Genomic DNA, 69,953 nt, shown 5'->3' on the forward strand with positions numbered 1-69,953 from the left:
TGACCTGCTCCAAGGAAACCTGGTACCAAGTGTCCAAGAGCCCATGGGTGCAAAGGCTTTGCTTCAGAGCACAGACATGACATGGCCCAAGATTGCTGAATGTCTCTCTAGACCTAGGAGTATAAAACCAGAATAAAATGCCTAAATTCCTTCAACTAAAGATATTCTTTCCCCCAGCCTGGAAAAATTACATCCGTTGCTATGATCTTCCCGGTGTCCTGTCTAATGATGGGACAAGAAAAAATGTTTCTCACACCCAAATTCTTTTCTAATGTGAACAATGCTTTTGCAGGAAAGAAGTGTCTCTGTAGTGTTGAGGGAAGAAACATCATTGATTACTTCACAGCGTTTCATGGGACGTTCCCCCGGAGATCCAGGAACACCACAGGGGAGCCCAGAGGGGCCAGAGAAAGGGATATCATGGGCTGCTCCTGTGCTGCTGAGCTGGGCTGGGCTCCTGGGACAGAGGGAGCTCATGGCAAGCGGCAGCGCTGCAGAGAGACAGCTCTGCCCAGGAGCAGCTCCTCTGCAAAGCGCAGCAGGGCTGAGGGCTCTGCCTGCAGCACCGAGGGGACCGGAGCCAGGCACAGAGAGGGGAAACACAGTCTGGGGTAGTGAGACGGCTGAGAGATCACTGGAGGAGAAATCTTCACAGTCCTTAACACTGTAAGTCTCTGGGTGCAGGACAGTGCAGATGAGGATCCTGCAATTATCTCCCAGAGCTGGCACATCCCATGGCTGGTGTGGAGGAGAAGGATCTGCTCCTCAGCAAGGATTCCCTGCATGGACAGGGCACGACAGCTGCCTTCTCCCAGCTGCAGGGTGTGAAGCTGGGGAGCACCCAGGGGTGCCCAGGGCTGTCCTGCAGAGCAGGGTCCCTGCACCCCAGGGCTGTGCCGGGGCAGGGACTCTGCCGCCTGCCAGGGTCAGCGCTCAGCCTGCCCGGGGAGATCCCAACAACACTGAGGGGAGAAGCCGTGGGGGGAAGGAGTGACCCCCGGCAGGGCAGGGTCCTTCTGCTGTTGAGAGGAGACAGCGCACAGCTCCAGCTCACTCTGGGACACTTGCAGAGGGTCCTTCCGAAGAACATTGAGGCAGCCTTTTTCCAGATACTGTGCTTTGATTTTTTCCACTCTTGATTTGCTGGGTGGGCAGTGGGAGATGGGGATTTATTTCTCTGCCCTGGAGAAGGCAACTGAGGCCCCAGTTCTCATTAGGACTTGTCTGAGCTGCTCCTGAGTGCCTGCACACACAGAGCTGCCCCTGGGCAGTGCCCGGGGCCAGGAGGTGTGAGCAGGACAGAGCTGAGCACACAGCAGGAGAGTTTGACTCTATGAGCAGTGACAGGGAGCAGACCCAGGGACAGAGAAACAGCTCCCAGCAGGGACAGCTCCAGGCAGCAGAGACATGGGCAGGGAGAGGGAGCTGGGACCAGAAATGCTGCGGAGGGGATTCAGGAACCCCCCTGCTATCTTCTGCAGTGCGGACTCATATCCCAGTGCAACCCCCTGCTCTCCTCTCCTCCCCAGCAGGGCCTCTGCCCCAAAGCCATGGGGTCCAGGGCATGAGTCACCACCTCAGCAGCTGGACCTGCAGGTGAAGGGTTCCTAGAAGGTGGTACACAAAAAAGGTGCTAAAAGCACTTGCCCTACCGTGACATCATGTGAGTGGCAGTGAGCACAGCTGGGTAGGGAGAAGGCTTCCCATCATGCCCGTCTGCCTTTCCGTCCCTGCTTTATTTGTTCAGGAGCACTGCCGTGTTCTTCCCTGTTTCTCCACCTGTCCTGGTGCTCTTACTCTCTAGGGTTGGGGTGGGGATGTGGGTCAGTTTTTGTTCAGACACCAACACTGGGAGTCCTGTCCCAGAAGCATCCTCGTGGAAACTACATGCTGAAGCTACATTTTAAGCTGTGATGAACCATGTCATTCAGCTGGTAGTGTGGAGAATGAGCGGAATCATTGCTCTTTCAGGGAAGGGATTTTCTATGAGAAATGACATGGTTTTTTTGTTCAGTGATGTCTCATTGAAGCTGTCACTGTCTTTTCTTCTTTGGGCAGGCCTTCAGCAGAGGCAGCAAATGTCCAACAGCAGCTCCATCACCCAGTTCCTCCTCCTGGCATTCTCAGACACACGGGAGCTGCAGCTCTTGCACTTCTGGCTCTTCCTGGGCATCTACCTGGCTGCCCTCCTGGGCAACGGCCTCATCATCACCACCATAGCCTGTGACCAGCACCTGCACACCCCCATGTACTTCTTCCTGCTCAACCTCGCCCTCCTCGACCTGGGCTCCATCTCCATCACTGTCCCCAAATCCATGGCCAACTCTCTGTGGGATACTACAGTCATTTCTTATGCAGGATGTGCTGCCCAGGTCTTCTTTGTATTTTTCTTGTTTGGTGCAGAATATTCTCTTCTCACCGTCATGTCCTATGACCGCTACATTGCCATCTGCAAACCCCTGCACTACGGGACCCTCCTGGGCAGCAGAGCTTGTGTCCACATGGCAGCAGCTGCTTGGGCCAGTGGGTTTCTCAGTGCTCTGCTGCACATGGCCAATACATTTTCACTGCCACTGTGCAAGGGCAATGCCCTGGACCAGTTCTTCTGTGAAGTCCCCCAGATCCTCAAGCTCTCCTGCTCATGCTCCTACCTCAGGGAAGATGGAATTCTTGGTTTTAGTGCCTTTTTATTCTTTGTGTGTTTTGTGTTCATTGTGGTGTCCTATGTTCAGATCTTCAGGGCCGTGCTGAGGATCCCCTCTGAGCAGAGACGGCACAAAGCCTTTTCCACCTGTCTCCCTCACCTGGCCATCATGTCCCTGTTTATCATCACTGGCATGTTTGCCTACCTGAAGCCCCCCTCCATTTCCTCCCCATCCCTGGGTGTGATAGTTTCTGTTCTGTACTCAGTAGTTCCTCCAGCTGTGAATCCTCTCATCTACAGCATGAGGAACCAGGAGCTCAAGAATGCTCTATGGACATCAATGACTGGATGTTTTCTGAATAATGAACTGCCCATCACCTTCTGCTTAACAGTTGTATCATTGCAGGCTCAGACTTCCCTTTTTTATTTTTTTTTCTTATTGGTGGTTGCTTTTTATTTATTAATAATATTGCCATCCCCTTTCGATTTCACTGTCTTCTTTTATGACTGTCTGTGTAAATGAGGAGCCATGCTTCCCGTGTGTTTCAACAAAGGAAATGTACCTGGAGCAATTATATTTTTTTCCTTGGGTCCTTCCTCCAATGCCGTTTTGGAGCTGCATGGACAGTTCCTGTATGTGTGGGTGGGTGGAAGGGAACAGAGAGACAGCAGAACATTCAGGGATAAGCAGTGCTTAGTCTTCCAGCCATGCCCTCTTTCGACTTCCACTGTCTCTGATGCTTTGTGTTGGTGTAAGGCCTGAGTGTTCTGGCAGCTTTCTCACAGTCCTGCTGCCAGGTATTGCTGATACAAGCCAGGATACCATTGGCCTTTTTGTCCACCTGGGCACACGCTGGCTCATTTTCAGCCACTGTTGACCAACAGATCCAGGTCCTTTTCCATGGGGCAGCTTTCCAGCCGCTCTTCCCAGAGCCTGGAGCGTTCGTGGGGTTGTTGTGACCCAAGTGCAGGACCTGGCACTCTGCCTGGTAAAACCTCAAACAACTGGCCTCAGCCCAACGATGCAGCCAGTTCAGATCCCTCTGTATGGCCTTCCCACGCTTCAGCAGATCAACACTCCCAGCCAACTTGGTGTTCTCTGCAAACTTACTGAAGATGCACTTGATCCCTTCGTCCAGATCATTGATAAAGACATGAAACAGAATTGGCCTCAGTGCTCCTCACTTAATTTGCCTCAATATAAAGCTCTGCAGCACAGCAGTCTGCGTCTGCAGTAGCCATTCTGGGCAGTGCCAATTACACGGGCGTTTACGCTATAAGGCTTGATACCCCATCCACAAGTACATACCTAAGTGGTTCAGATGAAGGGTGGTCTTGCACAAGTCACCCTTTGTGTTCTCGGTGCCATGGACACAGGGTTTGTCTCTCCAGAGAGTGGCAGAGGCTGGATCCCCTTCTCAGGACAGACTCCTGGCCAGAAAGACACAGACACGGGGGTAACTCCGGGTTAACTCATTCAGATGAAAAACATCTGAACAACACCACAGTCATTGGTCCCAGCCAGCACGGGTTCATGAGGGGAAAGTCTTGCCTGACAGACTTAATTTCATTCTAGGATAAAGTTACCCACGTAGCTAACCAAGGGATGCCTGTCGATGTGATCTTTTTGGATGTCAGTAAAGCCTTTGATAGTGTCTCTCCCAGGATCCTCCTGGACAAGATGTCCAGCACACAGCTGGGTAAACACACAGTGCAGCGGGTGAGCAATTGGCTGACGGGCTGGGCTCAAGGGGTTCTAGTAAATGGGGTCATGTCAGGCTGGCGACCAGTCACTAGCGGGTTCTAGAGAGGCCCATCTTAGGGCCAGCACTCTTCAATGTCTTTATAAATGACCTGGACACAGAACTTGAGGGATTGCTTGGCAAGTTTGCTGATGACATGAAATTGGGAGGAGCTGTTGGCAATTGAGGGCAGAGAGGCCCTGCAGAGGAATCTGGATAAATTGGAGAACTGGGCAATCACCAACTACATGAAGTTCAATAAGAATAAGTGCCAGATTCTGCACCTGGGACACAGCAACCCTGGCTGTACATACAGACTGGGGGATGAGATGCTGGAGAGCAGCTCTGCGGAGAGGGATCTGGGGGTTCTGATCAACAGCAAGTCGAACATGAGCCACCAGTGTCCCTGGCAGCCAAGAGGGACCCGTGTCCTGGTGCATCCAGCACAGCACGGCCAGCCGGGCAGGGAGGGGATTGTCCCGCTCTGCTCTGCGCTGGGGCGGCCTCACCTGCAGCATTCACTGTGTGCAGGGCTGGGGACACAGGATCAAAAGGAGATAAAGCTACTGGAGAGTGTCCAGAAGAGGCTACGAAGTTGGGGAAGGGTTTGGAGAGGAAGCCATATGAGGAGCGGGTATAGTCCCTGGGTTTGTTCAGCCTGGAGAAGATGAGACTGAGGGCAGAGCTCATGGCAGCTGCAGCTTCAGCAGGGGAGCAGGAGGGGTAGGGCTGAGCTCTTCTCTCTGTGACCAGTGACAGAACCCAAGGGAATGGCAGGAAGAGGTGCCAGGGGAGGGTCAGTTGGACATGAGGAAAAGGTTCTTCACCCAGAGAGTGCTGGACACTGGAACAGGCTCCCCAGGGAGGTGTCACGGCCCCAACCTGACAGTGTTCAAGAAGAGACGGGACAACGTCCTCAGACACATGGTGTGAACTGTGGGGTGTCCTGTGCAGGGACAGGAGTTGGACTGATTGATCCTGTGGGTCATTCCAACTCAGGACATTCGATGATTCTGTGGGACAGGCAGGGTCTTGAGGTCATTTCACATTGGGAGTCACATCCCATGGAAACTGTCTAAATGCATTACTGGGATGTGCTTCCTTTAACCAATGTCCCCGTGTCCGTTCCTCATGACGTGGGACATCTCAGATGAGTGCAGAGCAGGGTGACACACCACAGGGCTGAGGTGCCTCCCGTCCCTTGGGAGTGGCAACAGGAGGCCAGAGAGACACTGTGACTCCTGCCTCTGTGTGTAAAAGGGACAGACTCTGTTTCTGAACATCCCTGGGTGCATAAGGAGTCCACAAGTCCAGCTCAGATGTGGACGCCTGACAAAACCCTGACATTTCTGTGTGTGACTCCAGAAAAAAACCCACTGTCCCACACAGATTAATTTCATGTCTGCCTGCTATGTCATACTTACCCGTGATTCTGGATTGTGGTCTCAAACGTGCCAGAGCAATCAGGGAGGTTCTGAGGTCCTTGGAAAAGGCAGTTGTCAAATCTGTCTTCAAGAAGGGCAGCCTACCTCCGTCCCTGGGAAGGGGATGGGACAAATCCCCAGGCAGCCTTGTCCAGGCACTTGGAAAACAAGGAAGGGATTGATGAACCCAAATGGCCAGGGAAAGAAAGGCATGTTGTGGACATGGAATTTTGCAAAGCCTCAGACATGGTGTCCCGTGATGTCCTTATAATGCGATTGGTGCTCTCTGGGCTAAAGAAGTGGATGCTGGGTGGGAAGGTGGCTGGATGAGGAAGCCCAAATGTCCCCAGTGGTACAAAGTGCCCCATAGAACCAGTTACCAGCGGAATCCCTCAGTGACCAGCACTTGGGCCAACACCGTTGAATGTCTTTATTCTCCCCCTGTATGATGTGATGGAGTGAAACTTCAGCTCCTTTGTGGATGGTGCAAAGCTGGGCAGAGGCCTTGAACAACCTCATCTGGTTCACCCTGCCCTGAGCAGGAGAATGAGACAAGGTGGTGCTCAGGGCTCACTTCAAACCTGACTTACTCTGTCATTCTTTTCCTTGGAGAGGTTTTGGAAGACAGAATTGGTGGAGGGAGGGAAGAAAAGAAGAAGAAAAAAAAAAAGGCAGATGAGGAAACATGAAAGGTGCCAACATAAACAGAGCAGTTCCAGTGAATAATGTTTCTCTACTCAAATTGTTAGCAGGAAATCTATAATCAGCTCCCCAAATGCCCTGTTCTGCTCATTGGCCCCCAGGGAGTTACATCACATTTCTTTACATCTGATTCTACACTGAAGTTTGCACCTGATTGTTACAGCTTCTTTGCAGGAATTACTTTGTGCTTTCCTTAGAGATCTGGATGTAAACAGGCACAGGGGGACTCTTTTAATTAGAGGAAACAAAAAAAAAAAAGAGAAATTAAAAGGGTCAGGACATTTGATAGTAATAGAAATGAGCAACTGTTTGGAAGCAACTACATTTCAGTGCAGATGGATGTCAGACGAGACTGTGTGGAACCATAACAAATTTCAGTACTTATTTAGAGTACTAAAGAAGATGAGTTATACTTGGTCCCTATTCCAGCCTCCCCTCCCCTTTCCTGAAGAAACAGAGAGCACGAAGCTGTGGAAGAAAGCAGGGGACTACGAAAGAGATGCTTGATACTTCTTATTCTGAAATCGGTAGTTACTTAGGGATTCCTAGTCAAAAAAGGCAAGTACTGAAAAGTAGAAAGAAAAGATTTCAACCTGCATTTGATTTGACTTGATTTGATTTGATTTGATTTGATAGTTTAGCGTTTGTGCAATAGAAGAGATGACTTCGCCACATAGGTGTGACAGATGTTTGGAACAGGTCTGCGTGAATTTGGAATTTGCCAGGAATGGGATAAATAGCTAAGAGACTTTAAAAGCCCCTGTTATGAAGAAAGAATTCTTTATGAGTGTTTGAAAAAGGTTGAAAGAAGACAATAAATTCTCTGAGAACTCCGACTGACATTTGATATAGAAAAATCAGAGTATGAGAAATGCTTTAAGTACTCTGTCTGCTGTAGGAAGACTGGAAGAAAGGAAGGAAGCAGAGAAGGTTTTGGAGAGCCTTTCACCCAGACTGGAATTATCACACTTGGTTTTTGACATGTTCCTGTCTCGGCATGACGAACCGAAATTCAACATGGGACCAGAAAATGGAACTGCAGTTACTGAGTTCATCTTAGAGGGTTTCTCAGGGCTTGATCAAAGACTACAGCTCTTACTCTCTCTGTTCTTTCTGCTCATATACCTGACAACAGTGATGGGGAACATCACCATCATTTTCCTTGTGTACATGGATCGCCACCTACAAACCCCTATGTACTTTTTCATTGGCAATCTGGCTTTCCTGGAAATCTGGTTTACATCCTCCACAAGCATCAAATTGGTTGTGATCCTGGGTTCTGGTAGGAGAACAATCTCACTAAGCAGCTGCTTTGCCCAATCCTATTTCTATTTTGCCCTGGGCTGTACAGAGTTTGTTCTACTTGTTGTCATGTCCTTTGACCGCTATGTTGCCGTCTGCCAACCTTTGCATTATGCTGCCATCATGAAGCCTCAGCTCTGCATCCACCTGGTTGTTGCTGCTTGGGTCACAGGCTTCACACTCTTCAGTTACCGCCTGGTCATCCTCTCCCAGCTGACTTTCTATGGCTCAAATAAGATCCACCACTTTTTCTGTGACAACTCCCCCTTATTCAAACTGTCCTGCTCTGACACCAGCCTGCTCTGGAAAATAGACTCTGTTTTCTTATCCTTTGTCATTCTGGGTTCCTTATGTTTAACTCTGGCATTTTACATGTGCATCCTTTTCTGTATTCTACATCTTCCAGCAGCCTCTGGGAGGAAAAAAGCTTTTACCACATGTTCTTCCCATCTCACCACTTTGGCCATTGTATATGGGAGCTGTGTTGTTCTCTATGCATGTCCTTCAGAATATGTTTCCTTGGAGACTAACAGCATTGTAGCGTTGCTGAACACCGTCCTGTACCCATTCTTAAATCCATTCATCTACAGTCTCAGAAACAAGACTGTGATACTGGCCCTGAATGAAGCCATTGCCCGTATAACAACACAGCTTTTCCCCTAATCACGTGGCATTTCTGGACAGCAATACCAGTGATCTGCTATCGTATGTTAGATAATACCAGTGCATATGTATGTAACCTCCAGACACAGATGCCTCAGGAAATACGTGTTCTTGTTGGATTGTGTTAAATGGTTAGAAGCTCATCTGCACACACAAAGAAGGCACTAACTATGGCAGGAGAAGCAACTCAGTTAACACCCTGCCCCAGCTGCTCTCAGCCCCATCACTGGAGAGCCACCAGCTCATCAAGAGCTCATCTCCAAAACCAAGAAGAGCACAGAGGCTCAGTGGGAAGTGGGAACCCAGATTACAGGCTCTGAGGAATGAACATCTTGTCCCAGGGCCACCCTGGGAGAGCCATCAGCCTCGTCGTCCAGGTGTGAAACCCATCAAGAAGAGTCACTGAGAGCAGCTCTCTGGATCATCACTTGGACTAGGAGAATTGTTGCCTGGGGGTGTAGAACACATTATTCGATGCAGGGGAAGAACGTTTTTGGATTGCACAGGACTTATCATGAGAAGTTTGGGGAAGGACCCCAACCATTGCAGTCTGTCCTGTCTGTGTGAGCCAACGCAGGTGGGTGACAAGAACAACCAGAGGCCACACATGCAATTGCAAAGAGCGAATTTATTTTTGTTACCTCGCTACCAGGAGATCCCTGAAACAGGACTTAAGCTCCTGGGCAAAGGTTACACAACCGGAGATGCAGGCATTGCAGGATTCAGCCCTGGTAGAAGATCAATCAGCTTGCTAATTTCATATAGGGATTCACGCAGGCGCAGTTTACCACACTGCTTTGATCTTTGCCTGCAGGAATCCCAAGCATGTACGATAAGGTGCCTTTATGACTCTTTTCACAGGCCTGTTGTCTAAACACAGAGGTTCTACTTGTGATTTATGTGTTTTTCCACAACACAGCTGCAGTCGCTTGAGCGTATTATACAATTGTCGTCCTTCCCATTCTTGCATTATTCCCGCACATTCCACGCCCTCACTCAAGAGACAGCTCCTGCTGGGGACAGCAAAGCCAGAGTTGTTCATTTGGGCTTGTGAGGTGCAGCACAGAGCAATTTACAGGGACACACAATAAACACATACAGAAAAAGCGAAAAACATATCTCTACGATACTGCTTTGATTCAGGTGTCCCATTCATCTTGCCAGGGAATTAAATGAGTAATTCAGCCAGGCATTATCAGTAGATAGCTTCACTTCACAGAATCACAGAATGTCATGGATTGGAAGGGACCTCAAAAGCTCATCCAGTCCAATCCCCCTGCCGGAGCAGGAACAGCTAGATGAGTTTACACAGGAAAGTGTCCAGGTGGGTTTTGAATGTGTCCAGAGAAGGAGACTCCACAACCTCCCTGGGCAGCCTGTTCCAGCGTTCTTTCACACTCACTGAGAAGAAGTTTCTTCTCATATTTAGGTGGAACCTCCTGTGTTCCAGTTTGCACCCATTGCCCCATGTCCTATCATTGATTGTCACTGAGAAGAGCCTGGCTCCATCCTCATGACACTCACCCTCTACATATTGATAATCATTTATGAGGTCACCTCTGAGTCTCCTCTTCTCCAAGCTAAAAAGACTCAGCTCCCTCAGCATTTCCTCACACGGGAGATGCTCCACTCCCTTAATCATCTTCATGGCTCTGCGCTGGACTCTCTCCAGCAGTTCTCTGTCCTTCTGGAACTGAGGGGCCCAGAACTGGACACAATATTCCAGATGAGGTCTCACCAGGGCAGGGTAGAGGGGCAGGAGAACCTCTCTGGACCTACTGACCACCCCGCTTCTAATCCACCCCAGGCACCATTGGCCTTCCTGGCCACAAAGGCCCAGTGCTGGCTCGTGGTCATCCTGCTTTCCACCAGGACCCCCAGGTCCCTTTCCCCTACACTGCTCTCCAACAGGTCATTCCCCAACTTATACTGGAACCTGGGGTTGTTCCTGCCCAGACTCTACACTTGCCCTTGTTACATTTCATTAAATTTTTCCCTGCCCAACTCTCCAGCCTGTTCAGATCTCGCTACTTAATGCATTAGTCCTGAAGATGTGAAATGTCGCCTTCCATGCTGGCTAGTTCATCATCTATGTTGATGCCTTCAAAATCAAAGCAGCATTTGCAGCCACTACCTACTCAGAGAAAGCAACAATAAGAAAATTAATGTCAAAATCCCTTAGCGGAGCAGAATTCTGTAATACAGCTACCACGGTTGTCATGCCAATGAAACACATTATTAAGAGATCTGCAGCTGTTAATTTCTCCTAAATATTAAAGGCAAATGATTTTGATACTGTAGAGGCTGAACAAATCTAAGTTTACCAGGACAAATCTCAGTTAACCAACAGGAGTGTCGTCACCTTCCAGTAATACGTACGCTGTTGCTCCTGCTCCTTCAGCTGGTATCACTCTGGGTTTAACAACCTGGTCTGGGGTAGTTGCCCACACAGATTGGAAACTCATGGCCTGCACTGTTTCAGATTGGACTTCGGTTAGACATTGGGTCTGTGACACCAATAACATTGTTGCAATGCTGTCACCTCTAGATAAAACACAGGTGTTCACTGAAGATAACTGAAATACGAGAACTTGAGAATGTGATATTAGCGAAGGATGTAACATAAGAGGAGAAATCAGGGTACAGAACTGCACAGCATTCTCTGGAGTTATATGATTTTTTACATCTGCATCAATAGGCTGCAGTCCCACTGGTTCCATTGGTGTGAATAATTCCATTTCCCCTGTAGTTAGTCCTGACACTGTACCCACAGCAGTGTGTACATATTGCCACCCCCTAGATGGGGGTAGGAGGCCAATATAATCAACCTGACAGGTATGCAAGGCCCACTGACCCTGTTTTATCCTTCCCCATGGCCTACATAATGCCCTTAAATGTACCTGAGTACAAGTAGCACAAAGATGTACGCATGTTTTACAAGTCTATAATAGCAAAGGGGTTTGATTGTGAGCCATGTTCCCTGCATGTGCAGTATAAGCTGATTGATGTCCACAAGCTATATGCACATTTAGATCTTGAGCATGCAGCTTGGCAGAGGACATATTATTTACTTTCCTAGTGTTTTGTGACTTAAATGTATCAACTTTGTTGTGCTTTTCTATTAACCCTTCACAAGGGGAATCCACCTCCACAGAAGATGTAGGGATAAAAGTTTTGCAATGCCCTAAAAATCCCCCAAAGGCATGCGATTGTTTTACTGTGGCTGGTACAGAAAACTGCTGGACTCTTTGGTATTTCTCTGAGCTGTCCATGCCAAACTATTCCTAAAAATAGTACAGTAGCACTAGGGCCCTGTGTTTTCATTGGCTTAGTTGCCCAGCCTTGGTCCTGTAAATGAAATTTCAGTGATTTGACAGCTGCTTCAGTTTCTTATTGTGACACTGCCATGATCAGCAATATAATGGCAAACAGAAATGGTACCTGACCAGAGCGCGACATCGGCTACTATCATTTGGTGGCAAATGGAGGGGCTGTGTTTGTCAGGCAATGTGGGGGGACTACAGAGATGCTGCTCGCTATTGTAGAGAGGAAATTCATGCTGCCAAAGCTCAATTAGAATTGAAGCTGTTCAATAGTGTGAAGGGTAATTAAAAAAGCTTTTAAAAATATATTAATGGCAAAAAGCAAACTACAAATAACTTGGGCCCATTACTTGATGAGCATGGTCACCTTATTAACAGGGACATAGACAAAGCTGAGATGTTTAATGCTTTCTTCACCTTGGTCTTCAACACTGATGATGTGCTTGTGGACCCCATAACCCTGGGCTGGAAAACCACATCTGCAAGAGCAATAAACTCCCAAACGATCCGGAACTTGTACTGGATCTGCTACTCCAGCTGGATCCCTACAGGTCAATGAGGCCTGATGGGATTCATCCAAGATTGCTTGAAGAGCTGGGGATGTCATGACAGAACCCAAGGGAATGTCAGGAGGATGTGCCAGGGGAGGGTCAGTTGGACATGCGGAAAAGGTTCTTCACCCAGAGGGTGCTGGACACTGGAACAGGCTCCCCAGGGAGGTGTCACGGCCCCAACCTGACAGTGTTCAAGAAGAGACTGGACAACGTCCTCAGACACATGGTGTGAACTGTGGGGTTGTCCTGGGCAGGGACAGGAGTTGGACTCGATGATCCTGTGGGTCCTTTCCAAATCAGGACATTCTATGATTCTGTGTATCCCTGAGGCAATACTTGGAAAGTATATTGCTTTTGTTGCCAGGTAAAGGCAAACTGGTCTTGTATTGATCTGGCAGGTGGGAGTGGGCACAGTGCTGGTGATGGGGCGAGGGGCGCTCGGCTTTTTTGCATAAGCATTAATTTTGCTGTCGGCAAAACATTTCTGATGTTCTGATCCCATCTATTTCTGACCATGGGACACCAGCTTGTACAAGATCATTCTACATTTGTGTCCTCATAACCCATGCTGTAATTCCTTTTGGTTTTGCTGCCTTGCCTTTATTTACCACCCAAACAGAGGGTCCCAAAATTAGAGCCCAAATGTCCCCCAAGGAATTTATTAGAACTCCTACATTACCCGTAGCATTTGTCACTGCTGCTGTAGTGAACGGTTTTAGTGAGGCAGGCGCTCCTCTCAAAAACTGCATTTTGACACTTGTTACTGCTACACTGTCCAGATTGGATCGTAAAAGCAATGCATGAGCCATCCCCATCTGCCACATCCAATTAATACATTTTTGCATTGCACACCAGGTTCTGAGGGATGACACTGATTTGACAGGTTCAGCATACGGTGGTAAAACTCCTGCACACAACCATTGATACGTTGTAATGCGAGAACTTCAGGGTCAGGAGCTCTAAGATGGGTAAATAATTACCATACCCATCTTCTGGCTAACTCGTGAGAAGAATCCAATGCTGCTTTCCATGGCAACACATGCAGAGCCGTTTCAGTTGCCTGCGGGGTAACCACTGCCCTGTCATCAATCTCAGGCCGTGCCTGTGGCAGAGCCAATTGATCCAGGAAAGTGGCCACAGGGGCCCAGCGCTCAGTACTGGGCCATCCCTGAACACAGGGAGTCACCAGCATGGTCGTCCCAGTCCTCGACCTTTTTGCAAACCGTGGCAGGGCTGTTTCTGGTGATGCTGACCGTGCCAAACAAAAATTAGTTTGATTTGTGTTTTTCTATACCCCAGGTACAGTCACTTATGCGTATTTACAAATCTCCTCCTTGCCAATCTTCCCTTATCTTCCTACACCTACAATTAGTGTCATGCTCAGTACAAAGCTGGAGCTGACTTTTCTGGCTAGTACTTCCATTAGTTCAGGTTTTCCTGTTACTTTGGTTAGTTTTGTTTAAAAGTTCCATTCTGTTGGGAGTTTTGAGTGAGTTCAGCCTTTCACTGTTCTGTCATTTTGCAGTTGGCCCTTTGGCCTTTTTGCTCTGTCTTGCTGGGATGGGCTGTTTGGGACCAAGGTGCTCCCTTCTCCAGGACTGGCTGTTCTGTGCGACTGGAGTTACACGAGGGATTGCACTGAACATATTTTTAAATTTAATTTAATTTGATTTTTTATATTTCATTTTAATTTTTTCATTTCATTTCATTTCATTTTATAAATAGTAGTAGTAGTATATTATAATATACTATTGTTATTGTCTTATTAAAATGCTTTTTCTGAACCCACGGGTTTCTCCCTTCCCTTCAGTTATCTTCCTTACCCGACTTGGTCAGTTGGGGGAGTACATGAGCAGCTGTTGTGGTCTTAGTTGCTGGCTGGGGTAAAACCATGACAAGAAAGAAGAGTAGTACCTCAAGAAATCTTGAAAATCACTTTCCAAGATGATGGCACTATTTTTTAATCCTTTTTTTTGGAGTGGGAAAGAGCATGAGAAAGGAAAACCATCAGAAACTGCAGCTCTGGAGGTCCAGAGTGGACCTCAGGGTAAAGAAATGTCATTCTGAGCACTGGGCTGTGCTCATTCAGAGGGACTATGGATCAGCCATGGCTTTGTGTTTCAAGGAACAGCGGGTGAAAATGGAGAGACGTCAGCACAGGTGGGGACACACTGGGATGAGAACAAGGTGGGGAAGCTCATGGGGTGTCTGCAGCCTGTGGGGAAACAGCTACAGGCCTGGGACAGTGTAGGATGGACTGTGGTGGAGATGGCCCAGGATGATGCTGGATGTCCCTGAAAGACCCAAGGTCTTTGTCCCCTCGGCTATGGCTGATGTCCCTGCCACCGAGGCCTAAGAGGAGACACATCGTTGTCATGCCCATGGCACCCCATCGCCTCCTTGCACCCCCCAGGGAGGCCAGGAAGTGTCACACCATTGTCCTTCACTGGGCATTGCACTCTCCACAACCCCAGGAAGAGCCCTGAGACACACGTGAGGGACAGGATCTCCCTTCCTAGGGGCAGGGGCTCAAGGCTTGGCCATTCTCCTTCATCAAACAAACCAAGGGTTTGTGCTGATGCACTTTGCCTTTGCCTGATGGAACCACAGCCTCCAATTATCTGCTCTAACGAGCCCCTTGGGAAGCTTTGTCAGTAACAGCCCTCAGTGGGGCCCATTAATGCTTCAAGGTACTTTGGAGTTTGCTTCTGGCTTTGACTTCTTGAGGAGATTCTTCAATCTGTCCTTGGTATCTGAGGTTCATGGACTCAGCACCAAATACGCCATGGGGCTCATTAAAACACAGAAAGCCCTAACGAGCGATGTTTCTTTCTGTAATTTTCTTCAAATATTCAAGACTTGTAGAACTAACTGGAGAGGTTTCAATGGGACACTTACTGATGAAGATTTCAAAGAAGATTTCATAAAGAAGGGTTTTTTCTCTCAAGGGTATTTTCTATCATTTTTCAGCGTATAGAAGAAGTTACAACAGCATTCTACAATGGACATTGATCCAGAGGGTCTCCTGAAGACATCTGGACAGGCAGGAGAACAGTCCCTTGAGGCTGGACACTGTATGGACAACCTTGCTGCCCACCCCCCACCCCCATCTGCCAGTTCCCTCATTGGCCACCAGACACTTGCATCACTTTTCCTCACATCAGACTTCTCCACTGAGCTCTGCAGGTGGATGCTGCAGCTCCTGCACACCAGCTCCCACCCGCTCTCCTGTGTAAACACTACGCAATAAATGCTAAAACACTTCCCTCAACTGTGTGTGTAAGCTGGATCTAACGAGATCCACCATCCACAAGGGACATCCACACAAGAACTGTTTTAGACAGAAAGATAGGAAAGGATAGATAGAAACACAATTAACATGCTGACTAACAGGTTAATTGGACCTCTGAAGAATGGGGCAAGTTTGTAACTCCCTGAGGCTCAAAGCAGAAACCAGAGAGTTGAGAGGCAACTGAATGACCAAAGAGCAAGTGGAGGACGAAACCTGATGGCACTGGGAACGGGGAATGTCCAGACAGTCTGCTGGAAAGTTGTCCTTTGACATGGACATTTAATCAGGAGAGGTGGAAACTCCTGAATGACGAGGGAGATGAAATAATAGAGTGTTGGTAATAGAAGTACAGGGGAAGACCAATATTTGTTTTCCTACCCTTAGTACACTTCCCCGTAATTCACTTTTTGGCTTTTTTTTTTTTTTTTTAATTTTAATATGTTAAAAAAACCCCAAACCTCCAATCAAACAAACAAACCAACCAAACGAAAGAAGCAAAAAACCCACAAAACCAAAGCAAAAAAACCAACCCAAACCAACCAACAAACAACAACCGCAAAAAACCAACCACAAAACAACAACAACAACAAAGTGCACCTTTCCAGGCAGACATCAGTCATCTGTTGTCTCACCATAAACAGCCAGGGCCATTTTAGGGGCCCCAGTGTACCTGAGGTGCTGGCCTGGGATTGGCATCTATCACAGGGGACCTGGGGGTGACCAGAGCACCTTGCAATGCAGGTGGAGCCTGGGCAGGGGTTCCTGGGGCATCTACACTGGCACCAGGTGTCTGTGTCCCTGGCGCTGAAGACATTTGTGTCCTAAATCCATTCTCAGTTCTGGGAAACTCTTTCCTTTTCAAAGAAAAGAAACCCCCCCACAAAGACTTAAAAAGAAAAAAGAAGAAAAAAAAAGTATGTTGGCACCTTCCTTTGCTTTGGATCTTTCGTTCTTCTTATTTTAGTTTTCGTTGACATTAACTGATATCTGACGGGCCTGCAGGCATTAAGCCAAGATCATTTTGTGTCTTGCATAGCGCCCCATGCCCTCTAAACCTTCCCTGCCCAGGACTCCTCACACTTTGCCCAGAGCGAGTCACACTGAGGTGTTGACTGCTTCACTGGTTGAGATGTTGGTTTAGATGGTCACCTACAGCACAGGTGGATTCATGGCCCATAATCGTCTGCTCTGCTCCAGTTAGAAAGAGCCCAACATCACAATGGGATCATAAGAGAACTGAGGCTGAAGGGACCTCAGGAGTCTGCAGTCCAACCTGTCAGAAACTGGGTCAGACCAAGGTGTTCAAGCCTTCAATCAGAGATTGAAAACCCACAAGGACAGAGGCTGCAGAGACTCTCTGGGTGACCTGAGATGGCACTTGGCTGAGCTCCTGGGGAAAAAAAAAATTTCCTTATGTCCTGGCTGAACCTGTCCTCTTTCACCTTCCACCCATTCTCTTTTGTTCTTCTACCACACACCATGGTGAAGAGCCTGGCTGTGTGTTCTCCATCACCTCCTCGTTGGTACTGACGGGCTGTGATGAGGTCCCTGCCAGCCTTCCCTTCTCTGGGCTGCACAAGCCCGGCTCCCTCAGCCTCTCCCCACAGGCAAAGTGCTCCAGTCCTTGGCTGTCCCCAGGGCCCTCTGCTCAACCCACTCCATCTGGCCAATATCTTTCCTGAATTGGGATCTGAGATCTAGATGGAGTATTCCAGAGAATCCCTTCCCTCCATCTCCTGGCCGTGCTCCTGCTGGCACAGCTCAGGGTGCTCCTGGCCTCCCGCGCACCAGGGCACACGCTGCCTCCTGCCCAGCTCCCTGCCCACCCAGACCTTTCCCACAGAGCTGCTCGCAGCCAGGCAGCCCCAGCCTGTGCCATTGCCAGGGTGAGTCCCCTGCAGGGGCAGATGCTGGTGTTTGTCCTGCTGGGGTTTCCTGAGGTTCCTGCCAAGACGTGCTCTCCTCCTTGAACCCCTTCGCTGAGCACAGAGGCCTGGGTGGGTGTTCCAGTAAAGACCCAGGCACAGAAGGCATTGAGTCCCTCAGCCCCAGCATCACTCTCTGCTGTTATTAAATGGCCTCACAGGGAACCTCACCCATAAACCTGGAGTGAGCAGCCAGTGCTGGAAATGGCCCAGAAGAGATGCCCAGTGGCTGGGGGGTGACAAAGGCCCTGGGCCACCTTCCTGGTCTGTCCGTGTCACCAAGGGCACAGAACAGGCTCCTCTCTCCTGCACCTGCATGTCTTGATCCCTCTCACAATCCTTGGCTCTGCACCACAACCCCTGGTGTGAGTCTTCACCCTGCGTGGTCATGCAGCATGAGATACATGCTGATGTTTTTCTCTCCCAGGTCCTTTCCAGCCCATCCCAACTCCCTCGAGTCTCTCCCACCTCCCCTGCCCTCTCTCCACCATCAACACCCTCTCCCCAGCAAAGCCCAGTCGGGGCTGGTCCCTCACCAGTGCCCATTGCAGGTGCTCTGGGCAGTCACCCCACAGCCTCTGCCCCTCTGAAGGGCACAGCAGCTCCTGGGGCTCCGAGAGGAGCCACCCCAGAGGTGGGTGAACATGCACGACAAAAGGAAAAGGAGGCACCTGTGTCCTTTGCTCTCCTCTCCAGCAGATCCTGAGAGGTCTGCAGCCCCTCCAGGCCATCCCCTCTCTCCAGGCCAGCAGAAAAGCCCTGACCCTTAAGGTCCTCAAGACCTCTTACTGCTCCAGGCACACGCTGGTGCATCCAGGAAGGTGTTTTCATTTCCTGTTCATTCTAGCTATGCTGAGGATGGACCTCAGACTGAAAAAAAAAAAAAAAAAGCTGTTGTAGGTTCATTTATTTCACTCAAATACAATGAGAAACTCCTCATTTACACAAACTGTCTCAGTCACACAAGATGTGAGGATACTTAATGGGATGTCTAGTGACATTACTTTGAAGACACCATCATATGAGGAAAAGGAAAAAAAATATAGCAAAGGAAAGACAAACTCAGCCTGTCATGACATACACTGGGAGCAATTTTCAGAGAGAATTAAGCAGCCTATGGCTGCTGAAAACATCCAGTCATCAGCTTCCTAAGAGCATCCTTGAGCTCCTGGTTCCTCAAGCTGTAGATGAGGGGGTTCAGTGTCGGAGGTACCACTGAGTACAGAACAGACACCACCAGATCCAGGGATGGGGAGGAGATGGAGTGGTGTTTTAGATAGGCAAATGCACCAGTGCTGATAAACAGAGAGATCACAGCCAGGTGAGGGAGGCACGTGGAAAAGGCTTTGTGCCGTCCCTGCTCAGAGGGGATTCTCAGCACGGCCCTGAAGATCTGCACATAGGACAGTAGGATGAAAATAAAACTTCCCAAAACCAGAAAACCACTGAAACCAAGAAGCCCAAATTCCCTGAGGTAGGAGTGTGAGCAGGAGAGCTTGAGGATCTGGGGGATTTCACAGAAGAACTGGTCCAGGGCATTGCCCTTGCACAGTGGCAGTGAAAATGTATTAGTTGTGTGCATCCCAGCATAGACAAACCCAGTGGCCCAGGCAGCTGCTGCCATGTGGACACAAGCTCTGCTGTCCAGGAGGGTCCCGTAGTGCAGGGGTTTGCAGACGGCAACGTAACGGTCATAGGCCATGACCGTGAGAAGGGCACACTCTGCTGATATTGCAAATAAAAGGAGAAAGACCTGAGAAACACAACCTTGGTAAGAGATGTCCCTGGTGTCCCAGAGGGAATTGGCCATGGATTTGGGGACAGTGGTGGAGATGCAGCCCAAGTCGAGGAAGGAGAGGTTGAGCAGGAAGAAGTACATGGGGGTGTGCAGGTGCTGGTCAGAGGCTATGGTGGTGATGATGAGGCCGTTGCCCAGGAGGACAGCCAGGTAGATGCCCAGGAAGAGCCAGAAGTGCAAGAGCTGCAGCTCCCGAATGTCTGTGAACACCAGGAGGAGGAACTGGGTGATGGAGCTGCTGTTGGACACTTGCTGCCGATGGGCATGGACAGTGTCAGAGGAGGGAATGAAAGCGACACATTAGCGGAAACTTCTCTGAGCAAAATCAAAGCCATTTCTCACACACCCTCCCCTGCTCCACACCCCTTGTCCTTTTCCAGAACTTCCTTCAGCTCCGTGGCTGAGCCCTGGGTGGTGCTGGCTGGAGGTGACGTGAGGAGCAGGGCCTGTGCCCGCTGGCTGCCCAGGAGTCAGCCCTGCTCTGCACCAGGGGGTCATGGAACGGGGGCAGGGGCCAGTCCTGGGGTTCAGCTTTGTCAGATGGAACCACAAGATGTCTCACCCTTACCTAAGGTCTCAGCATCTCACGTTTAGCCCAAGACACACATGGCACATTGCACAAACCCGACAGCATTTTCTCTGCTGTAGCAACTCTGCGTTTCTCTGTGTGCCTTTCAGAAAACACAAAGATGCTGTAGGACAGGTTTGCATCCTGGAGCGAAGCTCCCAGCTTGGAAGGACACCTGAAGGATATGTCCAAGTGTTGTAATGACGGCATTTGATTCAGGGAGATTCAGCTCATTCCCCAGCCCCACAGACTGCATTGCCCACACCCCACAGGGCAGAGGAAAGCTGGGACACGTGTTCCCATGGACACACCTGCAGAAAAGGACCCACAAGATCAGGCTGTGACTGCAGCTGAAACTCCCATCCCCAGAGAGCCTGACAGCAAGAACCAGATCACAACAACAGTGACCCAGAGCAGTGGAGCAAGAAGGAAAATGCGGTGAGGGTGGGTCTGAGAGAGGCCAGGGCAGAGGCAGCCGGGCACTCAGACAGCATCACCCTTCCCCAGCTGTGCAGCCACCTCCCACACACCAGCATTGCCGGGCAGCTGCTCTCAGCCCCTGTGCTCTGCAGAGGGAACTGGAGCTCTGGCTGCACAGGAGCTGGTTCATGCCTTGGAGCCCCTGGCCCTGAGGGCAGAGGCTTTGCTGGGTGGGAGAGGAGGTGAGGGGGCTGCTCAGAGGAGGGATCTGCACTGCGGGGGATCACAAGGAGTTTTCTGTGTTTTGCCTCCTATAACAATTCCGGGTTTAGTTTCCTCTAATTTCTGATCATTTCCCTGCTGCCTGGAGATTCTCCCCCTGGGAGGTCTTGCCATGTGTCATGTCTTTTCCCTGTCAGTGCTCACATACTCCATCCCACCCTCTGTGCCCTCACCCTGGCTCTACAGATCCCCTGCCTGTTGCAGGGCACTGCCTGGGGGCATCTTCCTGTTTGCAGCCTGGAAAACAAGACAAATCAGACTAAAGCTCGGGGGTACAGCAAAGGTGATGCAGGTGCTGTCCACAGCCAGAAGAGTGGGGAAGGGATCTTATGAGCCTTCTGGCAGATGTACTCTTCGCTCAAAGTTGCAGTTCAGGAGTCTCATTGACTTCTTTAAGCATGAGGGCTCATTTTCTTTTTATCATTTTGTGCACCTCCCAACATTTGGGACAGGAAAATGAAAAGAAAGGCTCAGGAAAGCATCTCACCTGTCTGGTAATCCTTGCATTGATCTTCTTGAGGCATCTACTTGGAAAAAGCCCTGGGGGTGATCTGGAGCTGTGAGCAGCCCTGACCCACACAGCTCCCTCTCCACAGCACAAGCTCCCTTCCTGCCCTCATAGGGGTCGCTCCTTCCTCCCACAGCTTCTCCCCTCAGTGCCATGGGGATCTCCCTGGGCAGGATGAGCACTGACCCTGGCAGGTGGCAGAATCCCTGCCCCGGCACAGCCCTGGGGTGAAGGGACCCTGATCTGCAGGACAGCCCTGGAAACACCTGCATGCTCACCCGGCTTCACAGCTGTTCAATATTGCTTGAACAAGAGGCCCGTCCTTACAGATCCCACAAACTGTGCCTGTGCTAACTTTAGGAGATGCCTCCAGGAGGTACAGCTGCATTGCCCTGCACCCAGAGACTTACCATGGCAAGGGCTGCAAAGATTTCTCCTCCAGTGAGCTCTCAGTCATCCTCCCAGTCCTGACCACATTTAATCTCTCTCTGCCTTGCCCGTCTGCCTAAGATCCCCAGGCAGAGCCCTCAGCCCTGCTGTGCTTTGCAGAGGAGCTGCTCCTGGGCAGAGCTGTCTCTCTGCAGCGCTGCCGCTTGCCATGAGCTCCCTCTGTCCCAGGAGCCCAGCCCAGCTCAGCAGCACAGGAACAGCCCAAGGTGCTTTAATGATCCCTCTGGTGGCTTTGGCGCTGAGTCCATGAACCTCAGACACAGAGAGGAAGTTGAAGAAACCTCTCAAGAAGTCAAAGTCTCGTTCAAACTCCAAAGTTTCTTATAATGTTAATGGGTCCCACTGAGGAACACTACTGAGGAACTGACCCCAGCGTCTGGTTAGAGAAGGAAACTGGAGGCAAAGATGACAGGTCAGGAAAAACAAGGTGAAGGTCTCTCTGATTATCAGGAAACCTGGTTGTGTTTCATTAACCAAAGGGCCAAGCCCTGACCCCCAACCCTGGGAAGGCAGATCCTGTTCCTTCCACATTGCCCAGGGCTGTTCCTGGGACAGTGTGATGTGGGGCTGTGCAAGGCCAAGGGCAGGACTATGGTCCAACACCTCCCAGGTTCCTGGCTGGGGACAAGGAGGCCATGAGGCCCCTGTGCTGTAAGGACAAGGTGTCTCCTCACAGGCATCAGAGGTGGAGAAAACAGCCATAGCTGAGGGGAGAAGGAGCTCATGTCTGGTGGGGGCTTTCAGCCTCTTTACATCCCTTGATCATCTCCACAACAGCCTGTGCTATGCTGTGGCATCACCTGCACCTCTTTCCCTGCAGGCTGGAGACATCCCCCCTGCTGCCCCACCTTGCTCTTGTCTGAGCATTTTCCTTCCTTTGCTGGTATCTCTCCATCCTCCCCAGCTGTTCCTTGAAGCACAAAGCCTTGGGCTGATGCAGACTCCCTCTGGGTGACCGGCTCCACCACAGCACTGCCCTTCCAGTCATATTCCTTCCTGCTCATGTCTGGCCAGAACCTACCCAGTTGCACTTTGTGGCATTATTTCTTTCTCAAGCTCTTTCCCACTATGAAGAAAACCTCCACCATCTCTGAAACCACCCTTCAAGCACTCTCAGGCTCCTCCTACACTGCAGCAGCCTCCCCAGCGCTGCTGGGCCAGAGCAGCCCAGGTCCCTCAGCATCCCACACCATGTGCACAAGGTCCTGAACCCTGCCTTGGCAGAGCCCTACACTCTCCAGTTCCTCCCTGCTTCTCCCAACTGGGAGCCGCACACTGGCACACACCTGTGTGTGTGGGGTCACACCAGTGCTGAACCGAATGGGACGAGAACTCCAGGTGTGTGGGTCCCCACGCTCCTCCTCATGCAGCCCCGTGTGCAGCTGCCTTGTTCATGGTGAGCATGCAGCACAGGCTTGTGTGGCGGCCCTTGTAGTGCCCAGGCCCTTCTCCTCAGGGTCACTGCTCAGCGTGTCAGGTCCTGCTCTGTCCTGATGGATGGGGTTATTCTCCTGCCCCCATAAGGCTCCTGCAGAGCTTTCAGATGGCGGAATCCCAAAGTTTCTCAAGGTCTGGACTCTCCCTGAACTGAAGATCCATTTGTGGTCAGCTCTTGATGTTTACCTGCAGATGGCTTGTCCTGATGAGGGTGTCTCTCCAAAGATAACAGCATGAGGAGTTTCAGGGCACTACAAATAGCCCCTCCTGGAGAAACTGGGGGGTCTTGGGGGTCTGGTGCTCATCATGCCAGAGGTCTGGAGTCCGAGGGGCAGTTGCCCTTTATGTGAGGGAGCAGCAGGAATGTGTGGAGTTCTGCCTGGGGACAGAGAATATCAGCTGAAGAGCTGAGGAGTCAGCATGAGAGGGCAGAACAACATGGGCAATGTTGTGGTGGGTGGACATCAGCAACAGACTCACTGATGAGGAAGAGGAATTAAATGAGGCCTCCTTCAGACAGATGAAAGAAGCCTCATGTTTGCAGGGCCATTTCTTCACAGCAGACCTAAGATATCTCAATATCTGCAAGGTACCAGCCATGCAGGAGGAGTTTGGAGCTCATTGACAACATCTTCCTGACACGGGTGACTGAGGAGTCAGTGAGGTGAGCTGCCCTGTGGGAGTTCACACCTATAAACCAGAAAGACTTGGTCAGGGATGTAGCAGTCAGGGATGAGAAAGGAGAGTTGAGGCTCCTGGAAGATGATAACAAGGCAAAGAGCAGGATTTCAGGAGAGCAGGCTTTGGCCTGCTGAGGGTACTACTTGGGTCCCATGGAGTATGACCTTGGTGTCTGCAGTGTTTTTTCCCTCACATTTCCTGCCTCCTCTCTCCCACCTGCTGTTGTGCAGTGTTTTTTACCATTTCTCAAATACAATATCACAGAGGTGCTGTCAGCATCACTGAGTGGCTCAGATTTGTCAAGGAGTGGGTCCATCTTGGAGCCAGCTGAAATCGGCTCTGTCTGACGTCGGTCAAACTCCTGTTGTTTTCTCCGAGAGGTGACAACTGTAGCACAGCCACACTCAGCCCAGTTCCAAGACTTGGCCATGTAAACCCAATACAGGGTGACAACGTGTTGGATTTTACAAACTCCTTGACCATGAAGAAGAAATGGAAAAGATGTTCTATCAGCAACCAGAGGAAGTCTCCAGTCAATGAGCAGGTTCCTATGGGGAACTGTAATTGCCCTGGTATTCACTGGCCAGGCAAAGCAGCAGATGCCAACAGTACAGAGGATCTTGGGCCAAGTTCTTAACATGTCTGCCTGGTGCGTCAACAAGGGTGATGCTCACCTGGATCTGGAACTGGCAAACAAGGCAGAGCTGGTCGAGGATGTGAACATCAGTGTCCACCTTGGCTGGTGTGACCAGAAACAGTGGGGTCCCAGGCACCAGAGGGGAGGGAGGAAGGCCAGCAGCAGAGCACAGGCTGGTGGGCTCCAGAGGAGAAGACTTTGACATGACTGGGGGCGCTGATAGAGGTGGTGCCAGGGAAGCAGCTCTGAAGGCTGAAGGAGCTCAGGAAATCTGACAGGCCTTACAGGACAGCCTGCTCTAAGAACGCGAATGATCTCTCTGAGTACCTACAAGAAGTAGCATTTATCTTGTGAGGCTGCTTATCTGAACTGATGGAGCTCCAGGGGAAAAAGGCAACACACAGGAGGTGGGAGCGTGCTGAGCTGCAAAGAAGGAATTTAGAAACCTTTTCCATTGATGTGGCGATGATGCCACAGCTGCCCTGGACTTGAAACCTGCAGGGGAGGCTGAGGGCAGCCAAATGAGCTGACACTGCTTCCCTACAGTAAAATAATCAACCAGGACATGCTGCTGAACTTTGTAAGAGTAGAAGCAGACAGGACTGAGGTACTTCATGGCTTCTTTGCCTCCATCTTCACCAGCAAGGTCTCCTGCGGCTTTGTTCCTGAAGGCAGGAGTCTGGAGAACAGCCAGGAGTGGAAGGGGCTCAAGTTAGGAGTTACTTGAGCAAACTCAGACACCATGACAGAAAAGGAAATGGGTCATTTCACCAGCTCCCTGAACACAAGTATTGCTGTGCTGTGGCACCTGACATTCCCAGGAACACCCACCTCTTGGTCCAGAGGAGTGTGACTCCTCTTGAGCTGTCCTGGCCTGTCTCCTCACTCACGAGGTGATTTAAGCACCCACTTTTCTGACATCTGCAATCTTTATCAGGAGACGCTCCAGATCAATATGAACAGGAGACTGCTGAGACCACCTGTTCTGGAAAGGGAGGGAAGGGTGAGCAGGGAAGGAAACAGAAGAAATACTGGTTTATGGCTATTTATTATGGAAATGCTCTCTCTTTGGCTGTTCCTGAAATCTCTCTAATCACCCACACCAGACTTGAAGCCCTTTGGAAAATGATGCACAGAGGATTGCCATGAAAGGGCATTTTAGATATTAGTGAGCCCTCTGGTGCTGTGATCCTGAAATGCAGCTACTGAGAGAATGAACAAAGCTCTAATGAAGTGAAAGGCAGAAGCAAACCCCAAGTTTCTGAGGGTGTTTGGGACCCCACGAAGGGCCATCACTGACACAGCTGTGAAGGAAACAACCAGTCGAGGTCCCTGTCCCTGGAGGCTGGTGAAGCAAAGACTTGGACAACAAGGTGGGCATGAGGACATAGCAAAAAAGAAGATGCTAGGTTAGGGCAAATGAAAAGGGATGCACAAGATGTGGTCAGGACTGTTTGGGGGCACTTGTAAAGCAGCCCTGGACCTCATGTGAATTATTCCTCTAGTCAGAGAGATCCTGAGAGCTCTCCCTGAATTGAACACTTGAAGGGGATGAAAGGACAGCATCATTCAGGCTGGATGAGACCTCAAGAGGTTTCTTGACCAACCTCCTGCTCAAAGCAGGGTCAGACCAGAGTACTCAGGGCTTTATCCAAACACATCTTGGACACTTTCTGGGGTAGAGTGGATGTGCACTCCTGGGAAACAGCTTCCAGTGCTTGACTGTCCTCAGGACTGGGAAGTTTCTCCCTTTCTATAGCACCCTTCCAAGCCCAAACATCCAGAATGTTTTTACGCATCTACTTGCACACTGACACAGACCATAATATCCTACCTTGGACACAAGAATATTGTGGGGGATGATGCTGAATGCCTTGCTGACTGCCATGTAACAGACCACCACTGCTCTCCCCATGTCCTGCAACCCTGTCCTTTCCTCACAGGAAGCAAAGAGGATGGACAGACACAACCTGCCCTGGGTAAACCCCGTCACCTTCTCTTCCAGACACCCAGAAATGGGGTCCCAGTGGACATGTTCTGGGGCACAGCCCTTAGTTCCCCTGCTCACCCATTGGCCATTTTTGAAAAGTGCACACAATGTGTGAGAGCTGCCAGTGGTCAGGGAGTCCCCCCAGTCTCCGTGAGCTTTCCAAGGTGGTGGAGAGTGGCCTCCCTGTGACATGGTCCTGCTGTCTCAGCTCCTGGGATGCTGCCCCTCCTGTCCCATGGACTGGAAAGGATTGTGTTAGTTCCAGTGACCCCTGACTTGATCCCCATCCACTGCTGGTTGGTTTTGTCCAGATTCCTGTCTCAAGTCACAGAGGCCTGGGAGGCAGCAATTTCTCAGAAGAAAGATACTTCCTTTGAGAGTGCTGGTAGGAAATGCATTTTGCTGTGTAGCTGGACACAATTATGTATTTTACTATATGTTTACCAACACATTAATATATTTTTTTCCTTATGATCACAAAGAAAGACAGATAACACAGATCTGTTGAGATCACTGTCAACACGGCCATCTAAAAAGAGAACCTTTCAATTAACCTTCTTATCCTTCTTTCGTCCATCAGAAAAGAGTGGCCAACAGCTTCGAGCATGACTTACTCTGTGCCAAGAGTAAAAAGTGGCATTGACAGGCAGTGGATTTTTTGGCACCTTCAACTCTGTGCAAGACACAAGGATTATCCTTCTTAATGCTCTAGGCTTTTGTAGGATAGAAATCTAGGGAACATCTTAAAAAAAATGGAGGGAAAAAAACCCAAATGAAAGGTGTAGAGTGAAGGAAATGTCTTCTTGCAACTTAAAGCATCAAATATTGTTGGTGTCGTAATTCTCCTTTCTTTGTTTGGAATACTTTAAATATCAGTGTTTTCCCATGAGATCAAAAGGAGACTTTTCAGGCTGTGCATTAAGAGCAAGTGCAGAACTTCTGATCTTCCACAAGATTTGCCTTCTCAGCACTCTCTCTGTTAGGCTGTGCATCTGATCTCCTTCATTCTTCAGGTATTTCTTCCTGCACTAACTAAACTGACCATATGTGAAGTACCATTTCCAGCAACTGATCTGCACACAAGCAATTGCAATTGCTCTCTGGATTTCCCTTCCTCCTACTCATTGATCACTCAGACACTTGTCAACAATTCAGTTGCTGCTTTCAGCTTCAAGGAGTTAAAAGCTTCCTTGTCTTTCAGTAATTTGCCTAATTCTGTCTTTAGCCAACTCTTTTGTTGCCTTTATTTTATAATTTCCTTTCTGTCTAAAACATTTCTTGCATGCTTATGCCTTGGAGGAGGTGAACCTCATTGGTGGCAGTTTGTCCTTGGCATACAGTTGAGGAGTGTGTTTTCTTTTAATCATGAATCTTATCAGTTTTATTGTGTTTGTTCAAAAGGAAAGAAAAGTCCCTCTTTGCCTGTGTCCAGCCAGGTCTCTAAGGAGAGCGGGTGGGAGCTGGTGCAAAGCAGCTGGAACATCCAGCTGCAGATTGCAGTGGAGAAGTCTGGTGTAAGGAAAAGGGATGCAAGTCCCAGGTGACCCATGAGAGAAACGATGGGGTTGGGGAGGTGAGGAGCAAGGTTGTCCGCACGGTGTCAGACCTCAAGGGACAGCTTCTCCAACCAGTCCAGACCTCCTTGGGAGAGACACTGGATCAATATCAGATAATGCTGCAATCGCCTCTTCTCCACATTGAAAAACAATAAACTATACCCTTTAACAACAACAACAAAAAAAGTCATTTTTATTAGGAGGTTTTTGAAATCACTCTCCGTAACTACAGCAGGAAACCTCTCTAATTAACTGTACAAGACTAGAAGGAAATTACAAGAAAGACATGGTTTCTTAGAGCTTTCTTTAGTGTAATGAGCCCCATGGTGCATTTGGTGCTGAATCCTTGAACCTCAGGTGCTGAGAGGAGATTGCACAAACCTTTCCAGAAGTCAAAGTCAGAAGAAAAAAGTACTAAGCACCTTGAAGTATTAATGAGTTCCATTGAGGGCAAGTACCAGCAAAGCCTCCCCAGGGACTCGTTAGAGCAGAGAATTGGAGGCCATAGTGGCAAATAAACAAAGGGAAATGTGCAGGCAGCTGAGATGCTGAGAAAACCCTGGTTTTGTCTGATGAAGCAGAGAGGCCAAGGCCTGACCCCCAGCCCCTGGGAAGGCAGATCCTGTCCCTCACCCATTGCTCAGGGCTCTTCCTGGGGCAGGGGGATGTGGGGTGTGTGATGCTGAGTGAAGGACAGTGGTGTGACAGTTCCCAGCCTTACTGGGGTGTGCAAGGAGGCCATGAGGTGCCCCAGTGCCTGAGGACAACATGGCTCCTCATAGGCCTTGGTGGCAGAGATGATTGCCATAGCCAAAGGGACAAAGACTTGGGTTCTCTTGGCGACATCCAGCTTTGACAGTGCCCTTTGCCATCTTCACCACAAGTTGTCCTACACTGTCCCACAGCTGCTTCTGTTTCCCTGCAGGCTGTAGACACCCATGTCGATTCCCCCCCTTGCTCTCACCCTGGTATTTCCATACATTGACTGATGTGTCTCCACTCTCACGCTCTGTTCCTCGAAACACAAGGAGGTGAACTTATCTCATGCTCCTTCTGGATGATTTTCGTACAACAGCACTACCCTTTGAGTGACATTTCTTCCTCCTCATGTCCAGTCTCCATGTTCCAAGCTGCTCTGTGTGGCAGCTTTTCTCTCCTCTGCTGTGGAAAGGAGGCCCTTGAAAACTACTGACCTGTTCAGCCTCTTACCTGTGCCTGGGAAGGTCATGGAACAGATCCTCCTAGAAGCTGTGCTAAGGCACAAGGAGGACAGGGAGGTGATTTGAGACAGCCAGCATGGCTTCACCAAGGGCAGGTCCTGCCTGACTAACCCAGTGGCCTTCTACGATGGAGTAACTACATCAGTGGACAAGAAAGGGCTATGGACGTCACCTAGCTGGACTTCTGTAAAGCCTTTGACACGGTCCCTCACAACATGCTTCTCTCTACATTGGAGAGATATGGATTTGATGGCTGGACTGTTTGGTAGGTGAGGAACTGTCTCAATGGTTGCACCCAGAGAGCGGCACAATGTCTAGATGTACACTGGTGAAAAGTGGCGTCCCTCAGGGGTCCGTACTGGGATCAGTACTGTTTAATATCTTCATCAATGACATAGTGGAATCAAGTGCACCCTCAGCAAGTTTGCAGATGTCAGAAAACTGAGTGATGTTGCTGATACACCTGAGGGACAGAAGGCCATCCAGAGAGACCTGGATAAGCTTGAGAAGTGGACGCATGTGAATCTCCTGAGGTTCAACAAGACCAAACGCAAGGTCCTGCACCTGGGTTGGGGCAACCCCCGGTATCAGTACAGGCTGGGGATGAAGGGATTGAGAGCAGCCCTGTCGAGAAGGACTTGGGGATACTGGTGACTGAAAGGCTGGACAGGAGCCGGCAATGTGCACTTGCAGCCCAGAAGGCCAATCATATCTTGGGCTGCATCCGAAGGAGCATGACCAGCAGGTCAAGGGAGGGGATTCTGGCCCTCTGCTCCACGCTGGTGAGACCCCACCCGGAGTCCTGCGTCCAGCTCTGGAGCCCTCAGTACAGGAAAGACATGGACCTGTTGGAGAGGGGCAGAGCAGGGTCACCAAGATGATCAGAGAGATGGAACAGCCCTTATTGCTGCCTTTCTGTACTTAAAAGAGGACAATAAGAATGATGGGACAGACTTTTTAGCAGGGCATGTTGTGATAGGACAAGGGGTCATGGTTTTGAACTAGAACAGGAGAGATAAAGGCCAGACATGAGGAAGAAATTTTTTACAATGAGGAAGATGAAATAACAGCACTGATTGCCCAGAGAGGTGGTGGATGCCCCATCCCTGGAGACATCCCAGGCCAGGCTGGATGGGACTCTGAGCAACCTGAGCTGGTTGAATATGTCCCTGCTCATGGCAGGGGGATAGGACTAGATGACCTTTCAAGCTCCCTTCCAACACTCTCTATGATTCTATGATTCCTACCTCCAAGGAAAGCTCCACCATCTGGGAAATCACTCTTCAAGCATAGAATCATAGAATCATTTGAGTTGGAAGAGACCATTAAGATCATCGAGTCCAACCATAACCTAACTCGAGCACTAAACCATGTCGCTAAGAACCTCGTCTATACATCTTTTAGACACCTCCAGGAATGGTGACTCAACCGCTTCCCGGGGCAGCCTGTTCCACTGCTTCACAACCTTTTCCATGACGAAATGTTTCCTAACATCAATTCTGAACCTCCTCTGGCACAGGCTGAGGCTGTTTCCTCTCATCCAATCACTTGCTACTCAGGAGAAGACCAACACCCTCCATGCTACAACCTCTTTTCAGATAGTTGTAGAGAGCGAGAAGGTCTCCCCTCAGCCTTCTTTTCTCCAGGCTAAACACTCCTGGGTCCCTCAGCTCCTGATATCCAGTCTCCACCTTCCAAGTTGCACTTTGTGACTCTTTTCTCTCTCCTGCTCTTTCCCATTGCCAAGAAAAGCTCAACCATTCTCTAACTTACCCTTCAAGCAGAGAATCCAACCTGTTAGGCTTCCTGTGGTCTTTCAGCTGCCCAGAGAGAAGGAACCTCACCATGAGCTCCTAAATCCCAAGACTGATGCTGGCGTTTCAGCTTTTCTGACAGACACGACCGTGTTCCTGCGGCTGTCCCGTCATGTACTCAGGTGGGATGGACATGACGACCCTTCTCCAAGGCCTCTGCCTGGGTAGAGCCTGTGGGCACTTTGGCAGAAATACCTTCCCAGGTGACACTAGTAACTGGCTGCACAGAGGACTTTGTACCACTGATGATATTTGGGCTTGATCATGCAGCCAACCTCCTACTCAGCATCCATTTCTTCAGCCCAGTCAGCACCACTCTGGCCAGAAGGAGACCATGTCTGAGGCCTTGTAAACTCCCTGTACACATCATGCCTTTCTTTCCCTTGTGCATCTGGGTTGAGCAATCCCTTCCTTGTCCTTCACATTGCTAGAAATGGCTGCAGGAGGACGTGTCCCTTCCCCTTCCCAGGGATGGAGGTAGGCTGGCCAGCCTGATATTCTCCCAGTTCTTGTTACTGCCCTTCATGAAGATGGGTTTGAGCTTTGCCTCTTCCAAGGACCCCAGATCTTCCGATTGCTTCTGTTCTCATGAGAGCACAATCCCGAATCATGGTCAAGGGTGACGTAGCAGACAGCAGCACTTGCAATGAGCTTGTCCAAGGCAGCTGAGATGAATCTCACTGGTCCAGTGTCTGTCGGGTGTCCACATCTGAGCTGTCCTCATGGACTCCTTATGCACCCAGGGATGTTCAGGGACAGAGACTGTCCTTTTTACACACAGAGGCAGGAGTCACAGTGTCTCTGTGGCTTCTTGTACCCACTCCCAAGGGATGGGAGGCACCTCAGCTCTACAGTGTGTCACTCTGGTCTCTACTCATCTGAGTTGTCCCCTGTAGTAATGAATGGACACAGGGACTGCGGTTCAAGGAAATACATCCCAGTGCTGCATTCAGGTGGTTTTCCATGGAGTGTTACTTCCAAAATGAAGTGACCGCAGTACATTTTCTCTCCCTCATGCCTTCATGAAATCCCCAGGAACAGCTGATGACCTTTCTGCTCACTCAGGTTCATCTCACCTCATGTATATGATATTCACGCTCACATCTCATCTGTACAATGCAGACATAGGCATCTGACCTGCTCATTCAGTGTTCCTCCATGAAGGGAAAAACAAGAACAACCTCTCTGAGCTGGGGTGAGAGGCCAGTGCTGGAAATGGTGGCTGTGAGGGGTCAGCCCATGACAATTGCCCTGGGGCAGCTTCCTCAGGGTGTCCAGTGCACAGGGACAGAGCCCAGACCCTGCTCTGCTGGTCCTGCAGGTCTCTGGCAGGAGGCCTGGCTGTGAGAGGACACTGCTGTGTGCCCAGCCCTGCACGCACACACTGTTTAGCTGTACAATGGTGTTTTCATCTGCATGTTGCTTCAGCATGTTCTACAGGGAAGCTTTGGAAGAAGACCTAGGCCCTCACGCCCTGCCCCGAAGAGATCCCCTTTCTTTCTGGAAAGGCTGTTCTGAGGCCAGCTCTGTCACAGCAGTGCCCATTGCCTGTCCCTGCCTGCGCTCACAGGACTCACACACAGCAGGACGGTGACCAGGCTGCCAGAGCACTCAGGCCTTGCCCCAACACAAGGGATGAGAAGGAGAGTGTGGGAGTGGAACGAGAACAGCTCTGGAAAGAACAAGGCTGGTGCTCCTGGGCAGAGTGCTGGGATTTTTTCCCTCCACCTCCACAGGTGCTTTGCCTTCAGCTTCACACAAGTCTCGGAAAAAGGATCTCAGACAAACAATTCACTGCAGGGTCCTTTATTTTGTTTAAATACACTGAGAGCATGGCTTCTCATTCACACTGTCTGTGAATCAAGCTATAAAGGTGAAAGACAGTGAATTAGAAGTGGGATGAATAATGACATTTCTTTGTGGGCAATATTATCAGACTTAAAAAGAAGCAAAACCAAACAAGCCTTCCTTCGAACTCCAAAACAATATTGACAACTCCAAAACATACAAAAGAGAGGCTGGACCTGTTATGAGTTATATCATGGGTGATGTGCCGAAGAGGAGCAGATTATTGCTTTTGAAAAGCCTCCAGCCATTAGTTTCTTCAGGGCATCCTTGAGCTCCCTGTTCCTCATGCTGTAGATAAGGGGGTTCACTGCTGGAGGCACCACTGAGTACAGAAAGGACATCATCAGGACCAGGGATGGGGAGAAGATGGAGGGGGGCTTCAGGTGGGCAAACATGACAGTGCTGACAAAGAGGGAGACCACGGCCAGGTGAGGGAGGCACATGGAAAAGGCTTTGTGCCGTCCCTGCTCAGAGGGGATCCTCAGCACGGCCCTGAAGATCTGCACATAGGACAGCACGATGAACACAAAACAACATAAGGCCACAAAGACAGTAACCACAAGAAGCCCAACATCCCTGAGGTAGGAGTGTGAGCAGGAGAGCTTGAGGATCTGGGGGATTTCGCAGAAGAACTGGTCCAGGGCATTGCCCTTGCACAGTGGCAGTGAAAATGTATTGGCTGTGTGCAGCAGAGCACTGAGAAACCCAGTGGCCCAGGCAGCTGCTGCCATGTGGACACAAGCTCTGCTGCCCAGGAGGGTCCCGTAGTGCAGGGGTTTGCAGATGGCAACGTAGCGGTCGTAGGACATGAATGTGAGAAGATAAAACTCTGCTGCAATGAAAAAGACAAACAGAAAGAGCTGGGCAGCACATCCCATATAAGAAATGGCCCTGGTATCCCACAGAGAGTTGGCCATGGATTTGGGCACAGTCATGGAGATGGAGCCTAGGTCAAGAAGGGAGAGGTTGAGCAGGAAGAAGTACATGGGGGTGTGGAGGTGCTGGTCACAGGCTATGGTGGTGATGATGAGGCCGTTGCCCAGGAGGGCAGCCAGGTAGATGCCCAGGAAGAGCCAGAAGTGCAAGAGCTGCAGCTCTCGTGTGTCTGTGAATGCCAGGAGGAGGAACTGGGTGATGGAGCTGCCATTGGACATTTGTTGTTTCTTGGCATAGAGGCACTGTTAAAAAAAAAGAAATGACCACATAAAATTAGGATAAAATCCTCTCGCCCAAGCCACTCAGATTTCATAGAAATCAGCCCCATTTGAAATGCATTTCCTTTCTCTTGTCTGTGCTGGCTGAGTGTGCTGTGAGGAGCAGGATCTCTGCTCTGCTGCAATGGGGACATGGGAACTGGTTTGTGACAGCTCCGATATTCACCAGGAATATCAGATGTCATCCAGCTTTGTAAAGTTCAGTGTCTGCACTCATGACTCTCAAGAGTGTGGGCTACAGAGGACAGGCTTAGCACGTTTTATAATTATTTTGTCTGTGTTTTTTATTTGCCACCGTCACGTCTGGTGAATGGAATTTTTGGGATAGAAATCCTCATTTATATGACTGAAGATGCGAAGAACCTTGAGACAGGACAGGCCAAAGGGCTCAGCTTCCTGTGGCACAGTGCAGAGTCAGGACTGCAGCAGTGTCCATCAGGCTTTTACTCATCTGCCCTGTGCTTTCACTGGGCCTGCCTTGTAAGTGAATTCACAAACAAATTACTCTTTAAAAAAACCCCAAAATCTGGACTCTAATGACAGCCAGGGAGCTCTCTGCAAGGGCAGATCTGCAAACTCTTCTCTGTCCCAGCCCAGAGGTGGAGATGTGATGGAGAGAACAGGACACAACCCCTCACTGAGAGAAGCAAAGGACTCTGAGAGCAGAGTGTGGACCCCAAGGAAAAGGTCAGCACTCCTGGGATCCTGCTGGGATGTCCTAAAGGGAGGGTCAGACCGTTGCCCAACAGACAACACCCAGCAGCCATCTGCAGAGAAGGACCAAAAGAGCTCCTGAACAGCCCCTGCTCTGCTGCCTGGAGCTGTCCCTGCCTGCAGCTGTGTCTCTGTGCCCAGGTCTCCTCCTGTCAGTGTCACAGACCCCATCCCAGCCGCTGTGTGCTCAGCTCTGCCCCGCAGACCCCTCCCAGCAGCCGGGCAAAGCCCAGGGGCAGCTCTGTGTGGGCCGTCTCTGGTGGGAACATCAGATCAACAATAATGAGCATGGAAAAGTCATTCTGATGCTGTCTGGAAGCCACGGTGTGTTGATTTCTGATACTCACAGGTTTATTCACCTCTAAATGAAATGATCTGGAATTTCATTGCCTCGCCTGAACTGAGACATTAATTTCTATGTCCCATTTCTTTACCCAGACAACCAGGAGCAGAATATTTAAAGAACAGGATCCTTCCCTATCACAGAGCCCCTGCCTTGCTGTGCTTCTTCAAACATCACCTGGGAATCTCCTTTAGTGATTTGGAGCTGTGAGCAATCCTGACCCACACAGCACCCTCCCAACAGCAGGACACCGCTCTCCCAGAGGTTGTTCCTTCCACCCACAGCTTCTCCCCTCAGTGCTGTTGGGATCTCCCCGGGCAGGCCGAGCGCTGACCCTGGCAGGCGGCAGAGTCCCTGCCCCGGCACAGCCCTGGGGTGCAGGGACCCTGCTCTGCAGGACAGTCCTGGGCAGCCCTGGATGCTCACCTGGCTTCACAGCTGTTTGAAATGGCCTGACAAGATCCGTGTCCTTACAGATCCCACCAGCTGTAGCTGTGCCAGTTTTAGGAAATGCCTCCATGAGTTCCAGCTGCATTGCCCTGCACCCAGAGACTTACCATGGCAAGGGCTGCAAAGATTTCTCCTCCAGTGAGCTCTCAGTCATCCTCCCAGTCCTGACCACCTTTAATCTCTCTCTGCCTCGCTCGTCTCCCTGAGATCCCCAGGCAGAGCCCTCAGCCCTGCTGCGCTTTGCAGAGGAGCTGCTCCTGGGCAGAGCTGTCTCTCTGCAGCGCTGCCGCTTGCCATGAGCTCCCTCTGTCCCAGGAGCCCAGCCCAGCTCAGCAGCACAGGAGCAGCCCAAGGTGCTTTAATGACCCCTCTGGTGGCTTTGGCGCTGAGTCCATGGACCTCAGACACAGAGAGGAAGTTGAAGAAACCTCTCAAGAAGTCCGAGTCAGATTCAAACTCCAGAGTTTCTTGTAATATTAAAGGGTCCCAATGATGGACACTACTGAGAAACTGTCCCAGGGTCTGGGTAGAGCAGAAAACTGGAGGCAGAGATGACAGGTCAGGAAAAACAAGGTGAAGGTCTCTCTGATGATCAGGAAACCTGGATTAACCAAAGGGCCAAGCCCTGACCCCCAACCCTGGGAAGGCAAATCCTGTCCCTCCCACATTGCCCAGGGCTGTTCCTGGGACAGTGTGATGTGGGGCTGTGCAAGGCCAAGGGCAGGACTATGGTCCCACACCTCCCAGATTCCTGGCTGGGGACAAGGAGGCCATGAGGCCCCTGTGCTGTAAGGACAAGGTGTCTCCTCACAGGCATCAGAGGTGGAGACAACAGCCATCGCTAATGGGAGAAGGAGCTCATGTCTGTTGAGGGCTTTCAGCCTCTTTACATCCCTTGATCATCTCCACAACAGCCTGTGCTATGGTGTGGCATCACCTGCACCTCTTTGCCTGCAGGCTGGAGACATCCCTGCTGCTGCCCCACCTTGCTCTTGTCTGAGCATCTTCCTTCCTTTGCTGATATCTCTCCATCCTCCCCAGCTGTTCCTTGAAGCACAAAGCCTTGGGCTGATGCAGACTCCCTCTGGGTGACCTGCTCCACCACAGCACTGCCCTTCCAGTCACATTCCTTTCTCCGCATGTCCAGCCGGAACCTCCCCAGCTACACTTTGTGGTGTTATTTCTTTCTCAAGCTCTTTCCCACTATGAAGAAAATCTCCACCATCTCTGAAATCATCCTTCAAGCACTCTCAGGCTCCTCCTACACTGCTGCAGCCTCCCCAGCGCTGCTGGGCCAGAGCAGCCCAGGTCCCTCAGCATCCCACACCATGTGCACAAGGTCCTGAACCCTGCCTTGGCAGAGCCCTACACTCTCCAGTTCCTCCCTGCTTCTCCAAACTGGGAAGCCGCACACTGGCACACACCCGTGTGTGTGGGGTCACACCAGTGCTGAACCGAATGGGATGAGAACTCCAGGTGTCTGGGTCCCCACGCTCCTCCTCATGCAGCCCCGTGTGCAGCTGCCTTGTTCATGGTGAGCGTGCAGCACGGGCTTGTGTGGCGGCCCTTGTAGTGCCCAGGCCCTTCTCCTCAGGGTCCCTGCTCAGCATGTCAGGTCCTGCTCTGTCCCGATGGATGGGGTTATTCTCCTGCACTGATAAAGCTTTTTCAGAGCTTTGTGATGGTGGAATCCCAGATTTCCTCAAGGTCTGGACCCTCCTTGGAGTAAAGCTCCATTTGTGGTTAGCTGTTAATGTTTACCTGCAGATGGCTTATCCTGATGAGGGTGTCTCTCCAAAGATTACATCATGAGGAGTTTCAGGGCACTACAAATAGCCCCTCCTGGAGAAACTGTGGAGTCTTGGGGGTCTGGTGCTCATCATGCCAGAGGTCTGGAGTCCGAGGGGAAGTTGCCCTTTATGTGAGGGAGCAGCAGGAATGTGTGGAGCTCTGCCTGGGGACAGAGAATATCAGCTGAAGAGCTGAGGAGTCAGCATGAGAGGGCAGAACAACATGGGCAATGTTGTGGTGGGTGGACATCAGCTACAGACTCACTGATGAGGAAGAGGAATTAAATGAGGCCTCCTTCAGACAGATGAAAGAAGCCTCATGTTTGCAGGGCCGTTTCCTCACAGCAGACCTAAGATATCTCAATATCTGCAAGGTACCAGCCATGCAGGAGGAGTTTGGAGCTCATTGACAACATCTTCCTGACACGGGTGACTGAGGAGTCAGTGAGGTGAGCTGCCCTGTGGGACTTCCCACCTACAAACCAGAAAGAGTTGGTCAGGAATGTAACAGTCAGGGATGAGAAAGGAGACTTGAGGCTCCTGGAAGATGATAACAAGGCAAAGAGCAGGATTTCAGGAGAGCAGGCTTTGGCCTGCGGAGGGTACTACTTGGGTCCCATGGGATATGACCTTGGTGTCTGCAGTGTTTTTTCCCTCACATTTCCTGCCTCTTCTCTCCCACCTGCTGTTGTGCAGTGTTTTTTACCATTTCTCAAATACAATATCACAGAGGTGCAGCCAACATCACTGAGTGGCTCAGATTTGGCAAGTGTGGGTCCATCTTGGTGCCAGCTGAAATCAGCTCTGTCTGACGTCGGTCAAACTCCTGTTGTTTTCTCCGAGAGGTGACAACTCTAGCACAGCCACACTCAGCCCAGTTCCAAGACTTGGCCATGCAAATCCAAGACAGGGTGACAATGTGTTGGATTTTACAAACTCCTTGACCATGAAGAAGAAATGGAAAAGATGTTCTATCAGCAACCAGAGGAAGTCTCCAATCAATGAGCAGGTTCCTATGGGGAACTGTAATTGCCCTGGTATTCACTGGCCAGGCAAAGCGGCAGGTGCCAACAGTCCAGAGGATCTTGGGTCAACTTCTTAACATGTCTGCCTGGTGGGCCAACAAGGGTGATGCTCACCAGGATCTGGAACTGGCAAACAAGGCAGAGCTGGTCGAGGATGTGAACATCAGTGTCCACCTTGGCTGGTGTGAGCAGGAAACAGTGGGGTCCCAGGCACCAGAGGGGAGGGAGGAAGGCCAGCAGCAGAGCACAGGCTGGTGGGCTCCAGAGGAGAAGACTTTGACATGACTGGGGGCGCTGATAGAGGTGGTGCCAGGGAAGCAGCTCTGAAGGCTGAAGGAGCTCAGGAAGTCTGACAGGCCTTACAGGACAGCCTGCTCTAAGAACGGGAATGATCTCTCTGAGTACCTACAAGAAGTAGCATTTATCTTGTGAGGCTGCTCATCTGAACTGACGGAGCTCCAGGGCAAAAAGGCAACACACAGGAGGTGGGAGCAGGTCAAGCTGTAAAGGAGGAATTTAGAAACGTTTTCCATTGATGTGGCGATGATGCCACAGCTGCCCTGGACTTGAAACCTGCAGGGGAGGCTGAGGGCAGCCAGATGAGCTGACACTGCTTCCCTACAGTAAAATAATCAACCAGGACCTGCTGCTGAACTTTGTAAGAGTAGAAGCAGACCCGACTGAGGTACTTCACGGCTTCTTTGCCTCCATCTTCACCAGCAAGGTCTGCTGGGGCTTTGTTCCTGAAGGCAGGAGTCTGGAGAACACCCAGGAGTGGATGGGGCTCAAGTCAGGGGTTAATTGAGCAAACTCAGACACCATGACAGAAAAGGAAATGGGTCATTTCACCAGCTCCCTGAACACAAGTATTGCTGTGCTGTGGCACCTGACATTCCCAGGAACACCCACCTCTTGGTCCAGAGGAGTGTGACTCCTCTTGAGCTGTCCTGGCCTGTCTTCTCACTCACGAGGTGATTTAAGCACCCACTTTTCTGACATCTTCAATCTTTATCAGGAGACTCTCCAGATCAATATGAACAGGAGACTGCGGAGACCACCTGTTCTGGAAAGGGAGGGAAGGGTGAGCAGGGAAGGAAACAGAAGAAATACTGGTTTATGGCTATTTATTATGGAAATACTCTCTGTTTGGCTGTTCCTGAAATCTCTCTAATCACCCACACCAGACTTGAAGCCTTTTGGAAAATGATGCACAGAGGATTGCCATGAAAGGGCATTTTAAGATATTAGTGAGCCCTCTGGTGCTGTGATCCTGAAATGCAGCTGCTGAAAGAATGAACAAAGCTCTAAGGAAGTGAAAGGCAGAAGCAAACCCCAAGTTTCTGAGGGTGTTTGGGACCCCACGAAGGGCCATCACTGACACAGCTGTGAAGGAAACAACCAGTCGAGGTCCCTGTCCCTGGAGGCTGGTGAAGCAAAGACTTGGACAACAAGGTGGGCATGAGGACATAGCAAAAAAGAAGATGCTGGGTTGGGGCAAATGAAAAGGTATGCACAAGATGTGGTCAGGACTGTTTGGGGGCACTTGTAAAGCAGCCCTGGACCTCATGTGAATTATTCCTCTAGTCAGAGAGATCCTGAAAGCTCTCCCTGAATTGAACACTTGAAGGGGATGAAAGGACAGCATCATTCAGGCTGGATGAGACCTCGAGAGGTTTCTTGACCAACCTCCTGCTCAAAGCAGGGTCAGACCAGATTACTCAGGGCTTTATCCAAACACATCTTGGACACTTTCTGGGGTAAAGTGGATGTGCACTCCTGGGAAACAGCTTCCAGTGCTTGACTGTCCTCAGGATTGGGAAGTTTCTCCCTTTCTATAGCACCCTTCCAAGCCCAACTATCCAGATTGTTTTTACGCATCTACTTACACACCAATGCAGATCCTGTTATCCTTCCTTGGACACAAGAATATTGTGGGGGATGATGCTGAATGCCTTGCTGACTGCCAGGTAACAGACCACCACTGCTCTCCCCACGTCCTTCAACCCTGTCCTTTCCTGACAGAAAGCAAAGAGGATGGACAGACACAACCTGCCCTGGGTAAACTCCGTCACCTTCTCTTCCAGACACCCAGAAATGGGGTCCCAGTGGACATGTTCTGGGGCACAGCCCTTAGTTCTCCTTCTCACCCATTGGCCATTTTTGAGAAGTGCAGACAATATGTGAGAGCTGCCAGTGGTCAGGGAGTCCCCCCAGTCTCCATGAGCTTTCCAAGATGGTGGAGAGTGGCCTCCCTGTGACATGGTCCTGCTGTCTCAGCTCCTGGGATGCTGCCCCTGCTGTCCCATAGACTGGAAAGGATTAAGTTAGTGCCAGTGACCCCTGACTTGATCTCCATCCACTGCTGGTTGTTCTGCCTCCAGTCACAGAGTCCAGAGAGACCTTGCTGGTGAAGATGGAGGACAAGAGGACAAAGAAATTCTCAACTCTTTCCCTTATTAATTTCATCAGTGGCCACCCCATGTCTCTATTTTTTAGTTAACTGTTCCTTGTATTGCCTTACACGTCTAGACCGAGTTTTGATCTGGACTGTTGCTGTGCTTGGAGGCTGATGTCCTTGAAGACCAGACGAACTAATTTCTGCCACCCTGCCTTGGCAGTTTATTCCGTCCATGTCACAGCTCTGTCTGCAACACTGACAGCTCCAGCTCCCCCAGTCAGGTCCCTGGCTGAGGACATTGCCTCCCATCTGGGCTGAACCACCCCAGCTGTGGCACCAGCCCAGCTCTGACCTGCCCCAAGGAAACCTGGTACCAAGTGTCCAAGAGCCCATGTGTGCAAAGGCTTTGCTTTAGAGCACTGACATGACATGGCCAAAGATTGCTGAATGTCTCTCTAGTCCTAGGAGTATAAAATCAGAATCAAATGGCTAAATTCCCTCAACTGAGGATATTCCTCCCCAAACTTAGAGAAATTAGATCGTTTCCTGTAACATTCCTTGTGTCCTGTCTAATGACGGGAGAAGAAAAGATGATTCTCATATCAATTTATTTTTAAATACAAAGAACACAATTCTGGAAGGAAGTGTCTGTGCAAAAGAGAGAAAATCTACATCACTGATTACTTGAGATTGTTTCAAAGGCTGTTCCCCTGGAGCCCCAGGGACTCCTGGAGAGAGCCGCGAGGGGCCAGAGAAAGGGACATCATGGCTGCTCCTGTGCTGCTGAGCTGGGCTGGGCTCCTGGGACAGAGGGAGCTCATGGGAAGCGGCAGCGCTGCAGAGAGACAGCTCTGCCCAGGAGCAGCTCCTCTGCAAAGCGCAGCAGGGCTGAGGGCTCTGCCTGCAGCACCGAGGGGACAGGAGCCAGGCACAGAGAGGGGAAAGGCAATGTAGGTCGTAGGTTGCTGAGGGCTCATTGAGAGACAAATCTTAACAGTCCTAACACGGTAAGTCTCTGCATGTAGGACAATGCAGCTGCATTTCCTGGAGGGATCTCCTAAAGCTGGCACATGACACAGTTTGCAGGATCTGTCAGGTCTCTCTCACACTATCTCTGTTGTAGAGCAGAACACACTCCAGAGCAGAGCTTCCCTGCTGCCCTGTCAGTGGGAAAGGGCATGATGGCACCTTCTGCTGAGGGTGACTGCAGGGGGAGCACCCAGGGGTGCCCAGGGCTGTCCTGCAGAGCAGGGTCCCTGCACCCCAGGGCTGTGCCGGGGCAGGGACTCTGCCACCTGCCAGGGTCAGCGCTCAGCCTGACCAGGGAAATCCCAGCAACACTGAGGGGAGAAGCCGTGGGGGGAAGGAGCGACCCCCGGCAGGGCAGGGTCCTTCTGCTGCTGGGTTCTCCGTGGGTCAGGGCTGCTCACAGCTCCAGCTCACTTCACACTGCTTCCAATTGGACGTTTCAAGCACAAGGTCTATAGATGTATTACTGTAAACATAAGGAGCTTTCCTGAGTCTGTCCTTTCTGTTTCCTCTTCCAAGACTGGGGGGAGGGAGGTATAGGAAAGGATAAATGCAGGAGGTCTCAAGATTTAACAAATCGCTGAAACTCCTGCACTGCAACTCTGAGTGATCAGTACATCTGCCAGAAGATTCGGAACATCCCTTCAGCCACTCCTCTGCCTATGGACAGCAGCAGCACCACCTCTGCTGAACCCACCAGCCTGAGGCTGACCTGTCCTGTTTTCCATGCAGCAAACAGGAAGATGCCCCCAGGCAGTGCCCTGCAAACAGGCAGGATCTGTAGGGCCAGGGTGAGGGCACAGAGGGTGGGATGGTCTGTGAGTGCTGACAGGGAAAAGACATGGACAGGGAAACACCTCCCAGGAGGAAAATCTCCCTGCAGCAAAGATATGATCTGGGAAGGAGAGGAAAATGAAAACAGAAATGTTGTAGGAGGGAGAATGCGGGAAACTCTGTACGAAGCCCTCCAATGCAGATCCCTCCTGTGAGCAGCCCCCTCGCCTCCTCTCCCACCCAGCAAAGCCTCTGCCCTCAGGGCCGGGGGCTCCAAGGCATGAACCAGCTCCTGTGCAGCCAGAGCTCCAGTTCCCTCTGCAGAGCACAGGGGCTGAGAGCAGCTGCCCGGCAATGCTGGTGTGTGGGAGGTGGCTGCACAGCTGGGGAAGGGTGACGCTGTCTGAGTGCCCGGCTGCCTCTGCCCTGGCCTCTCTCACACCCACCCTCACCGCATTTTCCTTCTTGCTCCACTGCTCTGGGTCGCTGCTGTTGTGATCTGGTTCTTGCTGTCAGGCTCTCTGGGGATGGGAGTTTCAGCTGCAGTCACAGCCTGATCTTGTGGGTCCTTTCCTGCAGCTGTGTCCATGGGAACACGTGTCCCAGCTTTCCTCTGCCCTGTGGGGTGTGGGCAATGCAGTCTGTGGGGCTGGGGAATGAGCCATGTGTGTCCTGGAGTAAATGCGGGGTACTGAGACCTGGGAAAGGGTTAGTCATGTTGTGGCCTGAGGTGCATCCTTCTGCTCTCAGCAGTGCCTGGTGGCTTTTCAGGGTAACATGGCAGTGTGATCAGCCTCCATCTCAGCAAGGTGCCAGCCCAGGGCAGCTGGAGCAAGACAGAGGGACAGAGCAGCTGCCCTCACTCTGCACTGACCCACAGGCATTCTCCTGCCTTGCAGGACTCGCTCTGTTCTTCCTGAGCTTTATGACACCCAACAAAATCTGCAGTGACCATGAGGGGAGGTGTAAAAACCCTGGAACTCCTAGACTTCATTCACCATCTCTGTTACTTACCGCTGGGAAAGCAAGTGCTGACAGCCCTTCTATGTTAGCAGAACCAGGACAGTCCCCACCGTTTCCTGACTGCACATCAGCAGAGCTGGGCTGACTTAGCGAGAGCCCGTGGGCAGAGGCCCTGCTTTTGGTTGCACATTTGGCCAGCACCAAGCAGGGCTCCAGCCACAGTGCTGAAGAAAGTTCTCCTAGAAAAAGAAAAGGGTGTCTGTGTGTAACAGGGCAGGGTCTATGGGAGTTGGTTTGATTATTGTCAGAGGACTTTCCCCTGGCTTCTCACTGTCTTTTTTTTTTTTCTCATGACACTGCCCCATGCTCAGGAAAAGCAAATGTCCAACAGCAGCTCCATCACCCAGTTCCTCCTCCTGGCATTCTCAGACACACGGGAGCTGCAGCTCTTGCACTTCTGGCTCTTCCTGGGCATCTACCTGGCTGCCCTCCTGGGCAATGGCCTCGTCATCACCACCATAGCCTGTGACCAGCACCTGCACACCCCCATGTACTTCTTCCTGCTCAACCTCTCCTTCCTTGACCTGGGCTTCATCTGCAGCACTGTACCCAAATCCATGGCCAATTCACTCCGGGACACGTGCGCCATTTCCTACACAGGATGTGCTGCACAGGTCTTTTTTTCCTTTTTCTGTGGTACAGCAGAATATTGTCTCCTCACAATCATGTCCTATGACCGCTACGTTGCCATCTGCAAACCCCTGCACTACGGGACCCTCCTGGGCAGCAGAGCTTGTGTCCACATGGCAGCAGCTGCCTGGGCCACTGGGTTTCTCTATTCTTTGCTGCACACAGTCAGTACATTTTCACTGCCACTGTGCAAGGGCAATGCCCTGGACCAGTTCTTCTGTGAAATCCCCAGGATCCTCAAGCTCTCCTGCTCAGACACCTACCTCAGGGAAGCTGGGCTTATTGTCTTTAGTGCCTGTTTAATTTCTGTCTGTTTCATTTTCATTGTGCTGTCCTATGTGCAGATCTTCAGGGCCGTGCTGAGGATCCCCTCTGAGCAGGGACGGCACAAAGCCTTTTCCACATGCCTCCCTCACCTGGCCGTGGTCTCCCTGTTTGTCAGCACTGCCATATTTGCCCACCTGAAGTCCCCCTCCATCTCCTCCCCATCACTGGATCTGGTGGTGTCTGTTCTGTACTCTTTGGTGCCTCCAGCAGTGAACCCCCTCATCTACAGCATGAGGAACCAGGAGCTCAAGGGTGCTCTGTCGGAACTAATGGCGGGATGCTTTTCAAAAAGAATAAACTGCCCGTCATCTTCTCTTTAACAGATAACAGTTTTAATGTAACTCATTACAGGTCCAGACCTGTGTGTGTGTGTGTTGGTGGTGTTTATTTTTTAATCAGTCATGATATTTTTGTCATCCCCTTTCTAATTCACTCTCTGCTTTTCCTTTTCAAACCACTGGCTGCGTAGATATGCAGCCATGCTCTCTGTGGATTTAAACAAAATAAAGGGCTCTACAGTGATTTTTTCTCTGGGATTCTTCCTCCAAGGCCTATTTTCAGCTGCAGGGACAGTTCCTGTGCTTGGGTGGAGGGGAAAAGAGTCCAGCCTGGCAGCACTGCCAGGGAGCATCAGCGCTTGGCCTTCCAGAGCTGTTCTCGTTCCACTCCCACACTCTCCTTCTCATCCCTTGTGTTGGTGCAAGGCCTGAGTGCTCTGGCAGCCTGGTCACCGTCCTGCTGTGTGTGAGTCCTGTGAGCGCAGGCAGGGACAGGCAATGGGCACTGCTGTGACAGAGCTGGCCTCAGACCAGCCTTTCCAGAAAGAAAGGTGAAAGGCTTAAGTCTTCATTCAAACTTTTTCTCAGAAACCTTCTGAGAATGTGGCCTGAAGATCAAAACACCAGGGCACAGCTGAACAGTGTGTGTGTGCAGGGCTGGGCACACAGCAGTGTCCTCTCACAGCCAGGCCTCCTGCCAGAGACCTGCAGGACCAGCAGAGCAGGGTCTGGGCTGTGCCATGTGCACTGGACCCCCAATGCAATCTGCCCCAATCGTCATGGACCAATCCCTCACAAAATCCATCTCCAGCACTGGCTTCTCACCCCAGGTCAGAGAGCTTCTTTCTCCCTCCATGGAAAGACACTGAATGAGTAGGTCAGAAGTCCATCTTTGCATTGTACAAATGAGATGTGAGAATGAATGTCATGTACATGAGGCGAGATGAGCCCAAGTAAGCACAAATGCTGTCAGATATTCTGGGGGTACCAGACAGACTGGGTAATGAGATGCTGGAGAGCAACTTTGCAGAGAGGGATCTGGGGGTTCTGATCGACAGCAAGTCGAACATGAGCCACCAGTGTCCCTCGAGCCAAGAGAGACCTGTGTCCTGGTGCATCCAGCAGAGCACGGCCAGCCGGGCAGGGAGGGGATTGTCCCGCTCTGCTCTGCGCTGGGGCGGCCTCACCTGGAGCATTCACTGTGTGCAGGGCTGGCGACACAGGGTAAACAGGAGATAAAGCTACTGGAGAGTGTCCAGAAGGGGCTACGAAGTCCGGGAAGGGTTTGGAGGGGATGGCATATGAGGAGCAGCTGAAGTCACTGGGTTTGTTCAGCCTGGAGGAGACTGAGATCTCTTGATGGTCTACATTTTCCTCACAAGAGGAGCTGGAGGGGCAGGAACAGAACTCTTCTCCTTAGGGACCAGTGACAGAACCCAGGGAATGTCAGGAAGATGTGCCAGGGGAGGGTCAGTTGGACATGAGGAAAAGGTTCTTCACTCAGCGGGTGCTGGACACTGGAACAGGCTCCCCAGGGAGGTGTCACGGCCCCAACCTGACAGTGTTCAAGAAGAGACTGGACAACGTCCTCAGACACGGTGTGAACTGTGGGGTGTCCTGTGCAGGGACAGGAGTTGGACCTGATGATCCTGTGGGTCCTTCCACCTCAAGAAATGATTCTATGGCTTTTTTAGCTTTCTATTTGGTATTTTCTTCTTCATTATCATAGGTATAATTTTTACTACTACATATTTTCATTTCAATTTTTTAACTTCATTTTTAAAATTTTCATCTTTATTTTTGTTAATTCCAATTTTAATCTGTTTTTAACTCAACGCACGAGTGTTCTCTCTGTTACCCTTCCTTTTCTCTCCCCCGTCCCGCTGCACGGAGGGAGCGAGCGGCTGCGTGGGCTCAGTTACCGGCTGGGGTTCAACACGACGGTCCTTTCTCCAGCCCTTGTTCCACCCCATGGGCGTTAGGCTCAGGTCCCACACGATCCAATACGTCCTCACCAACCACCGCTCCCCTGCCCACCCTTTGATGTCACACACACACAGTTGCCCTCAGCCCATGGGCCGCCCTGTGAAACGTCCATAAAATGTCACAGCTCCCCGTTGAGCTCATGGAGTCCGTGGCTTTGGGCTCCGTCTGTTCCGTGGCCACTCCGGACAGCACAGGTGTCTGTTCCGTGGGGTCACGGGCACCAAACCCAGCTCGGGTGGGAACCAAGAGGGTCCCCTCGTGTTCAGGGCCCAAAGCGGCATCTGTAGCATCTGCCCGTCCTTTTGAGTGCCCAGAGCCTCCTTCTTGGGGCCCAAATCCTCACGTTCGGGGTCCCAACGTGTCTATTATCAACCACGGCCTCTGATCAGGGCCCACAGTTTCATGTTTGGGTGGAGCTCGTTGCCTGGCAACAGCCAACCGGAAGTCTATGGGGAGTCAGGGGACCCAGGACAGCCAATGGCATTTGAGGAGGCGGGGCAAGTCATGTGATTGATAGGTAACCAGCCAATCCAGCTTTGAGACCTGCAGGAAAGGTGGCGAGAGCTGACCGAGCTGGGCAGCGTTCAGGGGCGGGCCATGCTGGCTGCACCAATCACAGCTGGTGGGAGTGCAGCACATGGATGATTGACAAGTGCTCTGACCCATCACTTGGTAGGGGGGGAAATGAGAAATCCCAGCTGGCCAATCACAGGAAACATTACCTCAGGGCAGGGTGGGCACTGTGGGGGGAGTGACCACTAAGGCAGCCAATCAGATCCAGGATCACCTCAGGGGAGGAGACTGACAGCCCTCCCGCCCAATGGCGGCGCAGCCCAGGCTGAGGAGGCGGCGGCTCTGCGGGCGGCCAGGCTGAGCTTTGCCGTGGCGCCCGTGGAGCTGCCCCAAGGCTGAGCAGCCCCCGGCCCAGCCCTGGGGCCCTTTTTCCTGCAACTGGGGCCCTGGGGATGTTGTTGCTGCATCTGGCTCAGGTGTGCGTGGGCTGCTCTGGCCTTGTTCTCCTGGGCGGAGGGAAATGGTACCGAAAAGTCGGCAAAAAGGTTCTTTAACATGGTTTGGAAAGTGGTAAAAGCAGCACTTTTGTTACAGCGCCGGACACTCGGAAGATTGCTGCTCTGATCGAGCGTGCATGTGATTCTCACTTCTTGGTACTTCTTACATACACCTATTGCATATTCATTTGTTTCTATGTCTCTCTGTCACTTGGTACCTGCAACGGTGCTCAGGTGAGGCTGAGCACGAGCCCCTGACCTTATCAACAGGTCGGAGAGGATGTTTTCTGTAACAGTTTTCTTGGAAACACAGGAAAATTTATCCCGATGACTTCAGTGGCAAGTGAAGAATTCAATGTCTTTGGTCTTTCCCTGACAATGGAACAGAAGTGGCAGGATGTATATTTCTCCGTGTGGGAAATACCAACAGATTGGTGTGGGAATATAAAATATTTTCTCTTTGAGCGTTTCCCCGTCATATCTCTGTCCTCCTAGTGCCTCTTGTTTTTTCGTATTCTTATGTCCTGGCTGCAGTTGAATGCACTTCAGCCGAGTTTGTTAACTGGAGAGCTGGGGTTGTGGGCGAGCTCATACGGGACAGCAGCGTCAGGGAGGGAAACTACGAGTAGCGAGTGACAGGACCAGAGGAAACGGCCTCAAGTTGAGTCAGAGGAGGTTGAGGTTGGATCTGGGGAACAATTTCTTCCCCAAAGGGCTGTGGGGCATTGGAACAGGCTGCCCAGGGCAGTGGTGGAGTCACCATCCCTGGAGGGGTTGGACAGACAGAGAGATGAGGTTCTCAGGGACGTGGGTTGGTGCCAGGGTTTGCTTAACCGTTGGACTCGAAGATCTTGAGGGTCTCTTCCGGCTAAAATGATTCTTGTCAGTGTTGAAATCGTGCAGGCTATAAGTGTCCCTAACAAGACTGTGCTCTGTCCAGAGCGGTCTGGACTTGCCAAACTGCAAGAACGTGTAACAGCTGGACAAGCATCTCATCCCACAGCTTGTCATGGGTGATCCTGGTGTCATCCCCTCCCCATCATGTCTATGAAGTTGCCAACTGCAATAGTCCTGTGGCCAGAAGTCAAAAGCCACGTCTCATATTCAGGGGTGAGCTGAAGTGAGGAGCAGCTCTGGACAGGCCTTGGGGTGGGAGGCCACACAGGCTTCCTCATGGTCCTGATGTCCCTGATGGAGCAGCATTAATTCTTCATTCTTTCCACTTCCTAGCTAGCAAGAGTAACCACAAGTGGTGGTTGTCTTCAGTCGGTCTTTAATTTCTCCCTGTTTAGGAAAACGGTTCCTTAACTCAGTCTTTTGTGTATCTGCAGGGCCTTGAGACGGTTCGTGTGTGAGCAGCATGCGTGTGGATGTCAGGTTTTCTGCAGGCTTGTGACTGCTCTTTCTCTGTTTGAAGGAGGAAAATCTTGGTGTGTCCTTCCCAAGAACTAAAGAAATGCAAAGAAATGGTGGAGAAAGTGTGCCGATTGAGGAGGGAACGTCACTTAGTTCTACCTGTAAATTTTCTTGGCTGTTGTTGTAGCCAAAAGTCTTAAGAACGAATGCTGCAAAACTAGAGCTGCTTTGCCAAGTTGGACTGTGCTCAGTGATGAGTGGTGTCATTGTTGGTGATTCGTGAGTCTGAAGGATTGAAGGGCATTAGAATAACCTGCAAAGCCTGATCTGGGGTGTTTCAGTTGCGCTGGAGCATGGCCTGGACGTGAACAACTGTTTCTTCTTCCAATTCTCTTCTTTACCCTCTGGCCTCTCTCCCAGTCGGCACGAGATGGGTGCAAATGTTCTGTGAGAGCAGCTTGGGGCCTGAGACACCGCTGCTGGGGCAGTGATGCTGACGCTTGTGCTGGGGCAGTGATGGAGGCCCCGGTAATCCCAGCAGTGATGCCATCCCCCTCATTTCTCCCCTGGGCGACCATCCCCTGCAGCGATACCCTCTGTCCCCATCCTCTCTCCGTGTCTGTTCCAAGCCCAGCTCAGCCGCCCTCGGGTTGGGCAGGGGCTGCATTCACCCCCTCCCACCCCACAAATGACGCAGGCAGAGGTGCTGCAAAGCCAACACCCAATCGGTTTAATGAATGGAGCAAGAAAGCGGGATCTGCGAAGGCTGGGGCTGGAGAGGGTGGGTGGGTGCAGGTCTCAGCCTCCACATCTCCTCTGGCTGTGGGTGCCACGGGACGGTGCTGGAGCGGTGTGTTATGGGTGGCCGTCCTGGTGGCTCTTTCCATGCCCATTTGCCTCTGTACAAAAACCGGCAGCTGCCCAGTGGCATCGGCAGAGTGTCCCGCTCCTCCTGGGCCGAGTTCTTCATGCGCCGCCGCTGTGGCCACTGCTGGGGTGAGACGGGCACCGAGTCCTCCTGCTCCTCAGCACGGTGGGTGCAGCCGTGAGGCCCCAGGGCCCGAGGGATGGCGGGGAGTCGGTGGGAGGCACGGCAGCCGCAGGGCTCAGGCAGCTGCTGCCACAGCCCCTGCACTGGGATTGTCCCCGCGGGCACAGGCACAGCCAGCTCGGCTGCTGGGCTTTGGATCCTCCGGTGTTCAGTCCTGTGTCCCCCAGTGGCTGCGTCCTCAGCCTGGGTGGCGACGCTGCTCCTGGGGACGCGGGTCCCAGCGGGCGGTGGGGATGCCAGTGCTGTGGCTGTCAGCAGCAGGACGGGGTAGAGGTGGCGGTCCCAGGGCTGTTGGTACCAGGCCGGGAGGTGCTGGTTATGGAGTGGTGGTTCCCCTGGGTGACGGCGGGGTGCCGGGCAGGGCCGTGGCCTCTTCTCCAGGGTTGGGGCCGGCAGGGTCGCCAGGTGGAGGTGGCAAAGTGGCGCTTGGCAGGCCCGGGGCCAGCGCAGTCGTGGTGGCAGAGGGGGCTCCCAGTCACCATCACCGTCTTATCCGCTTCCGCGGGATGGTGTGAAGCGGAGCGGTGTCGTGGGCCTCGGGAGCTCTCACTGGCACGGGGCGCTTGGTCTTAATGGTCCGCGCGGCTCCCGCTCCCGGCAGCCCCCGGCAGGTGACGGTGCCCGGTGGCAGGGGCAGGCGGGTGAGCAGCACCCGGAGCTGCCTGCGCTGCAGCTCCTCCATGAGTTGGGCCGTGGAGGGCGGGTGAGGCTGGGGCGCAGGCGGGGGGCTGGCCAGGGGGCTGAGCAGGGGGACCTGCAGGGGGCTGAGCAGAGGCGACTCCAGAGAGTCCTGCAGAGGGTCCCTCCAGGGACTGCCCAGGGGACTGTCCTCTGAAGGTTCCCCAGAACTCTCTGGAGAGCTCTGCTCAGGGCTCTGCAGGGGACTTCTCTGCGGCCAGGGGGGCAGGTCTGTGGCCCCAGCGTCGTGTGTCCCCTGGGGAGCCGGCGATGGGGAGGCCATCACCCCCCAGAAGGGGTCAGTGTCCCCCATCATGGCCGTAGCCAGGCGCTCCTCCAGGCCGTCACCCTCTGCCCCGTACTCCCCGAAGCCTCCAGTGACAGGGGTGCTGCTGGTCAGGCTGTCGGGGCCATCGGGGAAGGTGGTGTCCCCGTACAGCAGCATCTCCGCTGTCACTGGCTCCTCCATGCAGCCGCCCTCTGCCCTGCGTTCCAAGAGGTGGGGGAGCTTGTTGAGGGTGGGGGTCAAGTGAGGGATGTCAGGGACATCAGGGATGGTGTCCTCACCACCCCTCAGTCCCCCAGCCACCACTAGCTCCTTGGGACAGCTGCCCTCTGCCACCTACTTGGGGAGGTCGGGGAGCCCCTCGAGGACCTCAGTGGTTATGCGGGGGCCGTGGGTGGTAATGACGGCATTCCCGCTGTCCCCGAGCTGTGCCAGCCCCACATGGTCCTGGGAGTAAGTGGTCTCGTCCACGTGCTCCCAGAAACCATCGAGCTCCCTGAGGCTGTTGGGGAAACGAAGGACATCAGGGATAGTGTCCTTGCTGTCCCCCAGCCCCATGACCACCACGCCGTCCTTGGAGCAGCCGCCATCCGCCACGTACTCGGAGAGGTCCGGCGGCTGGCTCAGGAAGGTGGGAGAGCTGGGGACACGGCTGGTGACCTCCACGTCCGCCAGCGCCGCCGCCTCTTGCTCTCTGGGGCTGGTGTTCTCTGCCCTGTGCTCAGAGAGATCGGGGAGCTCGTTGAGGCAGGTGCTGCGTTTGGGGTATCAGGGACATGGAGACTGGGGTCCTCCCTGTCCCCCAGCCCCAGTGCCACCGCTGGCTGCTTTGGGCAGCTGCCCTGGGCCACGTACTCAGAGAGGTCAGGGAGCTCACGGAGGAAGCTGGCCAGGTCGGGGCTGTCCGCGACATCGGGGACAGCGTCCCCGCCTATGGTGGCTTCGAGCCACGCGGACAAGCTCTCGGCCACGGTGTCCGGGTCCGGCTCAGCAGCAGCCCCGGTGCAGGCGGCTGGTCCCTGCTGGGGCAGATCCCCCGGGCTCCCCAGGGCTGCCTTGGTGGTCACAGCTGCTGACAAAGCAAACAAAGCCACCCAAGGCGGGCGATGCCAGCTGTCCTCAGCTTGGCCACCCGCCCGTGGGCTCTGCCAGCCCCAGCACTCACCTGTGGGCTCCCCGGCGGTTGTGTCCACTGCTGCAACCAGGACGGGCTGGTGGGGGCTGGCAGCGGGGACACCGAGCTCCACAGCCACCCCGTCCCTGCCGGAGGCCTCCGCTGGCTCCTTGGTGGTGTCAGGCAGGGTGTGGGGCACAGGGCGGCTCCACACCCACCGAGCCGCGGGGCCACGGGGTGTCGGGGGGCCGGGGCGGGCAGGGACGGGCAGCTGGTACGAGCCCGCGGGGTACAGGGGCTGCCCCTGGACCACAGCCCATGGCGCCAGCCCCATAGGGTGCTGTGGCACCGGTGCGGTCCCCGTCAGCAGCTGCTGTCCCCAGGGGTAGGATGGGGCAAATGCAGCAGGGCCAGGGGGCAGCTGGACCCCTTGGGGGAGCTGCACCGGCTGGACCCCTTGGGGCAGCTGGACCTGCTGCACCCCCTGGCAAAGCTGCACCCCTGGGGACAGCTGCACCACTTGGGGGACCTGTTGCAGCTGCATCCCCTGCCACAGCTGCATCCCTTGCGGGAGCTGCACCAGCTGCCCCAGGGCCCCCGGCACTCCCTGCCAGACGCTGCCCTGTCCCAGGTGGTAGGTGACAGGGCAGCCCTGGGCAGGCTGGGGGGGCACCAGCAGCCCCTGGCCAGCAGGCAGCACATGGGCCGGCACAGGTGCTGCCATGGCTGGGATGGTGTAGAACGTGGCTGGTGCCCGTGACGCCATCAGCAGCTGGCAAGGGATCGTCTCTGTTGGGGGAAGCACAGAAGGGAGATGGGGTGAGATCCTGGGGGGCTGATGCGGTTCAGGTGACCCGCAGGGCAGGAGCAGCAGGAGGAATGGGAGCTGCTGCTGCCCCGGCCATGGCGGTTGGCCAGTGTGGGGTTGGTTGGGGACAAGCAGCCTCCGTCCCCATGGCCGTGATTCCACCAGCATCGGCCTCAGTGTTGTGAGGGGTTGAGATTTCGTAGCACATCCTCCCATCTCAGTGATTTCCCTTTCCTGCTGGTGCTTGCCATACATGATGGTTTCCCAATAAGAATTTCTCAGCCCTGCAATGGTTTCCCATCCTGACAGTCTCCTGTCCCCATGATTTCCCATCCAAAGCGTCATTTTTCAGGGGAGGTGGATTTCCTCCCTCTAATTTGTTGGAGTGAAGAGGGCTGGGAAGGAAAGATGTTGCTTTTTCATCACCTAGAGTTTTCTATCCTGTTTTTCGCATCAGGAGTAGTCTCTAGGGGCTAATGGGCTCATGTTTGCCTCAGACCCACATGGTCATTTGCCCTGTGCAGCCCACGTGCTGCTTTCCCTGCCAGCGGGGCAGACAGGAGGAGGATTGCCAGCACGGAGGTTCTGGCTCCTCCTGAAGAGCAGCCTGACAGAATTTATCCTGGTGTCCAAAGTGCTTTGAGCCTGGTGATGAGTCTCCCATCACACCCAGTGGAGCCCATCACTGGTGCTAAAGTGTGGCAGGGAAGCTCTGAAACCTCCCCCAGGACGAGTCCTGGTCCATCACCTGTCTCAGCTGCGGCGATCAAACGGGATGAGGACAAGGGTGAACAAGGGATGACGAGGAGGAGGGTGGTCGCGGACGAGGATGGGGACGGACGAGGAGGAGGACGGATGAGGATCAGGGTGGAGAAGGAGAAGGACGGACGAGGATGGGGTCAGACGTGGATCAGGACGGACGAGAAGGAGGACGGACGAGGAGCAGGACGGACGAGGATCAGGATGGACGAGGATCAGGGTGGATGAGGATCGGGATGAATCAGGGTGAGTTTGGGTTTGTGTGCTCTGCTCACAGTGAGAGTCACTGGAGAGCACAGCGAAATCTGACCAGACAGACGGGCTGTCAGTGGCCAGATGGCCTTGGGGACAGCGTGGGGTGGTCATGGCAACACATGGTGACATCACAGAGGCCTTGGGAGCCAGAATTTTCCAGAAGGTTTTCCACAGCTGTGTAGATGTGACTTGAATGAGAGCCTTGCTTCCTCCTGTTCATCCACACTGGCATGAAGCAAATTTTTTGTTTTCTTGCTCCTTTCCATACAACTAATACACTTAAATCCTCCAGAACCTGGAAATTTGTGTCTTTGTTTCTAAGCTCGCAGTATGGGGCTGGACTAGATGAGCTTTGCAGGTCCCTTCCAACCCAAACCATTCTGAGATTCTGTGACAGAATAAAAATAGTAAAGATGAGCAGGTACTTGGGCAGCACAGGGTGAGGATGAGCAGGAGGTGGGAGCAGCGTTTGCTTGTTTGGGGCTGCAACTGATGCACCTGGAGGGAGCTGGTTTGGAGGATGGAGAAAGTTGGAATCATCAGGTGGCTTTGTCCTTACTACCATGGCTGCTTTTCCTTCTTTTTTTCTTTTTAATTATTTGTGACTCTAACACCAGAAGATATGAGGAGGAAAGTGAGTAACTGTGAAATAAAAAGAGAAAAAATCTGTAACGTTTATGAGCATCCTCTTCTAGTCCTTATTACATGTGTTACAGGCATGTTTGCTCCACTCACATCAAGGCACTTTCCTCTCTGATCCCCTGTTCTTCCTTTTAGCAGTAGCAGGATTCATGTCAACGTCTCCTTGGGGAATTTTCTAGTTTTGCTTTCTTTCCAGGCCTCTATCAATTGCTTTCCATGAGTATATTTGCTGTGAAGACTTTTTTTGGTTTTATTATTTTTTAGACTGTCTGCAAAATCCAGATCAATCTGTCGTACGCTAACCCTGTCACAGGTGTCACGATGTTAGTCTGGGGTTTATTTACATAGAGAAAATTATTTTACTGGGCTTTCCCATTCCGGTGATGTTCAAGTCTCAATAAATATTCCTGTACAGCCACTATTTCTATAGAATCAGATCTTTCCTTTTTCTAGGCCAGTTTACTGTGAGAAATGAATTAAGTAGAATCAGATAATAGATGTTAGAGGTACTTGCGATGGGAAGCTTTACCAGCCAAGCTGGTATTGGGGACTTCAACAGGGAATGGCTCTCTGTGTCACTTGGTACCTGCAATGGGGCTCAGGTGAGGCTGAGGACGAGCCCCTGACCTTATCAACAGGTCGGAGAGGATGTTTTCTGTAACAGTTTTCTTGGAAACACAGGAAAATTTATCCTGATGACTTCAGTGGCAAAGGAAAATTCAAAGTCTTCGGTCCTTCCCTGACAAGAGAACAGAAGTGGCAGGATGTATCTTTCTCTGTGTGGGAAATACCAACAGATTGGTGTGGGAATATAAAACATTTTCTCTTTGAGCATTTTCCCGTCATATCTCTGTCCTCCTAGTGCCTCTTGTTTTTTCTTATTCTTATGTCCTGGCTGCAGTGGAATGCACTTCACCCGAGTTTGTTACCTGGAGAGCTGGGGTTGTGGGTGAGCTCATACGGGACAGCAGCGTCAGGGAGGGAAACTAGGAGTAGCGAGTGACAGGACCAGAGGAAACGGCCTCAAGTTGAGTCAGGGGAGGTTGAGGTTGGATCTGGCGAACAATTTCTTCCTAGAAAGGGCAGTTGGACAGTGGTGGAGTCATAATGCCTGGAGGGGTTGAACAGACGCGGAGATGAGGTTCTCAGGGACGTGGGTTAGTGCCAGGGTTGGTTTACTGGTTGGACTCGAAGATCTTGAGGGTCTCTTTCAGCTAAAATGATGCTTGTCAGTGTTGAAATCATGCAGGCCATATGTGTCCCTAAGCAGAGCCGGTTCAGGTGACCCGGAGGGCAGGAGCAGCAGGAGGAACGGGAGCTGCTGCTGCCCCGGCCGTGGCGGTTGGCCGGTGTGGGGTTGGTTGGGGACAAACAACCTCCGTCCCCATGGCCGTGATTCCACCAGCATCGGCCTCAGTGTTGTGAGGGGTTGAGATTTCACAGCACATCCTCCCATCTCAGTGATTTCCCTTTCCTGCGGGTTTCATGTTTAGGTGGAGCTGGTTGCCTGGCAACAGCCAACTGGAAGTCTATGGGGAGTCAGTGGACCCAGGACAGCCAATGGCATTTGAGGAGGCGGGGCAAGTCATGTGATTGATATGTAACCAGCCAATCCAGCTTTGAGACCTGCAGGAAAGGTGGCGAGAGCTCACCGAGCTGGGCAGCGTTCAGGGGCGGGCCGTGCTGGCTGCACCAATCACAGCTGGCGGGAGTGCAGCACCCGGGTGATTGACAAGCGATCTGACCCATCACCTGATAGGAGGAGTCAGGGACCAATCCCAACGAGCCAATCACAGGAAACATCACCTCAGGGGAGGAGACTGACAGCCCTCCCGCCCAATGGCGGCGCAGCCCAGGCTGAGGAGGCGGCGGCTCTGCGGGCGGCCAGGCTGAGCTTTGCCGTGGCACCCGTGGAGCTGCCCCAAGGCTGAGCAGCCCCCGGCCCAGCCCTGGGGCCCTTTTTCCTGCAACTGGGGCCCTGGGGATGTTGTTGCTGCATCTGGCTCAGGTGTGCGTGGGCTGCTCTGGCCTTGTTCTCCTGGGCGGGGGGAAATGGTACCGAAAAGTCGGCAAAAAGGTTCTTTAACACGGTTTGGAAAGTGGTAAAAGCAGCACTTTTGTTACAGCGCCGGACACTCGGAAGATTGTTCCTCTGATCGAGCGTGTGTGTGATTCGCACTTCTTGGTATTTCTTACATACACCTATTGCATATTCATTTGTTTCTCCTGCTTAGTTAATGCATCAAACATAAATTATTTCCATAACCCCGCCATAACTTTGCTGAAGTCCATCCTTGGTACTCGAGAGTCTTCATCAGGGTCTCTGGTGTCCCCGGTTTCTCCCCAGCTGCTGCCGCCCCGGTGTCGGCTTCTTGACCTGATTGCTTGATTGTGCATTTTCCCCTCTGCTGTCTTTTTGTCCTTTTTTTTCTTTCCTTTCTGTTCTGTTCCCGGTCCCATCTTTTCTCACTGTATCCCCCTGTCCAGCTGCTGCCCCTTCTTTCCTCTCTCTCTTGCTCTGTTTTTCCTCTCTCCATCTCTCTGTCCCACTGCCCACCACAGTTGTTTATTCCTTCAGTGCTGTCCCACCCCCTGTTCCTTTGCCCTTTCTCTGTCACTTCATCCCAGTCCCGGTGTATTTTTCATTTGTTTTTTCATCTCAGTCCTGAACCATTACTACATTTTTCTTCTTCCACCCCTTTGTCCTGCTCCCTGCCCCTGTCTTTGTCTCTCCTTCCCTTTGTTCTGCTGCCCATCTCATTTTCCCTTCCTGCTCCAGCTCTCTGTCCTGCTCCCTGCCCCTCTCATTCCCTCTCTGTTTCTCTGCCCTTCTCCCTGTCTGTCCCCCGCTCTGTTTTGCTGTCCTGCTCCCTCTGTAGTTTTTCCACTCTCTCTGTCACTCTCTGCTGCTCCCTGTCACTTTCATTTCTCACTCCATCTCTGTCCTACAGCCCAAAGCTGCTTTTTGGTCTCCATCTCTGCCCTGCTGCCCAGCCCAGGCCTTTTTACCTCTATCTGTGCCCTGCTGCCTGTCTCTTCTTTTTGTCTTTCCCTTTGTGCTGCGTCCCTGACCCTTTTTTGTCTGTCTGTGTTGCCCTGTCCTGCTCCCTGTCCTTGTGTTTCTCTGACAATCCTTGTCCTGCTCCCTTTCCTTCTCTGTTTGTCTCCCTGTCCCATGTCCCTCTTCATCTCTTTTTTTCTCTTCTGTCTTTCTCCCTGTTCCTGCTGATTGTTTCTCCATGTATATCCTGTTCCCTGCCCCTTTTATCCTCTCACTGTCCCTCTGTCCTGCTGCCTGTCCCCATCTTTTCTCTCTTTATTCTTGCCCCGCTGCCTGTCCCATTGCTTCTGGCAATCGACCCCTGTCCAGCTGGCTCTGCCTTTTATTTTTTGTCTCTTCCTCTTTGCTGCTTCTCAGCCCTCCTTTCCTCTTCCTCCAGCTCACTGTGGGTTTTCTCCCTTTGTCAGTCACTTCATCCCCATCTGACCTTTGCTTTCTTTCTCAGTCCCTTTGTTCTGCTCTCTCTCCTTCCTTTTCTCCATCTGTACATCCCCCTCCCTGTCCCTGTCTTTCTCTACCCAACTTTCCTTCTTCTCCTTCCCATCCCCTTGTCCCTCTGTCCTGCTCCTCCACCCTCCTCTTTCTTCCTCCCTGTCTCATTGTGCCTCCTCGTCCCTATTTCTCTTGATCTCTCTATCTCTCCAGCCTTTTCCCTGTGTGTTTCTTTCTCTCTGGGCTCCTCTATCTTCTCTCTTGTCTGATTTGTCTCTTTCTAGTCCTCTGTCCTTCTCCCCAGCAGCTTCAACTGAATGACCAGGTGTCGCTGTGCTCTGGTATTTGCTGAGCACTGCCCTGGGGAAGATCTGTGTCTGTAGGGCTGGGGATCATTTAGGAGCTGGTCTCCTCCTGCAGACGGCAGAGCCGGGTGTAGTTGTTGAGGGGCTGGTATAATGGGCTCCATAAAATAAGAACAAGAACCTTGCTTTTTTGTGGTGTTTTTTTTTTTTTTTTTCTCACACCATCTGAACTTCAGTAAGCAAGAGGAAGAGTGGTTGACAGAGTCTGTTTTCTGAGAGTAACATGTTCCTGTACCTTTCCAATCTTTCTATGGTGCAGGATTTCTGCCCTTGCAGAGAGGACTGCAAAACCCGCTGCTGTCAGGTTGGACTTTGCCTCCCAACGCGGCGCAGCCTCTTCCATTGTGACATCACCCACTGCCGCTGATGTCACAAAGCAGCATCAGCGCTGAGGTCGGCACAGCAGGGTATAAAAGCAGGGGTCTCCCTGCGCATTTGTCACTCTCGATCTTGAGGGAACTGAGATCGCAGAGCTTTTGGTTCACTCGTGAGCGAGTCAGATGCTTGTTACCTGCACCTCAGCAGGTACCACGAGACAGACGGAAAAGGTTGAAGGTCTGAACGGGTATGTTTGAAAAATCCTCCTCCCCTTTGCCCAGGTGTGTTTTCAACCTCATCAGCTGGGGTGGGTGGAGGGTGGACAGGAGAGGAACACAAGGGCAGCCTGAGAGCTCGCTCTGGAGCTGGTGGAAGGCAGCAGCCGCCTTTCAGCCTCTTCATGACCACAGGGGCAAGGCCCAGAAAGCCTTTGATCTCTGCAGAATGAGGGACAGGTCTATTTTGGATCACATGGAGGGAGTCCCAAGCAGTGGCCCCGATAGAGCCTGCGGTAGTGGCACAGGCTGAACCTTCTCCTGAGAGGGTGGAGAAGAGGATCAGCACAAGTGCCCATCGGGTGGTGGGCAGGAGAAACAGCATTCATCATGTGCCTTCCATTTCCAAAGAATACCTGTCCAGCCCAACGGACGGGAAGTGTGGCCACAGCTCTTGTTGCAACTCCTGCTCTTAGTCCAGAGTCAATCTTGAGCCCTTTGTCCCTAACGAAACAATCGCTGCCATGACAATTCCCCCACTGGTGCAGCTGGTGACAACCCCAGCAGTGACTCGAGCTGGTGCAGGACCAAGCCAACGCACACGCCAGGAACGCCAGGCTCAAGGGCTGCAGTCCCTGCTGCTGCTCTCCAGTCTGCTGCTGATCTGCACGGGAACCGCCAGCTTCACCAGCCTTTTCCTCCTTGTTGCTCTGCAGGAAGATGAAGGCACTGAAGGCAACAATCCTGGTGCTGCTTCTGGGCCTGTTCTCTCTTGGTGAGTCTCTGCAGAGCTCCGACCTGAGGACGGTGCTTTAGGATGTGCTTGGGGCTCCATCGTGTCCTGTTCTGCTTCCCCCGCTGTGACCAGAGGAGCTCAGCTGAGAGCAGAAAGTCCCCGACAGAGCTGTGCCAGTCCCTGCTCCAGCGGGACGGGTGTGGGGGTGAGGAAGGGGTGACTTGCCTTCCCCAGGAGGGCTAAGCCAGTTCTCTTCAGCCGAGGGAGAGGCCGTGGCTGAGCTCTCCTGCCCCAGGGGGATAAAAAATCTTCTGCAGGACGAGGAGCACAGTCCAGGGCAGGGAACGTCCATCTCTTGTGGAGCCCGTACACCATCATGGCCACTGTCAAAGACAATAAGAGGAGAGACAACAATGGCGCTGGGGAGAGACACAGAAAGGGGAGAGGGCAGCCTGAGGCACAACCCAGCCTTAGACCAAGTTCTAAGCTCTGGTGTGCATCTGACAGGTGTTTTCCATGTGGGACGACTCGGCGCCTTATCGCTCTGGAGCACTGCAGCGGAATTAGGAGACCTGATCGAAACCCAATCCCTGCCAGACCAGATCTGTAAGCTCCAGGAACAGCTTTATAATCTGCGCTGGAGCACAAAGGATGTGGCTGAGCGGGCTCTCCATGAAGGCGTGAAGCAGGGAAGGCTCCCAGGCTTTACCGGACGGGTAAGGGCACAAGGCAGAAGGATCTCCTCAGGGGTTTTATCCTCCCTCCGGCACGTATCCTACTCCATTCCCTGTCACAGCCAACAGGCTGGTGCTGCTGGAGCAATTGCTGTCATGGCCACGCTTCCTTGTCTGTCTGTGCTGCCTGGCCTGGGGCCTCTCCACAGGAAAAGCCCCTTCCTGCAGCTCCAGCATTCAGAGCACTGGAGTGAGCAGCCCCCCCTTTCTGATCCCGTCAAGCACAGCAGAGCAAACCTGGGAGGCTTCCAGGCAATTTGGGTGTTCCTTCCATCTGATATGGGCCTTGTCTCCATGCACCTTGGCTGGCCTTGCAGGGGAGCTGCTTGCCCCCTTCCTTTTCCTTCCAACAGGCGCTCTCCTTTGTGTTCCTTCCCAGGCGGTTCAGGAGATCATCAATGAAGCCCTGGAGAAGCTGGAGGAAATGCAGGTCCCGATGCCTGATTACGCCCTGAAATCAGCAGGTACCGTGACACTGTACAAACAAACCAGTTCCAAAGAGCTTCCTGTCCAGATTGACAAGATGGGCATTGGAAGATGCCCAGGGGTAGGAGAGAAGGGGCGAGAAGTCAAGGGTCACCTTGTGCCCTACAAGTGCCCCCACTGACAGAGCCTGTAATGGGCCAGACCCCATGGGAAGCACAGAAAGCCTGGTTCACGTTCTTGTATTTTTGCACAGCCCCAGGACTCCCTGCTGTGTGTTCTCGAGGGGTCATTCCCATAAGAAAGAGGGGAACCCACTGTAGGACATGGATGACAACTGAGAAGCTTTTTCAAGTCAACAGTGCAATATTGCTCCCAACACTGCCTGATGATTCTGCTCATGTTTGAATTTCCAGGGGCTGCTGTCATTCATTCAAGGACTTCTCCATCCCTCCGGAATGACAAAGCCAAAGTCTTCCTGTACTCCATGCCGGTGATGGATTACATGAGGTCCCCTGAGCTTATTCTTGAGGTAGGAGCACCAAGAAGCAGTAAAACAGAGGTCAGAGAATGAACCACACACGCTGCTCTGGAGTTGCCTTTCCCCCCGTCTTTGCTCCTCAAAGCTTCTTCTCCTGCCTCCTTCTCGCATGGACCTGCTCTCCTCCTGTGTCTCCCTGCTGAGTATTTCCTGTCGCAGATTGCCCCAGGTTCTCGGTGGGAGCTTCTACCAGGCCAGGCTGCTCCTGCAGTCTGTGTCTGCCCAGTCACTGTGCAAACTGTCAGCACGGCACAGAAGGAGAAGGGCAGAGGTGCCTGCAGAGCTCTGGGAGAGACCCAGGGCAACCTTCTCCATGTCAATGTAGTTTCTTCTTCTTTGTTCAGCCAGAAAATCATCCTGGAAGCTGCTGGCCCTTCCCAGGAAGTCAAGGACAGGTCTTCATCAAGCTGTCTGTGCCAGTGATTCCCAGAGCCGTCAGCATGGACCATGTGTCGGGGACAGCGTTCCATGGAGAAAGTATCTTCGGAGCTCCAAAGGACTTTGCTGTCTACGTAAGTGATTTCTCTGGAGTGGGGGGCAGGGGGTTGCACAGCATTTCTACGCAGGGGGTGAAGATGGGTCTAAGAGTGGAGTGGCCTGAAGGTTCCTCCTGGCTCTCATAAGAAACAGGCTCGTTGGAGTCGCTCCCTTCCCATCGTTGTCCTCTTTTATTCAATGGACCACTCGAAAGGAAGCTTCTGGGGCAAGATGCTACTCCAGGAGCCATAGGGAAAAGGAGCTGGACAGTGCATGGTCCTAGACCTTCTTGGCTTCCAATGCCAGTGGCATTTGTGATCCTCAGGTTACCTCCCTCTCACTGGGAGCGTCTGCTCCTTTTCTGACCAGCAGCTTGGACTCACTGAGTAGGCAAGTGTGGCGTGCTGCCCACCTGCAGCTTCTCATCTTTTCCTTGTGCTCATGGTCCTTGGACTACGTAGCTGAAATAAGCCTGTGCCTCATCGACTGAAGTTCAGTCTTGCCATGGTGCACCAGACGCTCTTGTTTTCTCCACCCCTGTCCTTCTGTAGGGCTTCAAGGAAGAACACGACGAGCAGGGAACATTCCTGGGACAGTTCACCTTCCTGGCAGCACTGAATCCCAGTCAGACCTTCCAGCTGAAGGTATGGGGACAAAGAGGGGGGAGAACTGTAGGAGAGGAGGCGAAATGCGGCTGGATGGGGAGAGGCTTCCCTGCCAAAGGGCTACAGGCAGCCCTGTCCTTGAACGTGTGCCACGCTGGCCTTTCTTCTGATTTAACTTCCTAGTGGCAGATGGCTGGACTGCCAGTCTTCTTCTCTTTCATTTTGGGTTTAAACTTCAGCACTTAGAAGCGCCACAGTTGAAAACACAATCAGCTTGACTGTCTGGACCCCAAGTGCACACAAGAGGCCACATCCCGTAGGATGCACGACTGCTGCTCTGCCAGTTAAAGACCAGAAATACTGGGCTTCCTGAGGATTCTGTTGGTGCTGGCAGTGAGCAGTGACAGGGAGGCCATTCTGTTTCTGTGGCTTCCTAGAGAAGACAATGAGGCATTTTCCTGACACCACCACTGGGTCTTCTGACTGTGGAAGCCTGTGCCCCAAAGCAGGCGAGAACTTTCCAGTGTATTTGCTGAGGCATCTGGGTGCTGCTTCTTCCTTTACTAGTTCTCATGGCCCAATGAGGTAAAGCAGGATAAAAACATCTTGCCCACGAGATGTCCAAAGCCCTCGCGGGGCAGCTGGAAGGAAGCTGTTGAACGAGGCCGTCGCTGCGGCACTTCTGTCAGTGGTCACGTACCAGAGAGGAAAAGGCGACTCATTTCTTCTTGTCATTTCAGAACGAGCTCCCTGGGGTCGTGAATTACATCCAGCTGCAAGTGCTGAGCAACTGGGGCCACCCGGAGCACACCTGCCTGTATCGGTTCAGGGTGCATGGTGATCCACCCAAAGACGGGGGAGAGGTGCCGGTTTCATCTACCAATAAATTCCATTAATGTTCACCAAGTCGAGTTCCAGTCTGCTTTGCCTGTGATGCTGACTGGTCCTCCCCGAGCTAACTGCAGCTCCCCATCCTTCTCTGAACCCATCAGCTTATGGGAGACTTCAGGAGTCCACAGCAAGATTTTCCTTATTAGGGAAAACAGGAAAACTCAGTCACAAATCTGCAGAAAGCCTGACATCCACATGCTTGCTGCCTCCACAGGAACATCAGCAAGGCCCTGCCTGTACACCAAAGATTAAATTAATGGAGAGTTTTCCTGTGCAGGAAGCAACTAAGGATCAATGGAACCATCTGTTGTTACCTGTTTTCACAAGAGGCAGATGCTGCTTCAGTGTCCATCTTTCAGTGTGTTGCCGATGAGAAAATGGAAGTGTGTTTTTTTCTAAGAAGGACACCTTAACTGGAAAGTTGGTTCATGCCTCATTTGCCTCTCTGTGCCTATAATCGAATTAATAGCTCAGGAACCGTTACAGAGTGATTAGCAAAGCAATCTCAGGACACTTCAGAGATCCCATAAGCACACGAGTCTGCCTTTCCTTTTGACCCTGATTTCCCAAGCCCCAAGGCAGGAGCAGGCAGGGCAGTCAAGCGCTTGGGTGGCACCAGGGAGGAGAGAGCAGCAACAGCGCTTGGCACCCAGGGCTGGCAACAGCAATTTGTGCTCTCAGCTGGGGCTTAGTCCATGTGCAAGCCCAGCACGGATCCAGATACCAAACTGAGGGTGTCAGTTCATCCCCGCTGCCACACACACGGCACCTTCTCCCATCGCCTCCTCCCGATGAGCTGTTTTCCAGCCCCTTCCACCTCAGCCCAGCTCAGACACCTGCACTCTGGCCCAGGGCTGACTGGGGCTGGTGACCCTCGGGGCAGCAGCAGGAACTGCTCTGACCCTGGTTGTGGGGCTGTCCCTGGGCTGAGCCCTCGGGCCCAGGGCTGCTGAACTGGGCCATGGTGGGGCCCAGGGGTGCTGAGGTCGACAGGTCCCCCCAGCCTGTCTGTGCTGGAGACACCTGCTCCTGCAGCAGCCCTGGTCCTGGACCTGAACCTGCTCCATCCTCATCCAGAAGCACACGTTTGTTTGGCATTTTCTTAAAACTGAAGATCATTCAGGTAGAGGCAGAGCCTGTTCAGCAGTTTGAGTAGTTTGTGGACAGAGGCCAGTTGGGGGCCAGGGCCCTCAGGGGTGGGAGCTGTTTCTGCCCCGTGCCCTTGGCCTGGCGCTCACAGCTGGGAAGGGACTTTCCAAAATCCCGCTGGGAGGAGCCAGATGTGCCCACCCCCGGCACAGCCTCAGGGTCTGCTGCCAGCCTGCCTTCAGATCATCTCTCCATAGAATCATAGGATCGTTTTGGTTGGAAGAGACCATCAGGTTCATGGAGTCCAAACATAACCCAACTCTAGCACTAACCCATGTCCCTAATGACCTCCAGTCTAAACCTCCCTTGGCACAACTTGAGGCCATTTCCTCTTGTCCTCTCACTTGCTCCTTGCCAGAAGAGACCAACACCCTCCATGCTCCAACCTCCTTTCAGGCAGTTGTAGACAGTGATCAGGTCTCCCCTCAGCCTCCTGTTCTCCAGGCTGAACCCACCACTTCCCTCAGCCGCTCCTCATCACACTTGTGCTCCGGCCCATCAGCAGCTTTATCGCCTCCTCTGCACTCTCTCTAGTGCCTCAATGTCCTTCTTCTGATGAGGGGCCCAAAACTGAACACAGGATTCAAGTTGCGGCCTCACCAGCGCCGAGCACAGTGGCAACAATAAAGTGCGGCTGATGTTCTCTCTTGACCACACTCCCTTCCCCACTAAGGAAAGGGAAAAGGAGGAAAAGGGAGAAAGACTTACAATTTGGATAGATTTATAAAACAAAACAAGACAAAAATTAAAACTTTCCTCGTAATACTAATAATGAGACAAATAAGGCAAAATATACAAAACCTATATTGTATTTCCCAGAGTAGCCAAAATGCTGCCACAGGGGCTGGTGTCACAGCAGAGGCTGCAGGGAAGACATCAGGAAGTCCTGGACTGGACTCCGCAGTGCACAGGAACTGGATTCAGGGATGCAAGGACTGGAACCAGGATCAGGGTTGCAGGCAGGACAATGGGCAGGCTCCTCTTGAGATGCCAGCCATGGACCAAGAGCCTGAGACCCTTGTGATCTCCCAGCATTAAACTGTGCATGATGTGGATGGCATGGAACAACTCAGTTTTCAATTGGCGTCACTCGTTCTGTCCACCCCTCCCTGCAAGTACAACCCCCTCACTTATGGGACATAAGAGATTCACCAGCGATGTTGGCTGCTATAGCAATAAGATCTAGTCCTAGGCCTTTTCTGCATACCAGCCCTACTGTTAGCTCAGTAAAACTGTCAATATTGGCCGTTGTCGGCTCTGGAGCAGACCGTGTTTGAAAAACATGCATCCAACTGCAGAAATATGCATTTACTTCAGCTTAAGCTGAAAGGAAAATTCACTAAAAGACAATTAGTCTTGTTTTAACGAAAAGCAGGACAGCCCTCATCACAGTCTGCACCTTCCTCAGAGAGGCAGCAGAGGTGAGGGGCCAATGTCCTGTCTCGGGTGACCAGTGAGAACAGGACAGGTGGAAATGGAATGAGGCTGCGTCAGGGGATGTTCAGACTGGACATTAGGAGGAAGTTCTTCACTGGAGGGTGGTCGGTCACTGGAACAGGCTCCCCAGGGAAGTGGTCACGGCTCCCAGCCTGTCAGAGGTCAAGGAGTGTCTGGACGATGCTCTTTGTCTTGTGGTTTAGTGTTATGTGGTTGTGTGAGCAGCGGGGAGCTGGACTCATTGATCCTTATGGGGGTCTTCTACCTCGAGATATTCTATGATTCTGTGATGTTCAAGCTCAAGAATAGTCCATCGCAGACCCATTTGTGTGTGTGTGTTTGTCTCTTTCTGAGCTAACTGGGGAGATGAGGAGATCTCTGGGAGGGATCTAAACCTTACATGTGTCACATGGATGAATATTTTCCACTAACACAGTCAAGAGTACAGAGAGACATGGTGGGGTTGGGGAGGTGAGGAGCAGGTTCTCCATACAGTGATGGACCTCAGGCAGACTGCTGCTCCTTCCTGTCCACAGCTCCTCAGGGGACACTCTGCATCAGTATCAATGGGAGAATTCTCCTATCACTTCTTCTAAGTGCTCTTTCTGTACCTTCCTCCTTCACTCCACCCTTGAAACTTACCTAATTAAGTGTACAAGTGTTGAAAACCAGATGTACATGATGGAAGTGACAGGGCTCTATCAGTCTTGCGTGATAACTGCCAGTCCCAGGCAGATACCTCAGGTACACCGAGGGCTCTGGAGGTTTGCACTGGGGGCTTATGGTCAGACCATGGAGCTCTGCCTGAAAACATGAGAACTGCTCTCAGTTCTTTTAAAAAAACAAACAAACAAACAATACAAAACCACAACTCACTCATCAGCTGAAATGATTCAATGTTTTAAATAAAATGTCCATGAACTTCTGTCCTGCCAAAATATGGATTTTTACAATATGTATGAATTGCAGGAGAAGAAATATTGTAGTTACCCTGTGCTTGTATTTCCAGAACTCTGCCTATGATACTGTGTATTTAATCCCCCTGAACATCCAGGTGTTTCTACCTGTCCTTATTCAACCCACCATGTCTGCAGTCATCTCTTCAGAAGCCTGTCTGGACATTTGCACTTTCCATTGCTCCCCAGAGGTTCTTCCTCCTCTCACTCTTTGCTCATTCAGAGCCTGTCACCTTTCTCTGCTTTGAGCTTCAGGCAGGTAAAGCTGAATTGTCTTTCAGCTGTCACTCTCATACTCCCTGTAGGCAACTCTTCAATTGTGGCGATGGACCTCACTGGAAGCGGCTGAAACTAATGACAGAGTATATTTTATTGTTCATTATGTTGTGTTGTGTTTTCTTTCTCATTATCTTTTTTGCTTTTGCCAATTAAAAAATCCTCTTTGTGCCTATTTAAATCCAGATCTCTAAGGAAAGCATGAAGTAATTCATGCAGAGAAGCTGTAACAATCAGGTGCAAACTTGAGTGGAGAATCTGATGTAAAGAAAAGTGATGTAACTCCCAGGGGGCCAATGAGTGAAACAGAGAGGTTAGAAAGGTGAGGAGCAAGGATGTCTATCCCGTGTCTGGCCTCAAGGAACTGCTTTTCCCACCTGTCCAACTTCCTCAGGAGACACTCTGCACCAGTATCCATGGGAGAATTCTTCTCTCACTTCTCCCTAGTACTCATTCAAAATGTCCTCTTTACCCACCCCCCTGAAACCTCTCTAATGAGCTCTACAATTCTTCAATACTTGAAGAAAATGATGGAAGAGACACGGCTTGTGAGGGCTTGGAGAATTTTAGTGAGCCCATGGAGTACATGAGGCTCATGAAGCTCAGTTACTGAGAAGAGACTCAACAAAGCTCTCAAGAAGCCAAAGGCAAAAGCAAACCCCAAAGTTCCTTGAAGTATTAATGGGCCCCACTGAGGGCTGTTCCTGACAAAGCCTCCCCAGAGACTCGTTAGAGCAGATAATTGGAGGCTGTGATGACAGGTAGGCCAAGGCCCTGTGCAGGTGGCTCTGATGCTGAGAAACCCCTTGGTTTGCTTTCTGAAGCAGAAAGGAGAAGCCATGACCTCCAGGCAATGGGAAGGGGGATCCTGTCCCTCACACACGGCTCAGGGCTCTTGCTGGGACCGTGGGATGTGGGTGTGCAAGGCCGAGGGAAGGACAACACTGGTACAACAACTTCCAGCTTCCCCATGGGGCTGCAAGGAGACAACGAGGCCCCAGTGCCATGGGGAGAACATGTCTTCTCCTTGGACTCAGTGGCAGAGACAACTGCCATGTCCAAGGTGCCAGAGACCTCGGTTCTGCTGGTGCCTTCCAGCCTTGCCAGCGCCCTTTGCCATCTCCACCAGAAGCTGTTCTACATGGTCCCACGCCTGCCCCTCTTTTCCCGCAGGCAGTAGACACGCATCTCCCTTCCCCACCTGCTCTCACCCCAGCATTTCTGTCCCTTCACTGATGTGTCTGCACCCTCACTGGCTGTTCTTTGGAACACAAACCATGGGCTGATCCAGCTCCCTCTGGGTGACCTCTTGCACCACGGCACTGCCCTTCCAGTGACATTTCTTCCTCCTGATAACCAGTATCCACTTCGCAATCTGTACTTGGTGGCTTTTTTTTCACTGCTCCTTTTTCCCACTACTTGAGAAATCTTTACCACCTTCAGAAACTGCCCATCAAGCAGGGAACCCAACCTGTTAGTCTTCTTGTGGTCTTGCACTTGACCAGAGAGAAGTCACCTCACCATGATCTTCTAAATCCCAGCACTGCTGCTGGCCTTTCAGCTTCTCTGACAGACACGACCATGTTCCTGCTGCTGTCCCGTCATGAAGTCAGGTGGGATGGACATGACAGCCCGTCTCCAAGGCCTCTTCCAGGGTAGGGCCTGTGGGTACTTAGGCCGAGGTTCTTTCCCAGCCATGTCCCTGCTGCTGGGCTGTCACCTCCAGAGACAGAAATGACCCCACAGTCCCCTTCACAGCCACGCGCTTCTGACTGGATTATGAGCGTCTGAGACCCAACTGACCTTCAAAATACCACACCCATCCATCCCCCTCCTTAGCCCCCAGGACCTGACCAAGACTGAAGCGTGTTCTACACAGTCCTGCACCTGCCCCTCTTTCCCTGCAGGCTGTAGACACCCATCTCGCTTCCTTGCCTTGCTTGAAGAGAGCCCTGTCTCACTCATCTTGTCTCACTGTCCTGCTCAAGGCCGGGTGAACCAGTGGAGGTTGTTCAAGGCCTCCACCCACCTTGGCATCACCCTCAAAAGAGCTAAAATCGCATTCTACAGGAGGACATGTCCAATCCCCTTCCCAGGGACAGAGGCAGGCTGACCAACCTGCAATTCTCCCAATGCTTCTTCTTGCCTTTCTTGAACATGGCTTTGATGTCTGCCTTTTCCGAAGACCCCAGAACCTTACCCTGATTCTTATGAGAGCACAATCCAGAATCACAGGCAAGGGTGACGTAGCAGACAGCAGCACTTGCAGTGAGCCTGTCCAAGGCAGCTGAGATCAGTCTCACTGGGCCTGTGTTGTTGGTTCCTGGAGTCACACACAGAAATGTCAGGGTTCTGTCACGTGTCCACATCTGAGCTGGCCTCATGGACTCCTTATGCACCCAGGGATGCTCACAGACAGAGTCTGTCCCTTTCACACACAGAGGCAGGAGTCACAGTGTCTCTCTGGCCTCCTGTTGCCACTCCCAAGGGACGGGAGACACCTCAGCCCTGTGGTGTGTCACCCTGCTCTGCACTCATCTGAGATGTCCCACACCATGAGGAATGGACACGGGGACCTCAGTTAAAGGAAGCACATCCCAGGGCTGCATTCAGGTGA

At 52.0% G+C, this 69,953-nt stretch overlaps 3 protein-coding genes across 3 annotated transcripts; 2 read left to right on the forward strand and 1 right to left on the reverse strand.

Annotated features, from left to right (window-relative positions):
* Positions 1–2,078: 2,078 nt before the first annotated feature.
* Positions 2,079–3,604, forward strand: LOC135999869 (olfactory receptor 14J1-like). The gene is made up of 2 exons (XM_065653442.1): positions 2,079–3,038; positions 3,530–3,604. The coding sequence occupies exons 1-2, from the start codon at positions 2,079–2,081 to the stop codon at positions 3,602–3,604; spliced, it is 1,035 nt and encodes a 344-aa protein (XP_065509514.1).
* Positions 3,605–7,493: 3,889 nt separating this feature from the next.
* LOC135999898 (olfactory receptor 6E1-like) lies at positions 7,494–8,477 on the forward strand. Its single transcript, XM_065653471.1, has one exon. The coding sequence runs from the start codon at positions 7,494–7,496 to the stop codon at positions 8,475–8,477; it is 984 nt and encodes a 327-aa protein (XP_065509543.1).
* Positions 8,478–18,685: 10,208 nt separating this feature from the next.
* On the reverse strand, positions 18,686–50,660 carry LOC135999870 (olfactory receptor 14A16-like). Its single transcript, XM_065653443.1, has 4 exons — positions 50,477–50,660; positions 50,033–50,426; positions 20,813–20,876; positions 18,686–19,621 (listed from the first exon to the last, which is right to left on the reverse strand). The coding sequence occupies exons 1-4, from the start codon at positions 50,658–50,660 to the stop codon at positions 18,686–18,688; spliced, it is 1,578 nt and encodes a 525-aa protein (XP_065509515.1).
* Positions 50,661–69,953: the final 19,293 nt, after the last annotated feature.

Source organism: Caloenas nicobarica, chromosome 30 (genome assembly GCF_036013445.1).
Source record: "Caloenas nicobarica isolate bCalNic1 chromosome 30, bCalNic1.hap1, whole genome shotgun sequence".
NCBI lineage: Eukaryota > Metazoa > Chordata > Aves > Columbiformes > Columbidae > Caloenas > Caloenas nicobarica.

Coding starts and splice junctions, on each gene's coding strand:
- LOC135999869 (XM_065653442.1), top strand. CDS start 2,079: ATGTCCAACAGCAGCTCCATCACCCAGTTCCTCCTCCTGGCATTCTCA. Junction 3,039..3,529: donor TCACCTTCTGCTTAACAGTT/GTATCATTGCAG, acceptor GTTGACCAACAG/ATCCAGGTCCTTTTCCATGG.
- LOC135999870 (XM_065653443.1), bottom strand. CDS start 50,660: ATGGTGACTGGGAGCCCCCTCTGCCACCACGACTGCGCTGGCCCCGGG. Junction 50,427..50,476: donor AACCAGCACCTCCCGGCCTG/GTACCAACAGCC, acceptor TGCTGCTGACAG/CCACAGCACTGGCATCCCCA. Junction 19,622..20,812: donor AGGGGATCTGTAGAGCCAGG/GTGAGGGCACAG, acceptor GCCCATCGGCAG/CAAGTGTCCAACAGCAGCTC.
- LOC135999898 (XM_065653471.1), top strand. CDS start 7,494: ATGTTCCTGTCTCGGCATGACGAACCGAAATTCAACATGGGACCAGAA.